This window comes from Eurosta solidaginis, unplaced genomic scaffold (assembly GCF_040869045.1).
Source record: "Eurosta solidaginis isolate ZX-2024a unplaced genomic scaffold, ASM4086904v1 ctg00001065.1, whole genome shotgun sequence".
Lineage (NCBI taxonomy): Eukaryota > Metazoa > Arthropoda > Insecta > Diptera > Tephritidae > Eurosta > Eurosta solidaginis.
Genome location: NW_027136910.1, coordinates 370,654 through 442,742, shown reverse-complemented (window position 1 = coordinate 442,742; position 72,089 = coordinate 370,654). Strand labels below are relative to the sequence as shown.

The 72,089-nt window shown below is 36.0% G+C and overlaps 1 pseudogene; it reads right to left on the bottom strand.

Annotated features, from left to right (window-relative positions):
- Window positions 1–16,453: 16,453 nt before the first annotated feature.
- Window positions 16,454–29,718, bottom strand: LOC137235757 (serine-rich adhesin for platelets-like; annotated as a pseudogene).
- Between the last annotated feature and the right edge of the window lie 42,371 nt (window positions 29,719–72,089).

The window sequence follows — 72,089 nt, the reverse complement described above, 5'->3', positions numbered from 1 at the left end:
CCTATCTGCATACATTTTAATAAGCTTTTTCCGTCTGACTCTGCCCTCCCCCTCTTCACTTTTTCCTAATCCTTTTATTCACTCCTCCCTCCGTCTTTTTCGCTTCATCTGTCTCCATTTTCGTTTCATTATATCTCTTTCTCAATCTCCTTCCCCTTCTCTCTTTTCTCATCTCTCGATTTCTTCTCATTCTTCTGCATCCCTTATTGCCTGTTCCAGAGGGTGGAACCTATGTATTTTATTCCAGTCCCAGTCCCACTCCGAGTCTCAGTCCCAGTCCTAGTCCTAATCCCAGTCCCAGTCCGTCTCTGGATAATATATTACTCTGTACTAAAGCACTCAACAGCTTTCTTTTGATATCTATATTGTATAAACACTGTCTAGGCATTCACTGGCCCACGTTTTGGCCTATATCTCGAGACCCTAGTCACCGAGGGGTATGAAAATTACCCTCTGCTAAAGCACGCAGCCACATCTTTCTTTTGATATCTATATTGTATAAACACTGTCTAGGCATTCACTGGCCCACGTTTTGGCCTATATCTCGAGACCCTAGTCACCGAGGGGTATGAAAATTACCCTCTGCTAAAGCACGCAGCCACATCTTTCTTTTGATATCCATATTGTATAAACACTGTCTAGGCATTCACTGGCCCACGTTTTGGCCTATATATCGAGACCCTAGTAACCCAGGGGTATGAAAATTAATCTCTAATAAAGCACTCATCAACAGCTTTCATTTGATATCCACATTCTATAAACACATTCTAGGGGTACCCAGGTCCACGTTTTGGCCTATATCTCGAGACCCTAGTCACCCAGATGTATGAAAATTACCCTCTACTAAAGCACTCATCAACAGCTTTCATTTGATATCCATATTCTATAAACACATTCTACGGGTACCCGGGTCCACGTTTCGGCCTATATCTCGAGACCCTAGTCACCTATCCTATATTTCAAGTTAGATCAAACTACACACGGGGTGCAAAACAAATTCAAAATCGGTTCAGTAGTTTAGGAGTCCATTGGCCTCAAACATAGTGACACGTGTTTTTATATATTAAGATTAAATAGTAAGGTGAAAACATTTTTTTTGTGAATATTAAAAGGTGAAACGAGTGTTTTGTGATTTTAAAGAAAACATTTTTACAAGTAACCCTTTTGATCATCAGATATTTCCCCCCACCAGTGGTAAAATCTGACATCACCGCCATACAAGAAATGCGTTGGACGAAGCAAGGAAGAAAGAAGATCAAAAATTGTGACATATATTGGAGTGGCCATGCGAATAAGCGCAGTTTCGGCGTCGGATTCGTGGTGGGAGAGAGACTTTGTCGCCAAGTGCTGGCGTTCACGCCTGTGGACGAGCGTCTCGCCGCTATTCGAATAAAAGCAAACTTTTTTAATATATCATTCATCTGCGCCCATGCGCCGACAGAGGAGAAAGACGATGAGGTGAAAGACACTTTTTATGAACAATTAGAACGCACATACGAGCGCTGCCCCCGTCATGATATAAAAGTCGTGCTTGGCGACTTTAACGCCAGGGTGGGCAAAGAAAAGATCGGTTACCGGCGGCCACGGAAAAACAACTGGTATGATGAAGAATGCCGCGTTGCAACCGAAAGAAAAGACGCTACCTACAGGGCTACGTTAAAAGCGAGCGCGACAAGAGGAGTGTGTGAACGCTATCGTGAGTTGAAAAGGGAAGCGAGACGCCTTTTCAGGAAGAAAAAAGCAGAAGCAGAAAGGCGTGAGTGCGAGGAGCTTGAGCTGCTAGCCACCAGGAATAACGCCCGAAAATTCTACCAAAAATACGGCGACAGACGGAAGTTTTTAAGACCGGGGCAAACTCCTGTAGGAATGAAAACGGCGACCTTGTAACTGATGTCCAGAGAGTGCTTAGATTATGGAGGGAACACTTCTCTGCTCTCCTAAATGTAGGCAGTAATTCACCGCGCAGAGATGAAGAACCCGATCCCGCAATCGATGATGATGGAATATATGTCCCCCCGCCCGATTATGACGAAGTTAGAATAGCAATAACCAGATTGAAAAACAACAAGGCCGTGGGCGCTGATGGATTGCCTGCGGAGCTACTCAAGTACGGAGGCGTGGAGTTGGTAAGGCGCATGCAGCAGCTTCTTAGCAAAATATGGGCGGACGAAAGCATGCCCGACGGTTGGAATCTAAGTGTTCTTTGCCCAGTCCACAAGAAGGGGGATACTGCAAAATGCACCAACTATCGTGGAATCAGCCTTCTTAATATCGCATATAAGGTCCTTTCAAGTGTATTGTGCGAAAGATTGAAGCCCACCGTGAACCGGCTGATTGGACCTTATCAGTGCGGCTTCAGACTTGGTAAATCTACCATCGACCAGATTTTCACAATGCGCCAAATCTTGGAAAAAACCCGTGAAAAGAGAATCGACACACATCACCTCTTCGTCGACTTTAAAGCCGCCTTCGACAGCACGAAAAGGAGCTGCCTATATGCCGCTATGTCTGAATTTGGTTTCCCCGCAAAACTTATACGGCTGTGCAAAATGACGTTGAGCAACACCATCAGCTCAGTCAGATTTGGGAAGGACCTCTCCGAGCCGTTCGAAACTAAACGAGGTTTCAGACAGGGTGACCCCCTATCGTGCGATTTCTTTAATTTGATGCTGGAGAAAATTATACTAGCTGCAGAACTTAACCGAACTGGAACAATATACTATAAAAGCGTGCAATTACTGGCATATGCTGATGACATTGATATCATCGGCCTAAACACCCGCGCATGTTAGTTCTGCTTACTCCAAGCTGGAAAAAGAAGCGGTAAAGATGGGTTTGATGGTGAATGAGGACAAAACGAAGTACCTGCTGTCATCGAGCAAAGAGTCAGCGCATATGCGCCTTGGCAACCACGCTACTGTTGGCAGCCATAATTTCGAAATAGTAAAAGACTTCGTTTATTTGGGAACCAGCATCAACACTAGCAACAACATCAGCACTGAAATCCAGCGAAGAATCAATCTTGCCAATAAATGCTACTTTGGACTAGGTAGGCAATTGAAAAGTAAAGTCCTCTATCGGCGAACGAAAATCATACTCTACAAGTCGCTTATCGTACCCGTCCTGCTATATGGGGCAGAAGCATGGACCATGACAACAGCAGATGAAGCAGCTTTGGGAGTGTTCGAGAGAAAAGTTCTTCGAAAGATTTATGGACCTCTACGCGTTGGCGATGGCGAGTACCGAAGAAGATTTAATGATGAGCTGTACGAGCTGTACGCAGACATCAACATAGTCCGGCGAATTAAAACGCAGCGGCTGCGCTGGCTAGGCCATGTTATGCGAATGAAAGATGATGCTCCGGCCAAGAAAGTGTTTCTATCGGAACCCGCCTATGGAAGCAGAGGTAGAGGGCGGGCCCCACTCCGTTGGAAGGACCAGGTGGAAAACGATTTAAACTCCCTTGGTGTGACCAATTGGCGCCGGTTGGCGGAGCGAAGGAGCGACTGGCGCGCCTTGTTGGACGGCCATAACCGTTTAGACGGTTAAGCGCCAATTAAGTAAGTAAGTAAGTGGTAAGGTATAATTGACACGGCTTAAGGGTCCTCAGTGTCACACGCACACACGTACTTGTACAAATCAGTGTTTGGGAGTGATAGAGAAGTGCACGTAATTTTCTTTTGAGGATTAAGTAATCCAAATTACTTTTGTGTTTAAACGTGACTTGCTCTTCATATTCTGTTCACTTCCACAACAACAACACTGCGCGGAGGTCATAACCCCACTTTAATTACAAGTTTTACAAAACTTTTGAGTATTTTGCAAAATAATGTACATACAAGTGATTTAGTGAGCATAGCAAACATTTTTTCCACAAGTAAATTGCAGTGTTTTTATACACATAGCCCCTTTTGACTATCAGATATAACCCCGCACAAGAGGTAAGGAGTGCCTGACACAGCTTAAGGGTTTTCAGAGTTACACACACTTACACATTGTACAATTATTGTTGTTGGAATAAGCACAATACGAGTTGCAAGCTGTTTCTTGCGGAGATCACCTAAATCTCATTTTCTCGTTACTTGCACTTTTTTTCTTCTCGCTTCTTGCACTTACGCTTTAACATTTCTCAAACAACAACACTACACTGTGGGCATAACCTCGCTTATTTTCCATTTGAATCTTAGCATATGAAATTACAAAAAGCTTGTTCACAAAATCACTTCACGTTATTAAATTAAATACTTTTCAAAGACACAAAATTAATTTTGGGAGAATAGCTTTGAAAGATTATTCCCATAACCTTAGTGCTTGCAGTAATACACACGTACATAATTAATATAATAACACATACATATACACACATGCAAAATTTAACATTACAGTCCATTTTTCACACCCCTAAAAAACATTTATTTTCGTGGATTTTTTCTTCCAATAAATTTATAAAATTAAATCATTTTAACCAATTTACGATTTCTCCATTTATTGGTGGTTATTGCTGTTTAATAGACATATTATAAAGCGGGTTACCTCGATACAGATTCTGTCTCTGTCAAAATAAATTTCGTAGCAAGATTTATAACAACAAAAAGCTTGGCGCATTTCAATTATTTCAAATTTTTCCAAGCATTTAAAGTAAAAATGGAAGGATTCAACCGCCTAGCAGACACGGTAATTGAATTCGACATCGAATTCTTAAGCAAACCCACAAGCGATCACTCCAAAAATTCGCTGAGGACACTAGCGCTAAAGACGTTACCGCAATTAAAAAGAAAAATAGATCATGCTATTCCGTTTTTGTGCGGTGCATGCCGAAAATAATGACCTGGCGGAAAAGTTGGAGAAGGTGGAGGTGGTTTGTGTGACAGGTACGAGAACAAAAGAGTCTTAGTCAACACCCAACTAAAAATTCCACACATGCCAAAAATTCAGAAATTTGACACCATCTGAAAGGGTCTCTTTTATCAAAGGTAACAACTGCTGGTTGAACTGTCTCTCTTTGGGTGAAAATGTACAAGCTCACACAATTGCTGCACGTGCCATACACGACACCATTCCCTTCTGCATTTGCAGACAGCTCAAACGAAGCCTGCTCCGGCGAAAGCGGCTGTAGAATCATTAGATGTTTTGGCGTATACGTCGAAACAAGCCCGATTACGCCACAGTTCGGAAAAAATTAAAGGTTCAGGAGAAACAATTAATATGAAATCAAATTTCGCTAATACTAGTAGAGGTGTATTACTTGGAACGGCTCGTGTAACCATTCGCTATAATGGTACAGATTTTTCGGCAAGAGCCCTCACAGATTCTGGCTCTGAATGCTCTTTCATTACAGAAAGACTCAGACGCAGAATCGACCTGCCAACTAGGAAAATGCATGCTCAAGTTTCGGGCATCAATAATTCAATCTATGCGCAGGTAAAAGAGGCATGTGCCATAGAACTGCGGTCACCAGTTGACCCACTTATATCAATTGATGTTATTGTGTTAGTTTTGCCACAATTGACAGGTAATTTACCCACACATGACGTCAGTTCACTAACACAACAGGCATTCCCTGACCTTGTACTGGCGGACAAACAATTCTTTGTCAATGAACAAGTCGATCTTGTTCTGGGCGGAGACATCTACCCGCAAATAATCTTAGGCGGGATTAAGAAAAACAATCTAAGTACAATTTTAGCCCAAGAAACAGTTTTCGGTTGGATACTGACTGGTCGTGCTGATGCAGCCAGCCCAACTAATCATAATCGGGTTTCTTTTTTCAATGAAGTGGCTTTAGAAAGTCAGCTTAGGTCATTCTGTGAAATTGAGGACATATCCAAGGCAAAATCCACCACAGTAGAAGAAAAAATTTGCGAAGAACTCTACGATCGCACAACGCAGCGAAACTCAGAAGGAAGATACATCGTGTCCCTTTCTTTCAGAGCGGAATTACCTGCAGATATTTTCCTGGGGAATATAATGGGGTACTTATGGAGTACGAGAAAATGGGTCATATGTCGAAAATAACGTCAATACAATCAGCTGACGCTGTCGACAATTATTATCTGCCTCATCATGCTGTTATTAAAGAAGAGAGTATTTCAACAAAAGTTAGGGTGGTTTTTTATGCCTCGGCTTCAACTTCTAAAGGCGTCAGTGTGAACGATATTCTTCTCCCAGGCTCAGTGCTTCAGTCGGATTTAACGACCTTAATTTTTCGCTGGAGACTTTTCAAATATGTTTTCAACAACGATATTGAAAAAATGTATAGGCAAATCCTAGTAGAGCCTAACCATACCAAGTACCAACGAATAATCTTCCGCTCAAGACCAGATGAACCAATCAATCTCTACGAGCTTAAAACGGTTACTTTTGGTGTAAATTGTGCTCCTTATTTAGCAATAAGGACTTTACTCCAACTGGCTGATGTCTCAGAAAGTTCTCATCAAATTGCCTCTAACATTTTGAGAAAAAATATGTACGTAGATGACGTGTTTTCCGGTGGTCATACTATTACCTCCGCGGTAAAGGCAAGAAATGAAGTTTCAGGGGTATTGAAATCAGCTGGTTTTCCTTTACGTAAATGGACCTGCTTACTCCAAACTGGAAAAAGAAGTGGTAAAGATGGGTTTGATGGTGAATGAGGACAAAACGAAGTACCTGCTGTCAACCAGCAAAGAGTCAGCGCATACGCGCCTTGGCAACCACGCTACTGTTGGCAGCCATAATTTCGAAATAGTAAAAGCCTTCGTTTATTTGGGAACCAGCACCAACACTAGTAACAACATCAGCACTGAAATACAGCGAAGAATCAATCTTGCCAATAAATGCTACTTTGGTCTAGGTAAGCCATTGAAAAGTAAAGTCCTCTCTCGGTGAACGAAAATCATACTCTAGAAGTCACTTATCGTACCCGTCCTTCTATATGGGGCAGAAGCATGGACCATGACATCAGCAGATGAAGCGGCTTTGGGAGTGTTCGAGAGAAAAGTTCTTCGAAATATTTATGGACCTCTACGCGTTGGCGATGGCGAGTACCGAAGAAGATTTAATGATGAGCTGTACGAGCTATATGCAGACATCAACATAGTCCAGCGATTTAAACCGCAGCGGCTGCGCTGGCTAGGCCATGTTATGCGAATGAAAGATGATGCTCCGGCCACGAAAGTGTTTCTATCGGAACACGCCTATGGAAGCAGAGGTAGAGGGCGGCCCCACTCCGTTGGCAGGACCAGGTGGAAAACGATTTAAACTCCCTTGGTGTGACCAATTGGCGGCGGTTGGCGGAGCGACTGGCGCGCCTCGTTGGACGGCCATAACCGTTTAGACGGTTAAGTGCCAATTAAGTAAGTAAATGGACCTCGAATAGTAACGAAGTATTGAAAGGCATTCCAAAAGCTCATCTACTGAGCGCAGATTTTCTAGAACTCGATGATTCCAGTAGCGTGAAAGCTCTTGGTATTAGGTAGAATGCACATTCTGACCAATTCTACTTTATAGCGAAGTCAATAGAAGAAGATTCCACTTTCACCAAAAGAACAGTCTTATCAACTATAGCGAAACTCTTCCATCCATTAGAGTGGCTAGCTCCTACAATTATTGTCGCAAAATTAGTATGCAAAATATATGGCTAGTGGGTACTGGTTGGGATGAAACGTTATCTCCTTCCACATTAGACAAATGGCACAATTTTACCAGAACATACATGGAAATCGACCAGATACGGATTCCCCGATGGGTATTTTATTCTCCAGCAGCTTAAAACTAAGCAATCGAAAATTATATCTGTGGTCTGATTCAGAAATTGTCTTAGCTTGGTTAGAAAAACCACCGCATACTTGGAAGACATACGTGTCAAACCGCACAGCTCAAATTCTTGACCTAGTTGGGCCAGCAACTTGGCGACATGTAGCCAGACTTGAGCACCTCATTCTTTGCAGCAGCCTTTGCTCGATTCGTAGCCAGACGTGGATGCCCGAGAAATTTCTACTCAGACAACGGGACCAATTTCGTCGGAGCGTCACGCGCATTTAAGGCGGAATTTAAAGCCTTTCTGGCTGACGCCCGCACCCAAACGCTTTCCAAGCATTCCCATGAGGCATTGACTTGGCATTTTATACACCGGGGGCTCCGCACATGGGGGTGCTGTGGTAAGATGGGGTGAAAATTTCAAAACCCATTTCAAAAAGGTAGCTTTCAGCCAAAAGTTCACCTTCGAAGAATTTAATACGTAGTGTATTGTATGTATGCAGAATTGAGGCGTGTCTTAACTCACGACCCCTCAGTCCGGCTTCAAATGAGCCATCTGACCTTGAGCCTCCAACCCCGGGGCATTTTCTAATCGGAGGACACCTTCTAGCTACAGCGGAAATCAACGTCGACGAAAACTCGGCCTTAATTATGAACAGGTGGCAAAAACGCAAGGCTTTGCATCAGAACTTTTGCAGAAGGTGGAAAACAGAATATCTTTCAGAACTTCAGAAGCGGACCAAGTGGAAACATCCTAAGTCCAACATGAAAGTGAGAGACATGGTGGTCATACGGGAGGACAACCTGCCACCCAATGAATGGAGATTAGGGCGAGTTGTCAGATTATACCCTGGCTCCGACAAACGGGTACGAGTGGTAGATGTCCTAACTGAGAGAGGAGAAGTGACAAGACCGCTCGTCAAATTGGTATTGCTACCATCAAATAGTGCGGAAACCGTAGATACGACAACCCCAAATTTACAGACACAATAAGCACAAAGCAAAAACGTTACAAACAGAATACCGCATAATATTTAATAATCAAAAAAATAAATAAATAAATAAATAAAAATTGTATGGTTCAGCCTAATGCATGCACGTCAAAGGTTTGTCTTTAAAGTGAAAAAACGTGCCGAACATATATTAGCAACTTAAACTAATAATATTTTTCACCCTTTAACTTCACTTATTTCGGAGCTTTTTTTCGGCTCATGGCCGAAGGGACTGCCTGTTGGGTAGTCACACACCATTAACATATGTACAAACATACATACCGCGTACATACACATTGGACTGACCACGAAAATCTACTTTTTTTTAGAAAACACAATTTATTTTTTTGCAAGTGCAAAATATTTATTTTTCTTTGGGGCCACACACTCTACCGTACATACAAATGTATTCACCTAGCTTAAGCCGTTTTATTTGCCTAAAACTGCACTATAAGGGTGCCCTCAAAAATTCAAATTTTTCTGTCGCTTTTCTTTCGTGAATTGTATTGGAGGATGGGAAAAGGATATCACAATGGTAAAGGCAGCGTCACTCAAGAAATATTTATCCGCTACCAATTCCATTGAATTCACCCTTTTTCGTCATTTATAAACCGCACAACAAAAAAAAAAAAATTTTTTTCACAAAATTTGGGACACCCTAACGTAGGAGCAAGCTGCCCTTATACCTTTTGTTAAAACAAAAAAAAAGGGGGGAATTTACAAGCAAAAAAAAAACTTTTTTGGAAACACCCTAACACACAAGTGCCGTAGGAACATGCCATTTCATTTTCACTATGCACAACAACAAAACTAAATCACACCACCACACTTATTGTATTTTTAACAAAAACAATGGCCTTACAGGCTCTTTTACTTGCTTGAGGAATTAATTTTGCCGTAATTAAAGGCGCACATTTTTACACTTTCCTCATATTATATCTTTTTTTATATTTTCACTATCACTAGCACTCACGAGGCTTATTTTTTTGGTAATTCCCGTGGAAAACCAAATTTACAAACGCGAAAACCACTATCACACGTAAAAATACTTAACCGTCACGTTTAATTTTTTTTTTTTTTTTTTTTGTTTTTTTGGCTTTGAATACTCGTTTTGTGAGTATTGATAATGGCACGGATCTTTATGTGTGCGTATAGCGCCAGGTTCTACTTGGTTAGTGATGTATTTCCTTGGTTGTATGTTGATTGCATTTACTATTTGTATTTATCTATGTGCTTTTTATACTGGTTTTTTCACGGCACCACGCCAGGTTAAATTCAATTTGTCTTAAGTTGTTGATTATTCATTTAATTATTGTAATTATTTATCATATTTACTAAGTCCCGTTTTTTGTTCCGTTGATCTCAAATTGTCCTTGGTTATTAATTTTAAATTGATTTAAAGCATGTGTATGTCTTTGCCAATATTTCAATCCTTTTAGCACACTCCTTTAATTTTTATCATGACTGTACATTTATGTATTTGATTATAATTTGTCTTATCCAAGAATTATGGTCAAATTTGGTATATATAATTGTTTAAATTTTATTTAAAGCATATGTATGTCTTTGCAAGTAGTCCAATCCTTTTATCTCCTTTAATTTTTATCATCCCTGTACATTTATGTATTTGATTAACTTTAACTTTTTTTTTTGTTCCGTTTGTCCTCGGGACATTATACTTTTTATTTTCCTTTCACACTGGACTGCGCACTTCATTTACTTTTTCCGTTTGTCTTATTTATGTTAGGTTCTTTTCTTTTTCATTACAGTTATATGTTTCATTTGTCCTCAGTGACATTATATATTTCCAAAACGGTATGTATGTACATAACGAGATAGTTTTATGTATCAATAACTTTGCATTGTTTTAAATTTATTATTTTAATATGATAATAATGAATTGAATTTATTATATAGGATAATTGCCCGCTGGCAATTGTCCGTGTTAGACATTGAACAGCGTATAAAACGAAAGTTTTATACATATATGTTTGTACATCACATATGGTTTATTATTTCTTTAACTTATTAGGAACGATAGCACTTTAATGTTTTTAAACAATTACGCGAAAATATGGTTAGATATATTGATTTAATGGTTTACTCCAGGTACGATAATTTTTAATTTGATTTATGTTATTTCGATTTCCGCACTGTCCTCCATTTTGTTCTCAACCGCATGACTAAAGTCCTATTTTTTCACACGGTTGAGCTGTGAGGAAAAACGAACATAACGTGACGACGTTACAAACCGAAGTGGCGTTTCACTTTTAATCAAAAACTTCCGGCTTCATCATTATAGGAATATGAATATGCTATCGAATATGTACTAAATTCGATACATTTGCATGGTCGTATAGGCACTGGATACGATCAAATTTTTGGTCAAACGTTATGGTCACTGACCATTACGATTAAGTTTGACCAAGAATTGGGTGCACATCAAAATAAATGTATATAACTGAGTGAATGGCATGTGTGGGTGACTTTCTAGGGCATTTTTCCTTTCTATTCTCTTTCTTCGTTGGTTTAGTGTTGTCGGCGCCAGGATATCATTTGTTAGCCAAATGAACTTGTTCCACAATAGCTCAATAGCATTTTACACTAGCAAATTAGTTAACCCTGCTTCCACCAACCACCAATAAGAGAGTCAAACATGCAAATATTGCTCGCCATTAAAAAACAAACAAAAAAAATAGCAAATCGCTGCAATGGGAAAATTGTTATTTACAGAAATGCGCGTTTCACCACCATTCGCAAAAGGGCTGAAGCAAACCATTACGCATTGGTATGTCGTGTATGCGGTCAACGGCACCCGCTTAGAGTATGCCCAGTTGAACCAGCCGCACGCTCACGCGATACTCACATACATAACTATTGCACTAACCGCTTATCAGAGGCTCACCTCGCATCCCAATGCACCAACGAGGGATTATGCCGTCGATGCAACGAGCACCATCACACAATGCTCCACATAGACCACGTTGGGGAAGCACCAAAACGCCAACGATGACCACCACGACCCAGGGAAAACAACGCCGATGACAACGATGCAATCCCCTTATACGCCTCTGAAGTGGGAAACGAGCCTCATTCTGGAGCGGAAACGTTCGCTTTCCGCCCAGAAAACCTGGCTGGAGTGGAATTACATGCATTCCACCCTGCTATAGCAGGCGGATCGGAAACTCAGCGTTTCCGACCGCAACTTCAGCAGGAAATTAAAAGAACCAGCAGATTGGAAATGAAAACTTTCCAACCGCCTAATAAAAAGAGCGCAAAAGCCCGACAAAGATCCCGTAAACACCAAAAACACAAGAGAGTGGAATCTTGAGCATTCCACCTCACGCCTTCGAAGAATTTGCGGTGTGGAAAAGTGGCCCCAGTAAGAGCGCCACCACAACCAGTCCAGTCCCTCAAATCAGTGGCACCAACCGCGGTGGTGAAAATTGGAGCACGAGAGCGTCTGCATCTCGTGAGGGCATTGATCGATCCCTGTGCCACCACCTCAATCATTAACGAAGATCTCGCGCGAGAGCTGCAGCTAGGTGTGACCTACATAAATCGCCAGATGGGCTGCTTCATCAAGTTGCGCGGGAAGCATGGTCAATCCACGGCCATCACCACGCACGCAATATGCCTCCGAAAGTTCAATCGACGCACGCCACTAGATGATACCATAGCGGGGAAATATTCAAATCTAAGATTGGCGGACCCGCGCTTCCACGTCGCTGCTCCAGTCCGTCTCATGCTGGGAGCAGAAATTGTTCCTAAAATTTTTGTAGGGGCCATTCCAGCGGGAATACTGTGTCCACTACTGGCCCAAAATACCATATTTGGATGGGTCCTGTCGGGCGCGTGCTAACTATATACTTCATTTTATTTATTTTATTCTTTTTTTCTTTTCTCATTTATATTCATATGAACCTAAAAATGAATTCACAGTAAATTTTGAATATGAATACGTATCAGAATTTTTTATAAATAAATGTGGTATTGAAATTTAAAACCACGTTTGTACCTATTTTTTCTTTACTCTCTCTCCAGCCTAGGTACAAGGTTCCAGGACTGGATGATAGAAATACTTAGATATTAAGAAATAGCCCTTCAGTAGTCGATGGAACACGGCGGTCCAAGTGTTCGGTTCTAGTTAAGGGTTGCGTAACGCAAGGGGGCCGGCATGTTTAGGCCAGCGGCCCAAAACCGCATACTTTTGAGGTAGCCCTAGTATTTCTTTTTATTCAATAATGTTAACAGAGGTGATCGAGCCGTTTAAGCTATGTATCGCACAGATAAATAAACCGTTCGACAACAACTAGTGCTAACATTTTTATAAGCTTTCTTCCACTTGGATTTCGATTGCTTACCGATCGCACGCAGCCGTACTGTTCCAGATTTTATAAGGTAACCTGTAATTACATATATGTACATATATTAAAGAAAAATTTATAATTATTAAAGAGCAACTTTATGCTTAAAATTAATACAACCTTTTTATTATTTTCGTTCCATTGAAACTTGACCGGTCAAACTTTCCGAGTTTTTGGTTCGCGTCAAGACAATGCATATTAGTACGATTTTCCGTCATCCCTTGGATGGAGACAAAGCACACCGAAACCGGTTTGTCTCCAAACCAAATTTGACGAGGGAATCGCAAGCACTTCATTGGCAGCTTAAACGAGCTTTTCCATGAACTCAAAAACTTGATGCCCTACAGTAGAATAAAAAAATGGTTAAATTTCCTATATATTTAAAGAGGGAGGGTTCTAGCTCATCGAGTGGTATTATATTGGGGAGCTGGTTGTTGTTGTAGAGTTAAGGACACCCCCGAAGGCCTTGGGAGTATTATCGATGTTGATGGTCCTTTTCCGGATATAGATCCGGTACGTTCCGGTAACAAGCAGCATAAAGGTACTAGCCCGACCATCTCGGGAACGATTTGGTATGAACACATGCCATATCGCCCTCCCGCCCCCTAGATCCGTCAGGAGTTCGGGGTTGCCAGAGCCTCGGCTGTTAATGAAATAGGATTCGTGAGGTGAGGTTGACTATAGGGTTGGAGAAGCTATATATTGCGCTACACAACCCCTTGAATCAATTTGGTGTTTTAGTCGCCTCAACAGGCATGCCTACCGCGGATATATTCTAAGCCTCCTAAACTGCTGGGATTTGGGGGCTGGTCAAAGTGCCTTGTCAAGTGTATCTTGTGGAGGGCTTACCACCATACTTACCTTATATCCTCAGGAAAACAAGGTGGCAAAGCAAGAAGTTTATGAAGTATTTTCACGTCTATTAAAGTGGCTATAAAACCCAAAATGGTATTAAGACTTCTGCTTAAAAATGGCCAATATCAGATTTCTCGTATTTGCTAAGAGAAGGGAGTAATTCTAGCTAGGGTATCGCAGTCTATTGTCTTCGAGCCAAATTTTTGGTAACACTATGAACACATTCAGTCTATGTGAGCTTTTTACAGACATCCCAGTTCACGATTATCTATTAAATATTATAAAAAACCAAGGAACAGAAAATATGTTGTTTAAAGCTTACGCACCCTAATGTGCATAATAAAAACGAATCTAAGCAGGTCAGAGCAATAAATTACCAATCGAGCCCCATAACTACGTATCACAGGCCATCTACTTAATTAAAATTACTTCTAGCGAAAAAAGGAAATAAATGTTTTCGTCTTATTACGGTGTGAGCTAAAATTAAAGATTGCATTACATTTGTCTAGAATTCACGTGCTGCGTGCATTCGAGATATGAATCTTCGCAAATTATTTATTTCTGAATTGATATACATATAAGTTTAATATTTCGACATTGCGTATTTCTGACTAACTACGTACCACTGTTGAGAACGATATAGGGCTGCAGAAAAGCCGCTGCCTAAGAATTCAATTTCGTTCGAAAACTATAAAAAATACACCGTAGGGCGTGAGCGTGAGGAGCTTGAGATGCTGGCTAAAAAGAAAAATTCTACTAGAAAATCTGCCGGATCACGAAAAGTCTCTAGACTGGGGCGAACTCCTCTAGGAACATAGAAACGGACGTACGAATCGCTATATAGCGATGCAGATGTCAGGCCCAATACCCTTATAACACACCGAAAGAAATGACGCAAGTAAAATCAACAAATGGGGTTTATTGTTCTGGAATTAGATTGAACTGGCCGGTCAATAAAACCTCACCCCTGGAATGAACATACGGTTACTCACAAAAAGTACACATTTGGTTTATGCTGAAAAAAACTCAAATGCAGTGGCTCACAGCTTAATTTATAATTTTCATCTAAAATATCGCGAATTCTCTAACAGAAAGCACATTCAAAAAAATCTCAAAGGCTATTCAAAGGTAAGGAGAATTAATCAAAATCTCAAAAATGACCATCAACATTTTCAAATTTGTTTTCAGAATTTCTAGAAAATTTTTGAGTATGTAGTTTTGTAGCCCAATGAATTTTAGTATGTGCAAGTTCGAAATAGATCAAAATTTTTCCTGAATTTTCAGAATTTTTTTTGGCGAGGGTGTTGAGCAATTTCGTGTATGGATCGCATTAACAAAAATGCATTTTGTATGTTGGGGATTGCTCAACACCCTCGCCGAAAAAAATTCTGAAAATTCAGAAAACGTTTTGGGGTATTTCGAACTTGCACATTATTATACAAAAATGTATTGCGCTACTAAACTGCATACACAAAAATTTTCTAGAAATTCTGAAAAAAAAAATAAATAAAATTGGAAAATTTTGATGGTCATTTTTGAAATTTTCATTAATTCTCCTTACCTTTGAATAACCTTTGACATTTTTTTGAATTTGGTTTCTGTTAGCAATTTGCGATTTTTTAGATGAAAACTATCAATTAAGCTGTGAGCTACTGCATTTGAGTTTTTTTCAGCATAAACCAAGTGTGTACTTATTTTTGTGAGTAACTGTATATACAAAATTGATCGCATGGATCGCATGGTTCATTCAACCGATTTTGTTTTTGTCAAGATAACAAATTTCTTAAGTCATTCAAGTTAACAATACTCTGTAAAAGCGACAGATTCTCAATTAATCTAACTGATTTTTCTGTTAAACACAGCGAACAACTGTCAATATTAAAAATAAACTTTTGCTCACGGCCCTCACTACTTTGTTCTTATGACCATGGAGCGGCAGAAATCACATCAACAGTTATTGTAATGTTGAGAAAAATCTGTAATTTTAACAGTTTTCATTGGCATTGTTGATTTGTTGAAAAAATCAATTCAGAATCAACAATTTGTGTGAAATTGATTCGAAAACTATTTGCAGTGGATAAAAATTGATAGCAATTTTGGTTGAACTGACCCGTAATTCGGCTGATTTTAGAGTAGAGCTGAGCCCGGAAAAAATATCTTGGTAGGAAAGAATTGCAAGGTACGGTTATTCTTCCAAGGGCTTTTTTATATGAACCAAGTTTCTGGTTGATAAAATACACTCTTGTAAAATAGCCTTGAGCGTTGTAAATTCTATTGCTACGAGTAGTGCCCAATCGAATCTCAATGACTGCTGTCGATGAAACGTCCGGACCTTGGCTACGCGTATTAAATTAAAAATAACTGGGCAATTCAAAAAAGTTTAGTATTCATGTAAAATGTCAAGACTTGAGTTGTTGCCATGGTTTCCAATATAAAATTTGATTAAAGCATACCATGATTAAAGCGGCGAAAAGGGGCCTTGTGAATTGCCTAAATGATTTTTCAACTTAACACAATGTAGAATCTGAAAATATTACCCCATCGGCTTCCAATAAAAGCAGCGCCTCATTGTACTTAAATTCATTGTAGGGGTTCCTGCTTACATGGGCGGATCCAGGGGGGGGGGGAGGCACGGGGGCACGTAGCCGCTTTTATCTAAATCAACTTCCCCAGCAACAGTAATAGCTAGAGCTATAAAATTTTCAATAAATAGTAAATGTTAAAAAAACGGTTCCCGGACTATAATTTTTCAAAGCTTAGCTTAAAAAACTTAAAGCTTTTACCAGTTCAAGACGTTGAGATCTTGAATTTCAAAGTGTTAAAAAAGCAGCTTCAATGGTATTTGGGGCAATATGACCGAATTTATATTTCTTTACAAATTGTTTATTGGTTTCATGGAATTTTTGCAAAGTGATTTAAAATTCACATATTTTCCAGTAACAAACAAAACTAGATAATTAAAAGTTTTAAAACTAAGTAGGAAATAACGTTTTGAGTCGCCTAATTTTGCGGGTTTTACCCGTTTTTTTTTAATCGTAAACAATAATTCAAATAAATCAAAATCATAATTCTTATAGATTTTGAAATTCTACAAAAATATCTATGTTTAATGAAAATTTCTCTTGTGAACTGTATATTTATATATGTATAAATAATTTTAAAACAGAAAATTTGAGTTATAAACAACAATTCGAAAATTACAAACCAAAGATATTGATATAGTTTCTGCAGTTAAGCTTATTGATATGACCACATTAAGTTACAGAGACAACGTGAAACTAGCACTGACTCTTTTAAAAAAACTTTTCAACCAGGCTAAGGGCATCGCGAATGATATTGGTGCAGAAATCACGGTCCCCAGAATCACCGTGCGTCAAAATAATCGACCAAACATTCAGACTCAGTCAGTGAAGATTGTTACCGAGTTGCAGTATATATTCCTTGTCTAGACTATATTATAAACGAAATGTCATCCAGGTTTCCTAACGCCTCCATGCAAAGAATTGGGCAATTGCAAAAGTTGCTGTCCCAAAACTACAGCGATGAAGATTTGGAGAATGTTTTACAAGGCGCAGAATTATATAAAGAAGGCCTTCCTTGTTTTCAAGCTTTGAAGGGTGAATTAAAAATTTGGAAAGAAATGACATAAAATATCCCAGATTCTGCAGCAGATGCCTACAAACGAGCAACAGCGTTGCCAAATATTAGAACTCTTTGTCAATTACTGTATACGTTTCCAGTGACTACCAGCACTGCCGAGCGATCTTTTTCCACCTTACGCCGATTAAAGTCGTATCTTCGCAACAGGATGACAGGAGAGCGTTTGAATGGATTGGCTTTAATGCATATCAATGAAGATATTGCGGGAAAAATTGACCCTAATGAAGCAGGAAATACAAAAGAAAAATGTCTTTACTGTACACATAATTGTTTATTATTTTGACACTTTTATAAGCCTTGAACCTCTATAAATAAATTCGAAGTAGGTATGCTACTTCTAAATATTTATATAAATTCTTGTTAACTTTTTTGCAGGTTCGTCCTGTGTGCCCCCTCCCAAAAAAAATCCTGGATCCTCCCCTGCCTGCATATATACTGATTGTATATCCAAGGCGAAATTCTAAAGCAAAAACAAAATAGCAAAGTATATTAGTACATAATTATCAACAACTTGTAGTTAATTTCATTTAATATTTATCGGCGCTATCGACTAAAGAAACGTATTTTAAATTATTGTGTACAAGAATAATCATTTGTTTAATTAATCGATTGTTAGATTAATTCAATATTTGAATAAAGAAAACCGAAAATTAATAAAAAATTGCGCATTTCGCTCGTATTCAAAGTTGGTTGTACAAAAATTTAAAAACCTAAAAAATCTGACCGTGAAATGTAAGATGCAAGAAACATGCTTAATCACACAAGTTTGAATAATGACTCTAATCAAAAAGGCGGTTGCTCAAATTATTAGCTTTGGGATCAATCAAAAAACTTATTACTCAAGGGTGCTTCGTTTTTAAATAATCAAATAACAGAATTAACTGATAATTATGTTTATGCTTAATTTAATAATTACTCAATGTTAAAGTTGGGAGGTCTACATTAATAAAATTCTAAAAAGGTAAAGGCTACAAAAAATATTCTTGTTCTGAAAAAGCCACCGGTAACATAAAGTAACTGATTCGAACAAGTCTACGATTCTAAAAAAGTACTTGGTTCAAAATCGCTGACTGCGATTCCAAAAAACGTAGCTAGTTTCTATATATTAACTGTTTCCAAGAAAGTCATCGACTCCAAAAAAGTAGCCGGTTTCTAAATATTAACTGTTTCCAGGAAAGTCACTGATTCTAAAAAAATAGCTGGTTTGTAAGGATTAGCCGGTCAAAAAAAGGCAACGATTTCAAAAAGTTACCGATTTCAAAAGTCACCGATTTCAAAAACTTACAGAATTCGAAGGTCACCGATTCCAAAAAGTAACCGGTTTTAAAAAAAGCAGCCAGTTTTATAAAAGCAACCGGTTTTAAAAAAGCAGCCGGTTTTAAAAAAATAGCCGGTTTTATAAAAGTAAACAGTTTAAAAAAAGCAGCCGGTTTTATAAAAGTAACCGGTTTTAAAAAAGCAGCCGGTTTAAAAAAAAATAGCCGGTTTTATAAAAGTAACCAGTTTTAAAAAAGTATCCGGTTTTATAAAAGTAACCGGTTTTAAAAAAGTAGCCGGTTTTATAAAAGTAGCCGGTTTTATAAAAGTAACCGGTTAACAAAAAGTAGCCGGTTATATAACAGTTACCGGTTTTAAAAAAGTAGCCGGTTTTATAAAAATAACCGGTTTTAAAAAAGTAGCCGGTTTTATAAAAGTAACCGGTTTTAAAAAAGTAGCCGGTTTTATAAAAGTGGCCAGTTTTAAAAAAGTAGCCGGTTTTATAAAAGTAACCGGTTTTAAAAAGTTGCCTATGTTGTAAAATAGCTCTGTTCCTTTGGCAAATAGCTTGATTGTTGCCTCCTCCACCACACACTTCCTACATCTGCTATCACTGACAAGGCCTAATTTAAAAGCATGTGACGCTAGAAACAGCGTCCAGTAAGAATACCCATCCTGAGCCTACAGTTCATTATTTTCAATGATAGGAGTAACTTTGTTAGTCTAAGGATGTAAGAACTGCACATAATCCTCGACGCTTTCAGTTCCACGCAATTCCTGCTTGGTCGGTAATGGGCAGCTCTAGCCTTCTTTTAATATCGCCCATTCTACTGTACAAACTTTGAGCTATGCGCCTTGTTAAGCTAGCTCATTTCCATTTATTCCCCTATGCACACGACCCAATATAGATGTAAAGTTCTCCCTATACCGATTATATCCAGAAAGTGCTTACATTCTAAAACACTTATAGAGATTATAGCCTTAATTGCTGTTTGGTTTTCAATGTAAAAATTGACGCTGCTAGTTTCCTCCAGTGTTTCTACTGATTTAGTCGTAGCTACTTCTTCCGTCTGAGGCAATGAGTGTAGGTGCAGTTGTTAGCGCTATGCTCTTCGGCACCAGTATACAATGGAATATATCCTGCAGGATGGGATCAGTGCATTGATATATCACATACCCCTTTAATTTGGAGGTACTTTCTTGTTTTGATTGGCCGTCTACCAAACAAGAACTCCATAATATAGAATGAGCTTTAAAATCGCTGTAAATATCCAACGATAGAGAGAGGGCGGTATTTCCACGTATATCCCAGTATTCTTTTACATACTTAAAGTGGTGTCGAGGCCTTTTTCACTCTCTCCTCCACGTTGAACTTCGACAACAACTTACTGACTGTCTATAATGATTCCTAGATATTTTGTGCAAGGTTTCTCCTGCAAGGTCATACCTCCTAGCTTAAGCCTAGACCGATTCGGGACTTTATACATATCCGTCTTCTCCGCATTGGCGCTCAACCCGACATTAGATGCCAGAGTATGTATGTCTCGAAGCGATCCATCAAAGATTGAAGGGCGTCGTTGTGTATCAAGATTGCGACCAGGTGATGACAATCTTTTATCTTGTGGTGCAAATTCAATAGCTGTTTCCAATTGCGGATCTATACTGGGTGCGTTGTTGGCACGTTTCAACATAACTTTACGAAAACAACCGCCACGTCTACGTGACGTGGACGATACCGTTTATCATTTGGCGGGAATAATTATCATCAATACGACGTTTACGATGATCTTTATATGTGTTTTGTTGCATAGAATATGTGGTAGCCTCTGGAGGTGGTGGTGGTGTAGTCATGGTGGCTGTGGTGGTCATGGTGGCGCTGGTGTTCATGGCGCCGTTGGAAGAGCTGGGACTGGTACTGCTTGAAGTTGTATCCATACGAGATGGTTGTGAATCTGCATTTTGTATTGGTGTAACAGTTGCGGTTGTTGTTGTTGCGTTTGTTGCAAGTGCAATCGATTCAGTAGTTGTTTCATTCTTTGGCAATTCAATAGAAGCTGCCGTCATAGCGGTATTCAATAAAAGAAATTTTTCATTTTGCAATTGCATAGTTTGCATATCAATATCCATTTTATCTTTTTGCAATTTTAATATCATCTCTTCGTCGAACATTTTACGTTTATGCATTTCCATTAACTTAAAATCTAATCCACGTAAATTGTTTACAACAAATTCGCCGAGGATATTTTTTTTGCGCAAAGCATCTAAATCTACATTTGGAAAGAGCGTATCTGAGATCATGAGCGGTGTAACGCCGGATAGCGGCCAAAAATTATTCAACGTGAAACCATTTTCGTCTCTCACTGTTGTGTTTCTTGTAGCACCATTTAATTTAATTTCTGTGCCAAAAAGATCTTTAAAGTATAATCCCAAACCATTCAAATAAGTTGGTGGTGCATTCGCTGCCGCCGTCGTACCAATAGAAGACGTCGTCGTCTCATTTCTTGATGGTAAACTTCCAATATTATTATTTGGAGTGGAAGTATTGGCAAGATGTCGACGTGTCGTTTCATTTACCAACATATTTCTATTCATTGTAATTTTATTAGTGTTGTTGTGTTGATTGTTGTTCTGTTGTAAATATTCGTATGCTTCAGCGAATGCGTTAATGCTGTTTCCACGTTGTCTTGCATTTTGTGCAATTTTAGCATTTTCACCAATCACATCCTCCTCCCCCTCCTCTTCCTCTTCTACATCCTCCACATGATTGCTCATTAATGTTCGCCCATTTACGCTTTGATGTTGTTGGTCGTGTTTAGTTGGTGTTGCGGCGCAAGAGGATGTTGTTTTCAGATTTGATTGCATACTACAATTTCTTATTACATCATAATTTTCTGCTGTACTAGCAGTTTTTTTATTGTCACCGCTGTTAATATCTTTAACAGCTTCTCTGCAAATCGCATTAGCTTTGTCGCCCATATCTGAAGTAGAAGTGCCTGCTGTATCATCCCTTCTCCTAGCATACGTGTCGCTTGTTGTAGAAAATGGTTGTTCATCGTTTGATTGTTGTGATTTATCTGTGTTTCTTCTTATACGATTACCACGCTCCCTTTTTGCAGTCTCTTTTTATACTCAGTTGAGCAGAGCTCACAGAGTATATTAAGTTTGATTGGATAACGGTTGGTTGTACATATATAAAGGAATCGAGATAGATATAGACTTCCATATATCAAAATAATCAGGATCGAAAAAAAATTTGATTGAGCCATGTCCGGCCGTCCGTCCGTCCGTCCGTCCGTTAACACGATAACTTGAGTAAATTTTGAGGTATCTTGATGAAATTTGGTATGTAGGTTCCTGAGCACTCATCTAAGATCGCTATTTAAAATGAACGATATCGGACTATAACCACGCCCACTTTTTCGATATCGAAAATTTCGAAAAACCGAAAAAGTGCGATAATTCATTACAAAAGACCGATAAAGCGACGAAACTTGGTAGATGAGTTGAACTTATGACGCAGAATAGAAAATTAGTAAAATTTTGGACAATGGGCGTGGCACCGCCCACTTTTAAAAGAAGGTAATTTAAAATTTTGAAAGATGTAATTTGGCAGTCGTTGAAGATATCATGATGAAATTTGTCAGGAACGTTACTCCTATTACTATATGTACCGCTTAATAAAAATTAGCAAAATCGGGGAAGAACCACGCCCACTTTAAAAAAAAATTTTTTTTAAAGTAAAATGTTTACAAAAAATTTAATATCTTTACAGTATATAAGTAAATTATGTCAACATTCAACTCCAGTAATGATATGGTGCAACAAAATACAAAAATAAAAGAAAATTTCAAAATGGGCGTGGCTCCGTCCTTTTTCATTTAATTTGTCTAGGATACTTTTAACGCCATAAGTCGAACAAAAATTAACCAATCCTTTTGAAATTTGGTAGGGGCTTAGATTTTACGACGTTAACTGTTTTCTGTGAAAACGGGCGAAATCGGTTGATGCCACGCCCAGTTTTTATACGCAGTCGTCCGTCCGTCCGTCCGTCTGTCCGTTAACACGATAACTTGAGTAAATTTTGAGGTATCTTCATGAAATTTGGTATGTATGTTCCTGGGCACTCATCTCAGATCGCTATTTAAAATGAACGATATCGGACAATAACCACGCCCAATTTTTCGATATCGAAAATTTCGAAAAATCAAAAAAGTGCGATAATTCATTACCAAATACGCATTAAGCGATGAAACTTGGTAGGTGAGTTGAGCTTATGACGCAGAATAGAAAACTAGTAAAATTTTGGACATTGGGCGGGGCACCGCCCACTTTTAAATGAAGGTAATTTAGAAGTTTTGCAAGCTGTAATTTGGCAGTCGTTGAAGATATGATGAAACTTGGCAGGAACGTTACTCTTATTACTTTATGTCTGCTTAATAAAAATTAGCAAAATCGGAGAACGACCACGCCCAGTTTTTAAAAAAAAATTTTTTTAAATTCAAATTTTAAAAGAAAAGTTAATATCTTTACAGCATATAAGTAAATTATGCCAGTGTTCAACTCCAGTAATGATATGGTGCAACAAAATACAAAAATAAAATAAAATTTCAAAATGGGCGTGGCTCCGCCCTTTTTCATTTAGTTTGTCTAGGATGCTTTTAATGCCATAAGTCGAACAAAAATTAACCAATCCTTGTGAAATTTGGTAGAGGCTTAGCTCCTAGGACGATAACTGTTTTCTGTGAAAAAGGGCGAAATCGGTTGAAGCTACGCCCAGTTTTTATACACAGTCGACCGTATGTCCTTCCGCTCGGCCGTTAACACGATAACTTGAGCAAAAATCGATATATCTTTACTAAACTCAGTTCACGTACTTATCTGAACTCACTTTGTATTGTTGTAAAAAATGGCCGAAACCCGACTATGACCACGCCCACTTTTTCGATATCGAAAATTACGAAAAATGAAAAAAGTGCCATAATTATATACCAAATACGAAAAAAGGAATGAAACATGGTAATTGTATTGGTCTATTGACGCAAAATATAACTTTAGAAAAAAACTTGGTAAAATGGGTGTGACACGTACCATATTAAGTAGAAGAAAATGAAAAAGTTTTGCAGGGCGAAATCAAAAGCCCTTGGAATCTTGGAAGGAATACTGTACGTGGTATTACATATATAAATAAATTAGCGGTACCCGACAGATGATGTTCTGGATCACCCTGGTCCACATTTTGGTAGATATCTCGAAAACGCCTTCACATATACAACTAAGGGCCACTCCCTTTTAAAACCCTCACTAATACCTTTAATTTGATACCCATATAGTACAAACACATTCTAGAGTCACCCCTGGTCCACGTTTATGGCGATATCTGGAAAGGCGTCCACATATAGAACTAAGGCCCACTCCTTTTTAAAATACTCATTAACACCTTTCATTTGATACCCATATAATACAAACAAATTCTAGAGTCACCCCTGGTCCACCTTCATGTCGATATCTCGAAAAGGCGTCCACCTATAGAACTAAGGCCCATGCCTTTTTAAAATACTCATTAACACCTTTCTTTTGATGCCCATATCGTACAAAAAAATTCTAGAGTCACCCCTGGCCCACCTTTATAGCGATATCTCGAAAAGGCGTCCACCTATAGAACTAAGGCCCACTCCCTTTTAAAATACTCATTAACACCTTTTTATTTGATACCCATATCGTATAAACAAATTCTAGAGTCACCCCTGGTCCACCTTTATGTCGATATCTCGAAAAGGCGTCCACCTATAGAACTAAGGCCCACGCCCTTTTAAAATACTCATTAACACCTTTCATTTGATACCCATATCGTACAAACAAATTCTAGAGTCACCCCTGGTCCACCTTTATGGCGATATCTCGAAAAGGCGTCTACCTATAGAACTAAGGCCCACACCCTTTTAAAATAATCATTAACACCTTTCATTTGATACCCATATCGTACACAAAAATTCTAGTCACCCCGGGCCCACCTTTATGGCGATATCTCGAAAGGGCATCCACCTATAGAACTAAGGCCCACTCCCGTTTAAAATACTCATTAACACCTTTCATTTGATACCCATATCGTACAAACGCATTCTAGAGTCACCCCTGGTCCACGTTTATGGCGATATCCCGAAAAGGCGTCCACCCATAGAACAAAGGCCCACTCCCTTTTAAAACACTTATTACACTTTTCGTTTGACACCCATATTGTACAAACGCATTCTAGAGTCAACCCAGGTCCACTTTTATAACGATGCGTCCACCTATAGAACTTAGGCCCACTCCCTTTTAAAATACTCATTAACACCTTTCATTTGATACCCATATAGTACAAACAAATTCTAGAGTCACCCCTGGTCCACGTTTATGGCGATATCTCGAAAAGGCGTCCACATATAGAACTTAGGCCCACGCCCTCTTAAAATACTCATTAACACCTTTCATTTGATACTCATATCGTACAAACAAATTCTCGAGTCAGGCCTGGTCCACCTTTATGGCGATGTCCCTAAATGGCGTCCATCTATAGATCTATGACCCACTTCCTCTTAAAATACTCTTTAATACCTTCCATTGGATACACATGTCATACAAACACATTCCAGGGTTACCATAGGTTCCTTTTACAACATGGTGATTTCCCTTACTTTGTCTCCACAGCTTTCAACTGAGTATGTAATGTTCGGTTACACCCGAACTTAGCCTTCCTTACTTGTTGTTTTTGAAAACGTTGACAATTTCACGCATCAAAAATTCTAAAGCAGCGCTACAATCTTCAGATTTTAGATCAGATTGTATTTTTGCAATTTCTTTTTTCGTAAATGTTTTTGTATTATATTCGCTGGTGCATATACATGATATGAAATGCAAACGTGTGTATGTAGAATTTTTTTATGATAACGTGTTTTCAAGTTATCACTCAGACTGGGTAGTATGAGTTTTTCAAAACTTTCTACAATATTTTGCGCATCTGTGCGTAATTTTATGCGTCTACGTTTCACTGATGACGAAACGCTACGAAATGATGTTTCAGAATCTGAGTCGTTCCGATAGTAGCGAACTTGATGACGATGAACTGCTGGACGATGATGATGTATCAAGTGGTATTATATCATCATCGATTTCTTTGAGTTTATTCTGTTTTGTACGTGAAATCTTTTTACCTTTTTTTCATTCTTTTATTTTCTTCACAGTTTAGTGCACTTATTTCGCGCACAATTTCTGAGCAACTTTCTATTTATTAGTTTTGTTGTTTTCTGTATCGCTTTCTATTATATTTGCTTTACGCTTTGCAGCATATACCTTAGGTGTTGGCACTGTTTCAGTAATTATTGATTTTTTTTTATTTCAGTAGTTGTTTTGTCAGTGTCATTTATTTTTTCGTCATTCCCTTGCGTTTTATTCTTTTCTACAGTCGGCTTTGTTTGATCTTCATTTATAACTTCTAACCTTTTATCACTCTCTTTTGCTTTTTGTTGATCTTTACTTTTATTGTCTTTCTACAATATTTTTCGTTTTATCTTCAGCTACAACTTCTACTATTTTATCACTCTGCTTTGCTTTATCCGATTTTTTCTTATTCTCTACAGTATTATCTTTTTTAACCCCATTTTTCGTATTCGAAACATATATTACTTATTCCTGCGCTTTATCACTTGGTAATTTTGTTACTTTTTTCTGATCTATTCCTTCTTCTTTATCCACATTATTATTCGGTTTGTCCACATCTAATACGTTCTGCGTTGTATCACTCTTTATGGTTGCATTTTTGTTTTCCAATATTTTGGCATTTTCGACAAAGTCTTTAGTTTTATTCGCTTTTGATACTGCTGCCGTTTTAACACCGCTATCTAATGCTTTTTTCTTCTCTACCATATTATCTTTTTAAACTGCATCTTTTTTCGTTTCCATCTCAGTTTCTCCAGCTCCCATTGTTGCAGTCGTCGTTTCAACAATACTTTATTGTATTGGCTGTATATTATTCGTCATTGTTCCAGCACCAGCACCAACACCACCAACTCTAACTAAATCTTTATCACTCCTGTCTTTTGTGGCATCCTATTTATCTGAATTGGATGGCGCAATTGCCATGGTAGGCTCTTGTAATGTATCGTTATTATAAAAAAATTTTATACTTAAAGCTTTACGTATCTCATCTAATATCAAATCTGGTATACATATAGCATCTACAATATCATCGGGTACACAATCTACATTATCAACATCATTTGCCGTCTCTACATTCATTGATTTCAATTGTTTACGTATCTCTTCACGTAAACGTTTACGCGCATGTGCTTTAAGCGCTTCATCAAAACGTGTTCCACTATTATTGATGACTTCTTTAATACCAAATTTATCCATACCGGCTACTTTTTCAATTAAATTTTCTGTAGTACCACTTGAATTACTACAACTTGAAATATTACGTCGCCGTTTTACCATATTCGGTCGACAGACCCGTTTACTTGGTGTACCTGCTATTGGTAGTGTGTGTATTGTGTGGTGCGTTGTAGGCGCACTCTCGGTTTCTGTAATACTTGAGTCGCTTGCTGCCGATTCGATAAGTTCGCTGCGTACAAGACGCGATAATGGTACTATAGATATACGAGGTTTTGTGTTAGTATCTTTAATTGGTGACGAATTTGCGAAATTGTCATCATACGAAGCACCTTCTTCAAAAATATCTAAATTATCGTCCGCAGTTAAGCGTTATATTTGCCCATGTCAGCATGGCTTTGTTCCGGGGCGTTCAACAGTAACTAATCTGGTCGTTTTTTCGAATTACTGCATCTCGTCTTTTACTCATGGTTGTCAAGTTGACTGCATATATACGGACATATCCAAAGCTTTTGACAGAGTTTCGCACAAAGCTCTCTTGGCTAAATTGCGAAAAATGGGTTTCCACTCAACATTTTTACAATGGATTTATTCATACTTATCCAATAGGATAAATTTTGTTGTTATTGACAACGTAAAGTCATCGCCTTATGTAGCAACCTCAGGTGTGCCCCAAGGTAGTATCCTTGGCCCACTTTTCTTTATTCTCTTTATCAATGATGTAAGTGCTTGTTTCAAGCAATGCAATTATCTCCTTTACGCTGATGATTTGAAAATTTTTTTCAGAATCAAGAACGAGTCTGATACTCTCATACTACAATCTGAGTTAAATAATTTTAATGAGTGGTGCTGTAAAAATAAGCTTGCGCTGAATGCCAACAAATGTTATTACATAACTTATTCCAAATTATGTAATAAATTGATTTCGTCTTACTATGTCTCTAATAAGCCGTTACTTAGGGTGAATAAAATTCGGGATTTAGGTGTTGTATTTGATTCGTCTTTTACATTCACCGAGCACTTAAATTTTATTATCCCCAAAGCATATTCCTTACTGGCCTTTATTAAAAGAAATGGATCCGAGTTTAAGGACCCATATACTAAAAAACTATTATATAATGCCTTTGTGCGGTCAAGGCTTGAGTATGGTTCCATAATATGGAGTCCTTATTATGAGGTACACAATAAGAGAGTCGAACGTGTGCAAAAAATATTCATGAAGTACTGTTTATACGATATAAACTTCGATCTGCCTCTTCCTCCATATATCTCTAGGTGTAAGCTAATTAATCTTCACACATTAGAAAGTAGAAGATTAATTACATCTATAATGTTTATTTATGATATTTCCAATGGCAATATTGATTGCCCGATACTGTTAGAGTCTTTGAACTTTTATGTTCCATCACGGACTTTGCGCCAATATAATATGTTTTTAATTGACCAGTTTAGATCTAATTACGCACTTAATGGCCCGATCACTCGCGCTCTAATTGCTATTAACTCAATCAATAATAATTATTGTATTGATTTTGCGATATCTCGTCGAAGTTTTAAAAATATGTTATTTTCCATTTTAAATTAAGTTTACTGTAAATAAACCTTATGTTTAATAATGTTTAATATAGTCTGTAAGATTTTTGTAATCATAGACTGAATAAAGAAATATGAAATATGAAATATGAAATTCGGTTCGATGTCAACAGAATCGGGTAAATCAGCAGCAAGTAGTATTGTTATTTGTTGTTCATCATTAGATATATTTACACAGTTAATAGTGTGTACATTGGAAATGCTGGAATCACCATTGTCCTGGAATTCTAAATTGTCGTCGCTTGATTGACTCAATCTGATGACCAATTCGCTATCAAACAAGTTTTCTACGCTTTCGTTATTTAAAGTATCCCTGCGAATAGTTGTTTGCTTCTGATTTCCATAGTTTTTATTTATATCGCTTATATCTATATCTTCTGTACTATCCGCTGTTGGGCTGTCTTCAGAATATTCTCCTATTATTTTACTATTAGCGTGTTTGTGGGTGCTGTTTGTTGTAAGATTGCTTACTTCATCTGTATGATTTTCTATAGTTTTACTTTGTTCCTTAATATCTAGTGCTGGACTTTTTTCTTTATTAATTAAATTATTTATTGTAAGATTCTAATACGTTCTGCGTTGTATCACTCTTTTTGGTTGCATTTTTGTTTTCCAATATTTTGGCATTTTCGACAAAGTCTTTAGTTTTATTCGCTTTTGATACTGCTGCCGTTTTAACACCGCTATCTAATGCTTTTTTCTTACCATATTATCTTTTTAAACTGCATCTTTTTTCGTTTCCATCTCAGTTTCTCCAGCTCCCATTGTTGCAGTCGTCGTTTCAACAATACTTTATTGTATTGGCTGTATATTATTCGTCATTGTTCCAGCACCAGCACCAACACCACCAACTCTAACTAACTCTTTATCACTCCTGTCTTTTGTGGCATCCTATTTATCTGAATTGGATGGCGCAATTGCCATGGTAGGCTCTTGTAATGTATCGTTATTATAAAAAAATTCTATACTTAAAGCTTTACGTATCTCATCTAATAGCAAATCTGGTATACATATAGCATCTACAATATCATCGGGTACACAATGTACATTATCAACATCATTTGCCGTCTCTACATTCATTGATTTCAATTGTTTACGTATCTCTTCACGTAAACGTTTACGCGCATGTGCTTTAAGCGCTTCATCAAAACGTGTTCCACTATTATTGATGACTTCTTTAATACCAAATTTATCCATACCGGCTACTTTTTCAATTAAATTTTCTGTAGTACCACTTGAATTACTACAACTTGAAATATTACGTCGCCGTTTTACCATATTCGGTCGACAGACCCGTTTACTTGGTGTACCTGCTATTGGTAGTGTGTGTATTGTGTGGTGCGTTGTAGGCGCACTCTCGGTTTCTGTAATACTTGAGTCGCTTGCTGCCGATTCGATAAGTTCGCTGCGTACAAGACGCGATAATGTTACTATAGATATACGAGGTTTTGTGTTAGTATCTTTAATTGGTGACGAATTTCCGAAATTGTCATCATACGAAGCACCTTCTTCAAAAATATCTAAATAATTCGGTTCGATGTCAACAGAATCGGGTAAATCAGCAGCAAGTAGTATTGTTATTTGTTGTTCATCATTAGATATATTTACACAGTTAATAGTGTGTACATTGGAAATGTTGGATTCACCATTGTCCTGGAATTCTAAATTGTCGTCGCTTGATTGACTCAATCTGATGACCAATTCACTATCAAACAAGTTTTCTACGCTTTCGTTATTTAAAGTATCCCTGCGAATAGTTGTTTGCTTCTGATTTCCATAGTTTTTATTTATATCGCTTATATCTATATCTTCTGTACAATCCGCTGTTGGGCTGTCTTCAGAATATTCTCCTATTATTTTACTATTAGCGTGTTTGTGGGTGCTGTTTGTTGTAAGATTGCTTACTTCATCTGTATGATTTTCTATAGTTTTACTTTGTTCCTTAATATCTAGTGCTGGACTTTTTTCTTTATTAATTAAATTATTTATTGTAAGATTCGGTTCCTTAGCGTCTTTGCTAATTTTTTCTGCAACAATTTTATTCTTAACTTTGTTTGTTTTTGTCTTGTTTATTATTTTATTCGCATTCTTGATACAGCGAGTTTTAAACAATTGTTTTTTCTTAATTATATTTGTTGATATTTTGGTAATATTAAGATTTATCTTTTTAGTAGTTTTATTTACTTGTAAAGAAGTTTTAGGGGTTTTCCGTTGCACTGTATGTTTAATTGTTGTTGAGTTTGCATTTGTAGCTCCTATAATTTTCATGCCAACTTCACTAGACGTCTGCAAAGTATTTTCTTCATTTTTATTTCCATTTCTAGCTAAGTTTGTAGCGTTTCCATTAATTTAATTTTTTTCATTTGTTACAGTTTCATAATTTTTTTCGATTCCTACAGTTAATGCTGCATTATCTGGCTTTTGAGAATTCATAGATTTCTTAACGCATTCGTTACGATTATATGACGTATTAATACGCCCTAATGCCTCATTTTGCCAATAATTAGTTTTAAACTTGTTTTCGTTTGACCACCGATAGTTACTTCTATTCGTTAAATTCTTATATCGATTTTTATTGTTCCAATGTGGTGTATAATAGAAAGTTTGATCGTTACGTGGTCCGTATTTAGGACGATATGGTTCTAGTCGATTTTGATACTGTAAAAGTTTGTATTTAGGAAAGTTAATTATTTTGAGATATGTTCATATGTATTTTGTTTTATTCAACGCTGGATTATCACTTTTACCTGATCTTTCCTTTATAGTTATACCCTCGGCTGCAAATAATAAAAAGAAAATTAAGTTATGACTAAGTTTTGCAGCTATTATATAGAAAATTTTAAAAAATGTATACAATGAAAATGTTTCAATTAAGCGGTGTGCAGTCATAAAGTTTACAACGCTTTCACCATTAAACTACAGAACCGATCATTCTGAAATTCTGTATACTTATTTTCAGAAATCGGAAAACGGTAATTCTGTTCAATTCTATTCCAATAATGCATAATATTAATAAGAGACGGCAATAAATCTAATTTGTACTATAAAAGCTTAAAATATTTTAATGAACTACCAAACGATGTGTGTAAGCAGTCCCTGGAGAGAATTGGGACAGGGAGAAGCATACATCTATATTGGGTCCCAGGGCATATGGGAATAGCTGGGAATGAAACAGCGGATGAACTAGCTAAAAAGGGCGCATCTCTTGAAGCTTGAAAGCTCCGTAGACGTCCCAATTAGACTGGCCGAAATTAAGCGAAGGTGAGAGGTGCAGGAAAAGCGTGGGTTCAAGCGCGGGGCTGTAAAGTGTCGAAGATTATGTGCAGGTCTTACAACCTTAGACTAACAAAGTTGCTTCTATCAGACTCATGATGGGTATTCTGACTGGACACTGCCTTCTGGCGTCACATGCCTTTAAATTTGGCTTGGTCAGTGATAGCAGATGTAGGAAGTGCGAGCTGGAGGAGGAAACGATTACGTTCTGTGCTCTTGCCCTGCACTTACCAGGCTAAGACTCCAGCTATTAGGAGTGATACAGCTGTCAGATCTAAAAGCAGCAAGTGGCTTAAACCCTAGGAAGCTTCTAGTATATGTCAAACTTCTGGTAACACCACGGACTTATTCAGTCTATGTGAGGTCCTCATGGACCGGCCAGTTCAACCTAACCTAACCTAACAAAACGATGTCAAAGTGCTAAAGTAGTCATATCCAGAAGTATCATTCATGGTGCGTCCAACCCACGTCTCGCTGATGCATCACCAAAAGCCCACGCACACACTAAGTTGCCGAAGCACAAACTGCAGTGCATCACTCTCTCTGCATCGCCGCTCAGTTATCTTTGCGCTTTAATGTGTCGATGGCATGTATCCCGCAGCATACGTAAGATTGCTGTACTGCCCAGCGCGGGAAATAAGGAGATTACCCTTTGTAATATAGGTTAGATTATAAATTAAATATAGTCATATAGTTATAAGCTACGCTAATTTAAGCCGTAATAAATAAATAAATCTCGTCCCGCTAAAATCGCCCATTGACAGTTACCTGAATTAAAATTTGTTAAAAAACAAATGCCCTTTTATGCCTTTAAAAAATCAGAAAACAATTTTTTTTTGCCGCAGAACAACAAAGGAATAATTAATGTAATTTTGTAACGCGTGCCAGAAATCCTACAAATTTCCATCATTACAGTCTTTAATAGCAAATAAACGAAGGTGCTCCTGTGGCACCTCGCTTGCAGATGGGCAGGATAGGATGGCGGTGAAAAATTCGAGAACAAGAAAAATTAAAACAAAGATATTGGAATACTTAATATTAACAGATTTAAAATTTATAACCTCAAAAAGTCTGTGCCAAAGAAGCCAACAAAAAGTTTGGCATTCCAAACAGAAAAAAGAAAAGAAGTGTCCTCCTACTCAGACAAAATGCTTACACACACACACACACAATCACACGTACGCAAAATATAAATCTTATTCATTTGCACCTTTCACAACTAATTAAAAATTTCGCAGTGAATACATAATTTGAGTGCAACAAGACTTATGGTAAGAAAGAATTTGTGTGGCTTAGAAATTCAAAGATTTTGTTAGGTGTTCTTTATTATACCTTTCATGAAAACGAAATGGTATATTAAATTCGTCACGAAACCCAAAATTGTAAGTCCTTAAAGAAAAATAAATAGACCCACCATTAAGTGTAACGAAATAATCAGGAAGAGCTGAGTTGATTTAGCCATGTCCGTCTGTCTGTTTGTATGCAAACTAGTCCCTCAATTTTTGAAATATCTTGATAAAATTTGGTGAGCGGGTGTATTTGGGTGTCAGATTAGACATTTGTCGGAACCGGCCGGATCGAACCACTATAGCATATATCCTCCATACAACCGATTTTTCAGAAAAAGAGGATTTTTGTCATATCTTCCTCAATTTAACAGATTGAAGCTTCAAACTTCACCATATACTTTCGTATATAGCATATATAGTTGTCTGAAAAAATCATAGAGATCGGTGGTATATATATTATATACCCCATATAAACTGTCAATTTTGGCCCTTCGAGTACAGTTTTGTAGCTAATTTAATTCGGACGCTATCGACTACCGTTTAATTTTGAACATTTTTTCTGTCTAGTTCTAAAAGAAGTTGAAAATTTTGATATAAAACTTTTGATATTCGTTGAATTGCAGCGTTAAGTATTGAGCTTGAATTCTTAGAAAATCGAAAAACAAGCATTGTACTTTGATTGAAAATTAACAAAACAGTTAAAGATAAAAGCAATTGTGTCTACTACCTGAAAGTAGAAGATTTCTAATTATAGAATCTAGACGTTTACGAATAGTAAAAAAGTTGGGGAATTTTTTTCGATTTCAAATCAGAAAGTCATGAATACGGCTATAAGCCACTTGAGTTTAAGCCTCACAATGTGTTGGTATTAGGTAGTTTTAAAATCGTGTTGAGTTTTTAGATAGGCGTCGTCCATATCCTTCCATAAAAATATTGCTCCACCGTTAAACGCAGGAAAGGCCGACTAACAAATTAAGACGGTTTTTAAACTATTTAAATTTGTTTGCTTTTTTAGACTAAAATTTAATAAGCCACAAAACTGTTATTTTGGTTTTCGATTTAAACATTTTATTTTTTTTTTATTTTTGAAAGTTCTATAAAATCTTGAAGGATATGAACAATATTTCGAACGCAGATCCATAGGGCTTTGAACTCAGATTGTTTTAAGAAGAAAATATTGAAACTTAAACGATATTTATATATGCTTAAAAAGTATTTATTCTGAGTGGATGTATTTGGGTGTACTGTTACGTTCATTGCTAAGAAATGTTAAAAGTTGCATACACAAATGCGTGCTGCGGTAATTTTGAGACAAAATAGTAAAGCGGCGTGAATTCGTTAATCATTTATACTTCATGGCGTTTTTAGGTGTGGATGGAGAGGGAGGCCCTTAATTTATTTTAAATTTAAGTATGTTATAAGTTATAACAAAGGTCTCCGCCAGCGACACCGACAATATCACGGCGGTTTTTGACTTCTAGGTGCAGAACACACTATATCCTTTAGGGCAGAATGGGAAGGAGGCCGAAACAGTGGTAGTGGCATTACAATCTACTCAGACGGCTCGAAAATGGAAAAGGGAAGCACAGCTGGAATGTACTTAAAGCATTTGCAGACAAACCAATCGTACCGACTTCCTGACTCATGCAAGGTGTTCCAGGCGGACCCGGTTCTCTCCCTTTGCTGGATCCCGGGGCAGAGCGACATTGAATGGAATGAGTTTACAGATGAGATGACCAGGAAATGTTCCCAAATGAACGCAAGCCAGGCGGACAGCTTAGTACGGCCACCGCTAGGACATATCTAGAGCAAAATCGAGGAATATGAGATTAGGATAGTAAAGGAGCAAGTTTTCTTCTCAAGCTTATCAAATTTGCAGTGAGAGTACTTACGGGCGACTGAGATTTGAGAGCGTATGGTTTTTCGACAATTTGGCAAAGGTTGGGAAGTGGATTTTTCACTCCTATTTAAGTTCTTCAAGGAAAGCAATCTGGTTGGACGGCTGTGCCACCTCCGGGCACTCACTAAGGGCACTCACAGTGGACAAAAATGTCTCCGAGTGAAAGTGTAGAAAATTCCCACGTATGTCCTCTAAACCTAACCTAACGCAAGGTCCCCGTTAAGTTGCTCAATCGTGCTAAATTAGTTAATACACAGACTTAATTTTTCGACAACAAAAACAAAGAAACCTGCTTCTACTCAGAAAATCGAGCCTGAGAAAAGGCTCAGTTTTTATGCATGAGACCCAATATAATAAAAAATAAAATAATTAAAAAAAAATGTTTAAGTTAAACTGTTTTATTGAAAACAATACATATATCAAGTAATAATAATACTAAAAGCTAGAAAATAATTAGGTAGGTCCTAGGTACTAGTCATCACACTCCTCATCAATGTAGGGCCTTGACCAGACAATTAAATAAAAGCGTTGGGCGCGTGAAAGACCATTTGCACCTGTGAATTGCTCCTATATGTTTTTCCATTAAACTCTTCTACGGATCGACTTTCGTTAGGCAACCGATTCTAAACAGTCGGCACTAAAATCGGATTCGGAAGCTCTGACATATCGGAAGCTCTGCAGATTTACTAGCTCTGCCGTCATTATCATCCCAGCTAAGCATGGCCAACAACTCGCTTGGCGTAATTGCGCTAACTCACTGAGTTGTTACTGGCTTTGGCGCTCGCTTTATGGTATTAACGCCAAAAAATTAGCGCATTTACCCAGATTGACGGCGCAATTTTTTGAAATTCGTTCGAGTTTTTCAAATATTCCATTCGTATACAAGTTAGCGGAAGTTTTCCGGTCATATTTCAAAAAATTAATATGCAAGCAACGTTAAGCTAAAAAATCCGAACAATAATTTATGCGGTGTTGATTGTGAAAGGATTCTTTGAGGTCTTAATTCGCACGCTCGTTTTTCCTATGCATGTAAACTTATGTCTTCTTTTGTTGACTATATGGAATTGTATAAATGTATGTGCAATGTAAAGACATACGACAGTTGCAGAGAAAAACGAAATGCGCTTATTTACATGAAATGATATCGAAAGGACCAAATAAATAGGATTTTTTGCAAATTTTATAAAAAAAAATCAAATATTTTGAACAGGAAAAAAAATTTGTTTCTCCAAGTGCGTGCAACTTCTAAGTTAAGTATACGCTCATTTACAGAAATATTTGCGATTCGATGTCATACAGTCAAGTCAATTAAAAAGTCTCGTCAAATACGTGACTAAAAGTCGTATTTAAGAGGAAATGAGTTAGTGAGAGCGGCAGGTATAATGACTTTAAGAAATTGTTAGGATGAAGTAAAATATTTGGATGATACAATTATATTATTCCTTTTCTTTTCTTTTAGTTTTGCAACTTCAAACACTTTACTTAAGGATAAGAAGTATTTTGACGATATAAGAAGTGCTTGACAAATATTTTCTTAGCGATAAAACGATGCGACTTAAAATATTTCAGACTGCTTTACTTTTAAATTAAGTATGTACAAATAAGAACTTAAATAACAATGAAAATTAAAACTGTAGTAAATTGCTTAAAGTGCGCATAGTACACGATTTTGAGGTGGCGATGGACAAAATGGGAATAGAGCTGGATAGTAAAAGAAGGAGCTTATAGCCTAAAGTGAACTTCGTACCGACTATTTTTGTTGAGCATACAGCAGCGACCAGAAAAATAGCAGTGGCAATTTTCTTCAAATTTAAACAATAAAATTTTTTTTTATAATTTGGGAAAAATTTAAACAACGCGACATCAGGACGTACAAGGCGACAAACGCTACGATTATACTTTGTAAATCCTTTAACAGTCTTTCTCCTGGAGAGGGTTTTGAACCCGTAATCTAGCGATGATTGAATATTGACAAAGTCATGCGAAGCCCATGTGTTATTATTCGTATGAACCAATGACACTGTAATTTGTGCTGCGACTAAATGGCACTAGATGTCGCAGTAAACTGATATGTAAGCGGCTATGCGACATCAAGCAATAGCTGCTTATGTAGCTTTTACTGCAACCTCTAGCAGTAGATTGCAGCACAAATCACGGATTCATTCAGTTGTGGGAGGTGTAATTGGGCCTGGGATCCGGATTATGGGTAAAAATGATTGTGAACTGCGATTTGAATGATGTCACTGTTCTGTCACAATCACTTATACAAGTCGTGACTGGGAAGTTATAGATCATGTTGTTCCTCAACAATTTTTCAATATTTTTTTAGTACTTTAGGTACAAGGTCAAGGAAAATGGGAATAATATTTTTGAAATTTTTTTCCGCGCGACATATTCTGCGTTTGGAATAATGGTTTCTTGAGTGCAGCTCTTTCAATTGCTGAAATTTTTTAAGATTTCTCGCTATGCTCTATGCGGGCTTGCTTTAACCTTTTCACCATTTGTTGGCCTTTTATATCGACAGCTGAGTGGAGTATCACCCTATTTCAGCTGTCAGTTCGAAAACGCTTTATCTGAGAATACTTTTCAAAAACATCCTCTTCCAGAATTTGTTTCAAAAACGCCTTCTTTAAACGAATTTTTAAACATGGCGTTTTTGAAACAAACTCTGAAGTAGGACAATATTAAAACGTTTGATGCGATTGGTTGTTTTCGAAACGGCAGCCAAGATAGGGCGATATTTCAATCAGAAATCGATGTAGTCTCATCTGCTTATCGGATCTTTTTTATACCACAGCACTTCAAAATCAAACACTGTGCGACGTCAGGTATAGTAGTGAATTTGGAAAAAAAGCACGAGGTGTTGTTTGGTTGATTGTTGTGGGAAAAATTAGTAAAAATATAAACAAACCAAATTGACACAGAGCGTACAAAAACAACATCGAAACCAAGTTGACATTAATTTTGCGTGTAACATTGAGTTTAATGAGACTTATAAATACAAGACAAGAGCAACTCGTTTATACAAATATAAATACTTTCTTGAATAGCTTGGCACAAAAAGCTGAAACTCACGAGGACCAACAAAAACAATAGAGATTTCGTTGCAACGCCGGGTTGGGGTAGAGTTTAATGATCGTTGTGAGTTAACTAATTGTTGCTTGCAAGAAATAATGTTTTGGCTTGATAACAACAATATAATTGTTGTAATTCTTGCTTAAAATGTATGCGTATAGACAAAAAAAGATACAAGTATGTGTAGAAGGGTTGATGTGTAACAGCTTGAGGTAATTTTCAACTTTGTAAGACAAGTGTTTTTCTTATTCTGAAGATTTTAATGAACGCAGCAGCTGCGTGTGGAAGTGCTGTTCTGAAGGAAGTTGTTTTTGGTTTAGAATATTTTTAAATTAAACATTTTAGTTGACAGTTGAACAGAATTGATGCACCAACAATCCTTTGCTTTCCTTTAGGGGGCCTAGTCTAATACGAAAATAATTTCATTTGGTTCTACCGCTTTCTCTCCATCTGCCCCTACCTTTTATGCGTCTTTATACTCAGTTGATCAGAGCTCACAGAGTATATTAACTATGATTGGATAACGGTTGGTTGTACAGGTATAAAGGAAACGAGATAGATATAGACTTCCATATATCAAAATCATCAGGATCGAAAAAAAATTTGATTGAGCCATGTCGGTCCGTCCGTTCGTCTGTCCATTAACACGATAACTTGAGTAAATTTTGAGGTATCTTGATGAAATGTGGTATGTAGGTTCCTGAGCACTCATCTCAGATTGTTATTTAAAATGAACAATATCGGACTATAACCACGCCCACTTTTTCGATATCGAAAATTTCGAAAAACCTAAAAAGTGCGATAATTCATTACCAAAGACGGATAAAGCGATGAAACTTGGTAGGTGGGTTGAACTGATGACGCAGAATAGAAAATTAGTAAAATTTTGGACAATGGGCGTGGCACCGCCCACTTTTAAAGGAAGGTAATTTAAAACTTTTGCAAGCTGTAATTTGGCAGTCGTTGAAGATATTATGATGAAATTTGTCAGGAACGTTACTCCTATTACTATATGTATGCTATAAAAATTAGCAAAATCGGAGAACGACCACGCCTACTTTAAAAAAAATTTTTTTAAAGTCAAATTTTAACAAAAAATTTAATATCTTTACAGTATATAAGTAAATTATGTCAACATTCAACTCCAGTAATGATATGGTGCAACAAAATGCAAAAATAAAAGAAAATTTCAAAATGGGCGTGTCTCGGCCCTTTTCAATTTAATTTGTCTAGGATACTTTTAATGCCATAAGTCGAACAAAAATTAACCAATCCTTGTGAAATTTGGTAGGGGATTAGATTCTAGGACGATAACGGTTTTCTGTGAAAAAGGTCAAAATCGGTTGAAGCCACGCCCAGTTTTTATGCACAGTCGACCGTCTGTCCTTCCGCTCGGCCGTTAACACGATAACTTGAGCAAAAATCGATATATCTTTACTAAACTCAGTTCACGTAATTATCTGAACTCACTTTGTATTGGTGTAAAAAATGGCCGAAATCCGCCTATGACCACGCCCACTTTTTCGATATCGAAAATTACGAAAAATGAAAAAAATGCCATAATTCTATACCAAATACGAAAAAAAGGGATGAAGCATGGTATTTGGATTGGTTTATTGACGCCAAATATTACTTTAGAAAAAAAATTTGTAAAATGGGTGTGACACCTACCATGTTAAGTAGAATGAAATGAAAAAGTTCTGCAGGGCGAAATAAAAAACCCTTGAAGTCTTGGCAGGAATACTGTTCGTGGTATTATGTATATAAATAAATTACCGGTATCCAACAGATCATGTTCTGAGTCACCCTGGTCCACAGTTTGGTCGATATCTGGAAAACGCCTTCACATATACAACAACCACCACTCCCTTTTAAAAGCCTCAATAACACCTTTAATTTGATACCCATATCGTACAAACATATTCTAGAGTCACCCCTGGTCCTCCTTTATGGCGATATATCGAAAAGGCGTCCACCTATAGAACTAAGCCCCACGCCCTTTTAAAACACTCATTAACACCTTTCATTTGATACCCATATCGTACAAACATATTCTAGAGTCACCCCTGGTCCACCTTTATGGCGATATCTCGAAAAGGTGACCACCTATAGCTCTACGGCCCACTCCCTTTTAAAAATACTCATTAACACCTTTCATTTGATACCTATATTGTACAAAAGAAGTCTAGAGTCACCCCTGGTCCATCTTTATGGCGATATCTCGAAAAGGCGACCACCTACAACTACCACCACTTCCTTTTAAAACCCTCATTAATACGTTTAATTTGATACCGATATCGTACAAACACATTCCAGAGTCACCCCTGGTCCACCTTTATGGCGATATCTCAAAAAGGCGTCCCAATATAGAACTAAGACCCACGCCCTTTTGAAATACTCATTAACACCTTTCGTTTGACACCCACCTAGTCCACCTTTATGGCGATATCTCGAAAAGGCGTCCACTTATAGAACTAAGGCCCACTCCCTGTTAAAATGCTCATTAACCCCTTTGATTTGATACCCATATCGTACAAACACATTCTAGAGTCACCCCTGATCCACCTTAATGGCGATATCTCGAAAAGGCGTCCACCTATAGAACTAAACCCCACGCCCTTTTGAAATACTCATTAGCACCTTTCGTTTGATACCCATACTGTACAAACGCATTCTAGAGCCACCCCTGGTCCACCTTTATGGCGATATCTCGAAAAGGCGTTCACCTATAGAACTAAGGCCCTCTCCCTTTTAAAATGTTCATTAACCCCTTTCATTTGATACCCATATCATACAAACAAATTCTAGGGTCACCCCTGGTCCACTTTTATGGCGATATCTCGAAACGGCGTCCACCTATGGAACTAAGGATCACTCCTTTTAAAATACTCATTAACACCTTTGATTTGATACCCATATCGTACAAACAAATTCTAGAGTCAACCCTGATCCACCTTTATGGCGATATCCCTAAATGGCGTCCACCTGTAGAACTATGGCCCACTCCCTCATAAAATACTCTTTAATACCTTTCATTTGATACACATGTCATACAAACACATTCCAGGATTACCCTCGGTTTATTTTCCTACATAGTTATTTTCCCTTATGTTGTCACCATAGCTCTCAACTGTAATGTTCGGTTACACCCGAACTTAACCTTCCTTACTTGTTTTAATCTAATATATAAAATTCTTCTGTTACGGTTTTAGAGGCTGAACTCCTCCGAAACGGCTGAACCGATTCTCATGAAATTTTGTGAGAATATTGGGTAGGTCTGAGAATCGGCCAACTACGCCGCCAACTTTCGCTACGTGTCTAGGGTCTTGAGATCAAAACGTGGACCCGGGTACCCCTAGAATGTGTTTATACAATATGGATATCAAATGAAAGCTGTTGATGAGTGCTATAGTACAGGATAATTTTCATACCCGTGGGTGACTAGGGTCTCGAGATATAGGCCAAAACGTGGACCAGGATAATCCTAGAATGTGTTTATACAATATGGATGTCAAATGAAAGCTGTTGATGAGTGCTATAGTACAGGATAAATTTCATACAACTGGGAGGCTAGGGGCTCGATATATAGCCCAAAACATGGACCCGGGTACCCCTAGAATGTGTTTATACAATATGGATATCAAATGAAAGCTGTTGATGAGTGCTATAGTACAGGATAATTTAAGATAAGATAATAAGGGTCTCGAGATATAGCCCAAAACGAGGACCCGGGTACACCTTGAATGTGTTTTTACATTATAGGTATCAAATTGAAGCTGCTGATGTATGCTTTAGTACAGAGTAAGTTTTACACCGCTGGGTGACTACGGTCTCGAGATATAGGCCAAAACATGGACCCGGATACCTCTAGAATGTGTGTGTATTATGGATATCAAATGAAAGCTGTTGCTGAGAGCTCTGAAGTTCATTGTGATATTCGATTTAGTCGCATCAACCTGGCAAAACTGATAAATATGCATGCGAAGCCGAAATAAAGACATGAATTAATAATATCCACATACTTATTTGCCTATAATAGTATTTACGATGCTTTTTTCCGGGAAGTATAATAGAGACGGACTGGGACTGGGACTGGGACTGAGACTGAGACTCGGAGTGGGACTGGGACTGAGACTCGGAATGGGACTGGAACAATATACATACCACCGTCTGGGACTGGCAATAAGAGATGAAGAAGAAGGAGAAAAACTTGAGAGAAGAGAAAAGAGAGAAGGAGACTGAGAAAGATATAGAATGAGACGAAGATGGAGATGAAGGGAAAAAGACGGAGGGAGAAGTGAATAAAGAGATTAGGAAAAAGTGTAGAGGGGTAGGGCAGAGTTAGACGGAAAAAGCTTATTAAAATGTATGCAGATAGGCCAAATTTAGGGCAGAACAACGTCTGCCGGGTCTGCTAGTGTTCTTTATATTAAGATCTTTCATAAGTTTTAATTCTTATGGTTTCATTAAAGGTTCTTATTAAATATGATCCTTTCAAATTCCTAGTATTATTATTTGTAGTAATATTTCCTTCGAGATCATTTAAAAGTACTAATCCATTATTTATTTCAACAATATTTTTAACATGTTCCGTGTTTGTTACGGTGCACATATGGTTTATTCTTTATTAAATTTCTTATACAATTTTCATTTTCTAAATTAACAATTTGAGTTTGTTTGCAAATTTTTATTTCATTTATTATTTTACAATCTTTTTTTATACCGTTACAATATTTTCTCAAATTTTATCTTTAAAATAGTTCCGTTTTTACTTAAAGGCTTAATTATAATAGATTTGCAAGTTTCTTTACCGGTTTTCGGTACTTTTATCATATAAATTAGTAAATTGTGTTTTACAGCGATTTGAAAGTCTGCAAAATTCAAAGATTCTTCTAACGATCCAAATGGTAAATTTTCTTCTATAAAAATTTTATTTATTCTATGAGCTTCTTGATTGGTAATAATAACTGAGTTAATAATGTTCTATTTTGTTAAATGAATTGCTCTTTTAATATTTTCTAACTCCTCTTTGATTATGTCAATTTTAAATTTATACTGAAGTATTAGGGCGGTTTGAAATTCGTTACTGTTTCCTAGAGACTTTATTATTGAGTTGCTAATTTGTGTGATATTGTTAATTCTTTCGATAATATTTTTGTTAATTACTACTTGTTGGTTATTATTTTCAACTATTTCGTGAAATTTACTATTGATGGCTACCAAGTCGTCATGGCCAGGATTGCCAGCTATCCATTTCCATGCTGTCCTACGAAATCTAGGGATCTTTTATTTTTGTATGTAGGTAAGATGTTATTAATGATTGCGTTGATGTTATTTATCTGCTCTGCTATAAATGTAAAGGGGGTTGTTAGTTGGTATGTTTCTAATGAAGTTTCTGTTTAGTTCTTGTAGTATTGTAGAGTATTCCGTTATGTTTGCCATGTGGATAATCCGGTAAGTTCCTGTTTGAACTTTGCCAATTCCGTCTTCCATAACAACGATTTCTGATTGAGTGAAGTCTAGCACTTCAACGGAACCATCGCATAAAATAAAGTTCAGGAAAAGGAGAAATCTAAAATAAAAATGTGCTGAATTAGTTTCGTATGCGGTCATTGTGAACTATTTTTCCTGATTCTGTTGTTATTGTGGAATTCCTATTTTCTTTTACAATTTCTTCTTTGTATCGTTTGGAAAGTTTGGTACCTAGTACTTTGTTTTGTCTAACGAAAACCTTTTGTCCTGGCCTGAAGCCTATAGTGTCCTTTTCATTCTTGTTATGGTATTGTAGGTCTTGTTCTTGTGTCTTTTTTAGTTTTTAAAAAATTTTTGCCCTGGTTTCTTCTCGATTTTCGCGATTGGATGGACAGGGTCTGCCGAAAAATATGTCAACTGGTTTTTTTCCTGTAACAGAGTGGATAGTATGATTGTATTCGTTTACAGACCATTACAATAGTCCCTCAAAGTTTTTGTCTGTATGTAATGTTCATCAGGAAACTCTGGAAGTCTTGATGGAGACACACTTTCCGGGATGCACGGATGCGATAGCACGACGTTGCCAGAAAACCGCGCGTACCCTCCGGAAGCCGACGTCACAGACATCGTTGATCAGGATAAAATATCATGGGTTATAAAATCGTTCTAAACCTACAAATTGGCGGGACCGGATGGTGTGAAACCGGCTATGTTACAAGCCGATTGGACGAATTGATACCACATCTACACGACATCTTCTCAAGATGCCTTCAAGATAGTTATGTACCCGAAGACTGGAGAAATGTACGGGTGGTTTTCATGCCCAAAGCAGGAAGACTTAACCATTGGGAAGCCAAGCACTATAGACCAATAACCTCTCTTCCTTCATCCTAAAAACACTGGAGAGACTTATCGATCTACATATTAGAAGCAATGGCAATCTCTGCAGGATGGACGCAGCTCAGCACGCATACCGAAAAGGCAAATCAGTTGAAAGTGCCCTTCATGAGGCAGTCACTGTCATCGAGAATCATCACTGAATTGCAAGGAATATTCGTTAGCCATCACAACGTTAAACCTATCTTCGGAAGCCAAATATCTTGGCATTATACTCTATTCCGAATTAAGCTGCAAAAGGAACGTTGATATGAGATCAAAGAAAGCTCTAGCATCATACTACACCTGCAAAAGGTCTTTTGGACGGTCTGGGGACTGGCACCACATGGCATTCATGGCATATACTGCATAGAGGAGCTCCAGGCCTAAGAGAATTCAACATGTGGAAATCAGCTAAGCACGGACACGCGACGATTCTAGACGGTGTGACGAAGGGACAATTAAGCGGAATAATAACAGACCTAACATCCAAAACCGAACACATCACAGCGGTTTTGGACTTCCAAGTTCCGAACATAAGATATCCTTCAAGGGAGGAATGGGAAGCAGGCCTAGACAATGGTCGGGGTATTACAATCTACACCGATGGCTCGAAAATGGAAAAGGGAACCGGAGCTTGGATGTACTCAACACATCTACAGTGAAGCCAATCATTCCGACTTCCTGACGCATGCAGTCTATTCCAGGCCGAGGTCTATGCCATAGACAGAGCAGCAAAGCTGCTTCAAGATAGGCTGGTCTCCGACACCGACGTAACGATCTTTGTTGACAGCCAAGCCGCCTTAAGGACATTAGAGTCCAACATAATAAAAATCGTCCTCAATGTCTGCCTTTGACATATTTTTGCACTCTAAGTATGTATATTTGACCTAGAACAACATTATTTAATAGCTGGGCCTTCTTAACATTTCGGGGCTTTTCCCAGATAACACTGAGATTATTTTCGGTATCTTTTCAGAGCTATTTCGGGAATTGTTCTCTGGATTTTATTTAGAACAATTAAAGAACTATTAAAGGATAATTTGATACTATTTTGTTATAGCTTAGGAATATTCTTAGGCCATTCCGGGATCGTTTCGGATATACGTATTTCAGTATAACATTAGGATGGTTTTCGGGAAGATTTAAGGATCACTCCGGGATTGTTTAAAAGATCATCTGATATCAAATATTTTGATTTTGTTTTAAAATTTTAGTTTCTGTAACAGGAAATACCTTAAAAGTTGGACGCCAAATTCCTCTATTTCCCATTATCAATTTGGGAAACCGAAAACCGCAAATCACTGTTACCCATACACCGTTGGATGAGAGAAGAGTTTGGAATAATATTTGACAGAATCTACTTTGTAAATGGGGTAAAACGATAGATATGAAGCGCCTCGTTTGTTTGTTTGGTAATAAAGAAGTTTCATACAGAGCAACAACAATTATAAATATGAATCTAAAACTATAAAATTCTTTACTGTACAAATGTTAATAATACATCGCTTCCACGCCATATATGTACATATGTAAAACAACTTTCGTCGATTACTCTACAATAACTTACTGTAGCTACCAGCCTCTCGATACATTGCTCTTGCTGCTGAGTGGATGGTTGACTATACTAGGAGGCAAAACTTCATGTCATTGTCGTCACAACATAGCTAAGGACCAAGTTCAAAAGTTGCTTTTGTAAACAACAAATAAATTTTTTTTGGGAGGGAGAAAAGATTGAAACATTTCGTGTTTGGGTGTCGTGGTGTGTGCTTGTGCTTGTGGCTCACCAACTCACTAATGTTTTCATTTAAAAATTAAAACAAGAGCTGTCGTCATATATGGGCATGCCATGTATCATTGGCATATCTTTGCATTGTCATCAGACCATCGACCAAGGCGTCGTGTGAAAGCCATAGAATTTTCGATACTTGAATAAGAAGTATTCAGATATTCATATATGTAACAACTTTTCCATTTACCTATTCTGCTATTCAGTACTCTTTATAATATCGAGATTTTTTGCTGTTTAATTGCTTAACAGCCAAGTTGAAAATGAAAAGGCAAGTAAACAAACATTGACATATTGTCTGATTTATACCTGCAACAATGAAAATGGTTTGGGGCGAGAGGTCATTGAAAATGAGGGGGCTGCTCAGTTATGTAGGTAAATAAAATTACGCGGTCTATGGAATGAGATTGGAATTGAATGCTGTTGGATGTTAGGATGTAGAAAATGCGATAAGTTGCTTATATAATTCGATGTGTGGTGTTAAACAAGAGTTGCCAATGCGTTAAAAAATGCAAGTTGTGTTTTATTAAGGGATAAGCAAAGGAGGTAGAAATAGACCACGATAACCTGGAAGTAGTGTCAAATGACGGTATAGCCATAGAGGCGGCGGTGTTGGTAATGAGACAAAAAGCTGAACGATGCTGCGAATCTTAAGAATAATCATAAGACGCTACGAGGTACAACGTCTTCAAAAACGTTTCTAGAGCCTGAAATCGGCAGCAAAAATCTATTGCGTGAGCGCAGTAACGGATAATTTGAAGAGAGACAAACAGCTCAATGACGCTGCGAGTCTTGCAGATAAACACAGTAAAGTGCCGTCGAACGAGCTCCTCCTGACTATTGAGGAGGATTGATATGGCGCTGACACAGGAGCCATGACTCTCATCTGGAGGAGAGGTTGCTGTACTCCGCGCGTAGATTCTGTGGAAGCCCCGCCAGAAGAGTTCTAAAGGCTGGTTTATCAATAAGGGCGCAGGGAACAGCACGCCATAGGCGGAAAGGATAGTGCGCTTCACAGCGTATGGGGAGGGCGATATTATCGATAGAACTGGGTCCCTGTTTTGTTATGTACTAACGAGTATTATACAGGCGGCTAACAGGGGTAGCGTTGCTAAATATGTTGGTCCAACATCAAGTAATGTGCTTTATATCACATTGAGCTCTGAGCATGGTATATCAGGATATAAATGGAGGGTCCATAACAGGCCATCCCTTTCAATACCCCTAAAGAGGGTAGAGAAGGAGAAAACTTTCAGAAACCATAGAAAGACTAACTGGTACAAATTTCAAAATCACGCCTACACGTTCCTAATCGTGACAAAAGTTTATATGTGATGTCGCCTATTAAAGTAATATCGAGTTTCGGTAGAGAAAATTGAAAAATTCAGTTTCAATTTCATCCATAGAGCAATCATCGCTTTGACCACTGTGCGACACGTAACTGAAACTATGCAAACCAATTGCAAAAACGTTTTCGAAAATCTTCGCAAATTCGAGAAAATGTTGCAAAAAGTTCGAGCTTCTTATTTGGATTTCTCAGAAATTTTTTGAAAATGCAGTTTTGTAGCCCAATCAACTTTAGTATCACAAATAAAATAAAAAGTTATGGGTGAAAACTTATTTCCAAGTGTTTCAGATTTTCGTCAATATAAAAAAAATATGTAAATATTAGGATTATCAGTTATATGGAAAACCTTTTTGCACTTTTTATGCACTTGACTTTGAGTATTATTTTTTTTTAATCTAAATGTTGACCAATAGCAGTTATTTACAATCCCCTTTGTTGGACGGCCATAACCGTTTAGACGGTTAAGCGCCAATTAAGTAAGTAAGTAAGTTATTTACAATGTCGGCATATAATACACTACAATATTAATATGTACCTCAATATGGCAACCTTGCATATACTTAACCGCCTCTTAACTTTTCAACGAAGTCAGCAATTTTTCAAGAAATGTTCTACCTTGGAATATTCATTACATTTAACGGATAAACTTCAATCAAGAAGAAAGCTTATCGGCTATAAAGGAGTGGAGGAAGTTGGTTGCTGTCGTCTGCGGAATTTCTCATATGTGGATAAGGAGACTTAAGGTAAAATTTACAACATAATATTAGTTAGTAGTGGCAAGAACAACAGCAGCTATTTATTATTAAAGATACTCAGAAAAATTAATTAAATAAATTGAAACATATTACAAATATCTTCAAATTAAAGAAAAAAATTATTCAGTTTAATTTAAGAAATTATTTAAAAAAAGTATAATTTTGGAGATGTGCGGCATCGAGATGCGTACCTCTCACATGTTAAGCTAGCGGTCTACCATCTGAGCTACGTCTCATGAGCTAAGCAATGTGTGGAAATAACAGTAGTTACAGTAGTAGTACATATATAACTTGCTGCTTAGGTTTTTTTATATCCAGATCGTGTGTAAAGTTTCAAGCAACTTAAGTGAAGTGACAGCTGATTTCATTAGACTTGAGGTAAAACAATATTTGGAAGGTTATGGAAGTTGCCTAGCAGAATTTGAATCAGATACAAGCAACTCGGCTTAGAAAAAAAATCCGGCAAAGGATTATAAAAATCTATAACACAGCCCATAACCTTCGGGGAGTGTCCTTATCGCTACAACAACAACAAGATTAAATTTTATCTGGGAGATACAAATCTTTCACACAGCATCATTTGATTTTCTCGTTTTCACCGGATGCGAAGCACAAAAGGAAATAAAGCAACAAAGCATAATAACAGAAAATGGAAAAAATCAACCACAAAATCAGGTATAGCCAAAAATGTTCTGATTTTTAGGGCCCCGATTACATAATTAAACACTTAGTTCTTAAAAGTGCCCTTTTGCTATTACGTGATACGGAGGGTGATCAGATCCTTCGGACGCCAATCCGGGACGCCTTGTACAAATCAAATTATCATTTTGTTATAGGCAATGGGTTCGAATTCGAACCAGGAATTAGTTATATGCACACTGAAATAAAAAGACTGGTAAAATCAACCGAAATAGGGGTCAATTCAACCGAAATTTCTGTCAATTTTTACCCATCGCAACAAGATGTTGAATCAACTGCGCACAAACCGTTGATTCGTAATTGACCGTTTTAGTAGTCAAATGAACAAAAAAGTTGTTGCGACAAAAAAAATAAATGTAAGTCGCGATAGCCTCCGAAGAGATCTAAGGCCGAGCTTCTCTTCCAATTTGCGTCTTGCTCCTCTTGATTTTTCCTACAAATTGGCCGGACGAGACCTACATGTTTTATGCCGACTCCGAACGGCATCTGCAAGACAGATGAGTTTTCACTGAGAGCTTTTCATGGCAGAAATACACTCGAAGCGCTTGCCAAACACTGCCGAGGGGCGACCCCGCTTAGAAAAATTTTCTTATAATTAAAAAACCTTATTTCTAAAATTTTGATGTTGCTTTGCCCGTGGTGCGAACCCAGGGCATACGGTGTGGCAGGCGGAGCATGCTACCATCACACCACGGTGGCACTTACTAACCGAACGTCAATTGAGCTTGCATCAAATATGCTGGCACACATTAAACATTATACACTTTATTATTTTGTTTTATTAAACGCACTTTTACCAAATTTTATATTTTATAATTTATTTAATTTATAATTTTGAACTTCGCTTTGCAAATAGAAATGAAAATAGTAATCACAAAACTGATTCTCAATTCTTTCAGTTGTAGCTCAGCTCTTTCTCAATTTCTTCCCTCGCATGTAGTTGCCACACTTGATGGTTTCGAACAAAACTTGTATAAATGTTTGACATAACATTTTAAATAGAGAACTTGTAAGTTATAGAAAAGAAAATAATCAAATCGCTAGAAGGTAATTCACCACTGGAGTAATTTTACATGTAATTCGCCAAGTTTAATTTTCGTAACACTTTAATTTGAAACGATTCCAAAACAACTCAAACTTTTATGTTGTTGGAAACATCAACATTAAAAAAGGATGTTTTTTATTAACTTATTAAATTCGTTCGCATGAGTGAAAATTCGTAAAAACTTGAACAAAATGTACTAACTTTGGAAAAATCCTGTTCGTTCAAATAAAACTTTTGCAAGAGGAGGGCGCAATTTTGCATTTCGCTTGGAGGAGAAGTTGCAAAATTGTACACGATAAATAGGTGTACCGGTATCTCATAATTTTTTGCACAGTAAATTCAAAGAAGGGTGTTTCGTTTTGTATTGATAAATGAAAAACTAGTTTTTTTGTTGTTTTCCCATTTTGGGTGTTTTTTCGATTTGGTGGTTTTCTTATTTTGGTATTTTTTTTAACAAGTGGCACCATCGTCGTAAGTACAAAGTAGAGAGCGCATTGAGCGTAAAATTCTCTTTGAAATTTGCTCATGTATTGACTGTTGATCGCTGTTGAAATGACTAGTGAAATCAAATGTGATAACAGAAAAATCAGTTAGATTGACCAGGAATCTGTCAATTTTACAGAATTTTGTTGACTTAAGAGCGACAATTTCTCTTCTGTTGAAATGACTAAACTAATTTGTTCGTTTGGGAAAGAACTCGGTCGAATTAACCATAATTCGATCAATTTCACCGAATCTCCGTTAAGTCAAGAACAAGAGAACCGATTTGTTGATTTTACTAGCACCATTTCTTTCAGTGTATTTTTTAGGAAATAATGTGCACTTTACAAAATATCAATTCGATTTTCGAAAAAGTTAATTCAAATTTCATCGGGACTTTTGAATAGTCAAATTCTCTTTCGCAGTAGTCAAAGAACTTTACAATTATCAAAGCTTCTTTTGAAATTAATAAATGTAGTTTAGAAAGAATCAAATGTATTTCGAAATTGATCTGTTAAATTTGAATTAGCTCGCAACCATTTTCGATGTTAAACATAAAAGACTTAGATTACACCGATATTTATGACGTACGGCGGCAGCTTACAAATAATGACAAATTCGACGGCGGCGTTTGTAGGTGGCATAAACCTCTTATATGTGTATTTGTACATGTGTACATTAGGGTGGAGTGATAACCTATGGATTTTTTTTTTTTTTTTGTAATGGCCTAGCAAGGAAAAGTTGTATTTATAAGAATTAACCAAAACCACCAAATACTATTTTCGTAAAATGGCGTTTTGAGGTGCCCCCAGCCCCAAGAAGTTGAGCAAAATAATCGCGATTTTACAAAGCTCATTATTTACATATTTATTTTATTTCTTTTTTAACATACAAAACTTTAGTAAAATTACATATTATAACTAAAAACGACAAATTTTAAATGGTATTTTATAGTTTTTTGTTAATAATAGTATGTTTCTAATCAAGTGTATAAGTAAAAGTTTTACTGGCACATACTAGGCCATGAAAATCAGTAGGCTTTGAAATCAATGAGCACAATAAAAACAAGCGAATGTAAATCGATGACAAAAAAAAAAAAAACAAAAAAACAAAAAAAAAATTTGTACCTACCGTCTTTTTCAAAGTTTAATTGCGTTGGGGCACCTCTAAACATACGATGAGTGAAATAAAAAATTTCAACTGGTTGATGTGTTATTGCTGCTGTTGGCATTATATGTACATACATATCTCGCTACCACCATATAATCAAGAAGCAATTTAAAGAACTAGCATTGTTTGCCATTTGTTTTTCAAACAAACAAAATATTGGTACATTAATGTTTAGTCAGCCGTAAAATTACTTTTAAGTCTTTTACTTATGCATACAATAAAAGCAAAAATATGAAAACTTTAAATGTGGCGATGGGAGTCACAGCAGCGGTGTAAACTTGTTACCACCTATCCACGCTTCTTGCTACTTTCAACTTTTGTCTACCCACAAATACGCTATCAAGCAAAAAAAAAATTTTTAAATAATGCAAAAAGAAATTTTCATACATACACTTTTCCGGACATTAATCCGCTTTGCTTGCCTGCTCGCTAACTAAATACAAGCCAGGAATGTATAAATTGGGAGTTAGTATGGATTTGTTATTGTAATTGTTCTAGAGTAACGAAAATTTTGTCTGGCCAAAGTATTTTGTTAGATTTGGGCACTTGATGAAGTTGCTTTGTTTACTGTAGAATAGGAAAAAATAAAACTTTTTTATGGCAGAAATTTATTGGTTTCCACTCAACAATCATTAATTTGGCATTGGATTTTGAAAATCTTAATAATTCTACTTTCTTTTTACAAACAGTTTGCACTTAAAATATTTACAAACGCACAGTGGGAAGTTTCAACGAAAATTGGCCAGAAATTAAGTTTCTGTGAAGCAGGTAGATCTAGAAACTATTTTTAGTATTGAATCAAATTCTAGCTAAAGTTTTAAAAAACATACATCATTTCATTTCATTTTATTTCATTTTGTTTCATTTTATCTTAATACATTTTATTTTATTTTACTTTGTTTTATTTTTGTTTACTTTATTTGGTTTTTATTTTTTAATTTATTTTACTTATTTACTTTTTTTCTTTGTTTGCACTTTATTCTTTCATATAAATCTAAGCAAAAAATTTAAAAAGATGTTACAATGAACAGAATCATAAAATAAACAAATTTCAATTTAAACCTGAAAATCTAGCCACGTGCTTTGTTTCTGTAAACATGTTGTGTATTAGTAATAATAATTACGCATTTGCTAATGTTTGCCATTATATCTCTGGCTCTTTATTTCGAACAAAACAGCAGTGTATACATCTCTTCGTGCACTTGCATGTATACAAATTGCTGTGTGATTTCGTTCATATCAACTCTACCACGTACCCTGTTCCCACATTGCACTATAGCGCAGTGACTACACTTGCGCATACATTCACTAGTACCACATAACTGTATGAGAGAGTTTCGAAAACATAAGTGTATTCTGAAATTTTTCTACTCTATCGTCTTTAAATTTGACTCCAATGTACACAGCTGTAAAAGTTTTACTGCCATCATCTCTTCTGCCACACTTTCTCATTATTAAGCCCAATCAACATAATTTGTTGCTCATTTATCGGCAAACAATATCTCAATTGCTGCCATCCAATGTCACCTTGTCATGAGACAGTAATTTCCCGCATAATCTACTAAAGGGCATCCTATACCTATTTTCCTTGCACGCGAACTCCCCCCACAAACGTACCAAAGCTGTCATAATGCTCAATAATGAAAAATGAAAATTTTATCATAAATTGACAAATACTTATTTAGTAGAGGGAGTCGAAGGAAGGAAGTGTGAACATTATCTTATTCGCCTGGTGCATTTTAAACGTTGGCACGGCCGTCTCGTATTTTGATTGTCATTGCTCTCTGCTTTATCATTTGTCTCTGTTCTATTGTGATGTTATTGCTCTAGCTGCATCCCAGTAAACATAGTCACTAACTGGTTAGAGAATTTTTGGTAGATGTAGTAGCTGCGAAGAGAAGGAAGTTACAGTAGTAGACCACTAAGCGCAACCCAATTGTCAACCTCATTTACGCGAGTCGAATTCTGTAACCAATATATATGTATCATATACATATTTAGCAGGCGAGGCTCTGGCGAGCACAAGTTCTTCATGGAATTAAGAGGTGGGGCGAGATTGTCCAGATGGTTAAATCGTCCCCGAAACGTCGGGTTAGTACCTTAATGGTATTAGTCGAGTCTTTATCGCTACAACAACAGCAATCAGTCGACTCGATAATTTTAAAATAGGTACAGTCAACTGTTTTTTGTATCAGCAGTGTATGGTGGCCTAGTGTTAATTCGGCCTAAGCTATGTGATCTCTCCGTTTTAGTTATTGTCTGCTGGGATAGGCAGTCACTCTATATCCTTGTTAGACAATAATAAAAGTGTATGCAAGTGCTTCGAATTTAATTTAAAAAAAATAAACTTTCAATTGCCAGATGTGCGTATAAGAGGATTTGGCAAAACGATATGACGCCTGGCGTTTGATGATTGGTCTAAAACAGTAAATTGCATTTGGAAATTTTTAAACAAGCATACACGTTATTAAAAAATAAATATTTAATGCTTTATTTTTGATTAAATTAATTAAGTCATAAATATATATTTTTTGAGTCTAATTAAAAAAATCAATTATGTGTTGCTCACAAACAGAGTAGCAACTTTAAAAGAGGCTATTGTTTACATTTATGCGCAGAATGTTGTCATTGTTTAATGTATTGTTTACTGTATTATTTAAAATATTTTTCGAGTGTTAAAAAGCACGCGTGCATACGTCTTGCCTAGTTGCTCGTTAACCAACGACATAAAACAATGTACACGATTTTTAATTTGAGTATGGCTTCTTCCAGAGATTTTTACAACACTTAAAGACAAACTTTTTGCTAAAAATGACGATTAAAAAATCTGACAAGTTGACAAAACAACATTCTCAAATTAAAATATAGTTTTATTCTCAAAGTAATAAATGGTTCGTTATTTAATTTTGCGAAACTGCCCGCTTCTGAAATGTTTAAATACCTATCTGGATAATACCTCATCATCATCATCATTAATTGGCACTTAACCGATAACCTAAAAAAAAATTGGCAGTTGGTAAAGAGTTACGCCAGCTATCTCAATTTCAAGATAGCTGAGGCCAGTTGGCATGACTAAAGGAGATCAAGTTTTCCTCCAGTTGCCTTTACCAAGTTATGCGTGATCTCCTCCACCTCTGCTGCCAAACTGCGGTGTCGACTGATATACTTTAGTGACCGGAGCGACTTTTTGCAACCGCATAACATGATCTAGCCAGAAAAGCTTTTGGGTTCTTATTCGCTGCACTATATTCATATTTCTGTAAAGCTCATCACTACACCTCTTTCGATACTCGCTGTCGATATCATGGACAGGACCAGAAACCTTTCGGAGAGCTTTTTACTCGAGCACTCCAATCTCCAATGATCTTCTCTGTTTTTGTTGTTGTAGCGATAAGGACTCCCCCGAAGGTTTTGGGAAATGTACGGTAACACGCGCCATTGAGATACTAGCCCGACCATCTCGGGAACGATTTGGTATGATCACATTGAACCTTCTAGGTCATACATATTTTTATGCAATTGACTAACTGTTTTTATAATGATTATAAAAAAAATAAATGTAAGGCGCGATAACCTCCGAAGATATCTAAGGCCGACTTCTCTTCCAATTTGCGTCGTGCTCCTCTTGATTTTCCTTACAAATTGGCCGGACGGGACCTACATGTTTTATGCCGACTCCGAACGGCATCTGCGAGGCAGATGAGTTTTCACTGAGAGCTTTTCATGGCAGAAATACACTCGGAGCGCTTTCCAAACACTGCCGAGGAGCGACCTCTCAGAAAAATTTTCTTCTAATTGAAAGAACTTATTTCTAAAATTTTGATGTTGTTTTGCCGGGGTGTGAACGCAGGGCATACGGTGTGGTAGGCGGAGCACGCTACCATCACACCACGGTGGCGGCAATGATTGTCATTATAAAATATTATTTAAAAATTTCTTAATTAAATTTTGTATCCCAAATATTAAAAAAATTAAATTGTTTTCTAAACAATTTTTGCTAATCGACTAATCGAATGGCGAATAAAATTAGCATGGTATGATTAAACAATGTTGAAATTTGAAAAATTGAAATTTTTAGCTTTTTCAGATGCAACTCTATTAACTTTATAACAAAAAAAAATAAATAAACATGTGTGCACAAAAAGAAAGAAAATAAGTAGATGACAACATAATGCGCAATTTGATATTAAGTACTTATTTTAAATTTATTATACAATTGAATGTTTAATTTTATCGGGTACTACGTGTAGTTTTACCCAGAGTTAGAAATTATGTTTGCTTTTTTCTTTATCTGCCAAAATTGAAATAAACTAAATAAATACATTCCAAGGCAAATTCAGTACCAGGTGTTTTTATCACATCAGTTGATTGCTTCTTCTTGATAACTTCCAAACAACGCGTTGGTGCAACAATATCTCAGTTAAATTCAAGGCAAGTTTTCTCTAATTTGTTTATTTGCTGCCATTGGTTTTAAAATCAACAGCGCATTCTGGCAAATTGTTTAAAACCAGTATAGCTTTTAAAAAGATCGATTATTTTCCTCTACTAAAGTCTTCGCAAACCACCGTTCTGGCAATCGTTTATATTTGTCGGCAATATTTTTATACTCAGCGTGCTTTGCACACAGAGTATAATAACTTTGATTGGATAACGGTTGGTTTTACAGGTATAAACGAATCGAGATAGATATAGACTTCCATATATCAAAATCATCTGTATCGAAAAAAAATTTGATTGAGCCATGTCCGTCCGTCCGTCCGTTAACACGATAACTTGAGTAAATATTAAGATATCATCACCAAATTTGGTATACGAGCTTATTTAGACCCAGAATAGATTGGTATTGAAATGAACGAAATCGGATGATAACCACGCCCACTTTCTATATATATAACATTTTGAAAAACACAAAAAACTGATTATTTAGTAAATAATACACCCAGAATGTTGAAATTTGACATGTGGACTGACATTGAGACTCTTGACAAAAATTTTGCAAAATTTTTTAAAATTTGCGTGGCACCGCCCACTTGTTGTAAAATCAATTTTACATATATTATTAATCATAAATCGTAACAAAAATCGGCAGAGAGGTTGCCTTTACCATAAGGAATGCTTTGAAGAAAAGTTAACGAAATCGGTTAAGGACCACGCCCACTTTTATATAATTTATTTTCAAAAGGGTCGTGGACGAATAAAATAAGCTATATCTTTGCTAAAAAGAGCTTTATATCAATGGTATTTCATTTCCCACGAGGATTTATAACAATAAATAGGAAAAACTTCAAATTTTAAAAAATGGGCGTCGCACCGCCCCTTTTATTACTAAGCAATTTTTTATGTTTTGGGAGCCATACCACGAAGAAAAATTAACGGATCGTAATAAAATTGGGGAAATATTTCCAGAAAAAATTGACGAGATCGGTTAACGAACACGCCCACTTTTATATAAAAGATTTTTAAAAGGGTCTTAGACGAAAAAAAGCTATATCTTAGCGAAAAAGAGCTTTGTATCAATAGAGTTTTACTTTCTAAATTGAATTATAAAATTAAATTGGATAACACAAATATTTTTTAAAATGGGTGTGGAGCCGCCCCTTTTATGACTAAGCAGTTTCCAATAGTAAAAATCTTATCTAAGTCCTAATATAAGTCGTTGCAAAAATGGTTTTGCAGCTGCTGGCTGCGTTAGTTAATAAATAATCATGCGCTAGTTCAAATTCTGAGCTGAAATTTCTAGTTAAGAGATCAAAAATTCAACATATCTTAAATTTTCAAATGTGAAATTTCGAACAGATAACCTTAAACCTGGCGGGCACCGTGGTGTGATGGTAGCGTGCTCCGCCTACCACACCGTATGCCCTGGGTTCGCACCCGGGCAAAGCAACATCAAAATTTTAGAAATAAGGTTTTTAAATTAGAAGAAAATTTTTCTAAGCGGGGTCGCCCCTCGGCAGTGTTTGGCAAGCGCTCCGGGTGTATTTCTGCCATGAAAAGATGTCAGTGAAAACTCATCTGCCTTGCAGATGCCGTTCGGAGTCGGCATAAAACATGTAAGTCCCGTCCGGCCAATTTGTAGGGAAAATCAAGAGGAGCACGACGCAAATTGGAAAAGAAGCTCGGCCTTAGATCTCTTCGGAGGTTATCGCGCCTTACATATATATATATATATATATATATAACCTTAAACCTAAAAATAAGAGCGCATATCGTGTCATACGATTACGTATCGAATACCAATTTCACTCAAACGATATATATAAATCTGTCAAACTATTTGTAAAAATGTTAATACATTGTGAATCTAGTAAGTACTCGTAGCCATTATTTCACGTATTACCCCAATCCCGATCACCCGATCAGTGCTATTGCGATTTAAAAAATTTAATTCGATCACGGATCGTATAACACGATATTGTACAAGGATTTACTAGGCCTTCGAAATTACCGAACAACTCACTAAGTTTTCAACTCAACCTTAGTACTATACAATTAAAAAAACTACTCAATATTGGTAATATTAGTCTCATATGGTGTTGTACGATCAGGAATGAAAAACGAATTCCACTCAAATGATAATTATGAATCTGTCAAACTATTTGACAAAATTGTAAAAAAACATTGATTTAATGAGTACGTTTGGTCCCTAAAAAACATATGTCATTCAAAGCATTCACCTTTTTGGAGCTACTGTGATTTAAAAAAAATGGGTTTCGAACACGGATCGTGTAACAAGATACAGGCCCAGGAACAGTATCGTTTTATACGATCATGGATTGACATTCGTTTCACTCAATCGATTAATTTGAAGCATTAAACTTTTGTTACACGAATAACATTCAATTGTGATTCCAATAAGTATGCTTGGTATCTAGTTCCTTTACATGGTTAATCCGATTCCCTCTTTCCGAGCCGAGTTTTAACAAACTTTTCGAGCATACAGTTTTAAAGTCTCGTTAATTTAGTCACCAAAGTATAAACTTAGATCTCCCGAAATTCGCCTTGATTTAAAATTTTTATTTTTTTTCTAAAGTATTAGATTTTATTGCATAAACATTTTGCATAATTTATTGAATTATGAGATGAAAACTTTTTGTAAATTGTTTAGTATGTAATTTTAATCTAATACCGATTTCACACAGAAACTTAATGGAATAGAAATTTCGTTTAATGAAATAATTAATTTTTGCTTTTCACACAGAGCTTTTGCTTCATTAACGAGTCAGTAGCCCCAAACGAATATTATGCTTTTTACAATAAATAGTTAAAAGGATAGTAGCCCTTTACTCTTTAGCTTTAAATACAGTTTCCTTCAAAAGCAGTGCCGCTTTATTACGACCGCTTAAGAGCGGCCGGTATACTCACCCTTTCAGCCGCCCCGCTTTTTTGGAAACTACGAACACTTAAGGCAGACGACTTTTCATTATTGCATGTTTTTTTAGTTGTGGTGACGGTTGAGTCATGGTATGGGGTTGTATGGTATCTGATGGGTTCGGAGAACTCGTGTTTATAGAAAATACAATGGATAAGAATGCCTACTTGAAAATACTAAAAGAAAATTTGGCAAAAAGCGCGCGATAGCTAGGTATAGAATCCGATTATCACTTTCAGCACGACAACGACCCCAAGCATATTGCCGAAATTGTTCGTTTGTTGATTTTATGTAACACTCTCCACACCTTAAAAACAACCCACAATCACCGGACTTAAATCCCATACATCTATGGGATCATCTTGACAGAAAGATCTGAGAACGCCATATAACACCAAAAAAAAATACTAAAGGAATTTATAAAGGAAGAATGGCGCAAAACCGGTCCTGATGTTGGAAAAAAATTGGTAGACTCCATGCCTAATCGGCTTCAAGAAGTCGTAAAGTCCAAAGGAAGACAAACTAAATATTAGAAACTAATATATTTAATTATTTTTATTAATTATTCAAGGTGACGAACACTTTTGTCCACATAGCTTAGTACCTATTTTACTTTAATCGTTGTTATTTAAAACATTGAAGCGTTGGTTAAAAGCTTTTCAGTACTATAACAAAGCTAAATAAGCTAAAGCATTGTAATAACTTATAAGATTTGAATTAAAAATATGTCAATAAATGTATGGGCGTGGCATATCATTAAAGAGCACATACGTTAAATGATGAACACTTTTGTCCATATGTGTAGGCACTTTGACACTGCAACTCTACCGTTATGTAACGGCCGCTTTATAGCGGCACCGCTTTCAAGTAAACCAAGCCTTAACTCATAGATGTGCCTATTTTTAAAAAACTATTTTATCTTGCGCTTTAAAAATATAAATTTAATTTTTCAGATGACTTTATTGCAAATAATTTATTTTTGCTTGTCATCTGCTTCATTGACAATATAGTCCGAACACCAAGCTAAACCGACAAGATTTTCACTCCATTAGGCATTCGATAAAGCAATAATGAGATAACAAAGAATTTGATTTTTGTATGGAAGATTGAGTTCAATAAGGGCTTTAATGTAAGAACAAGTAAGGACCTTTCATGAATGGGGCTGAACAATAACCTTATCCAATTCGTAATATCCAAATAATCGGGTGTATAAGATATGAAATATATAGTGAACCGATGTATGTACATACCTAAGCGATTTTTAAGATCAATAAAAAATAAATAAAATAATAATTTTTTTTTTTAAGTTGAACGGTTTTATTGAAAACAATACTTACATGAAGTCGTAATAATACTAAAAGCTAGAAAATAATTAGGTAGGTCCTAGGTGCTAGTCATCACACTTCCATAAATCTACACTCAGAGTTTTCCGTTCTAAAATTCAGCACCACCGGACTCAATTCAAGCTTTTCATGTTCTTACTTTTTCCTTCTTGAACAACGAACGACCTGTTCTTAAAACAACAACCTTGTTTTTTTTTGTTATAAATATTTTTTATTAATGACAAAAAAATTATTTATTAATAAAAATTTATTGAATTGAGACCGAAAACTGTTAAATCGACCACAAGTCGTTCTCGAAGCATGAGAACGAAAAATCTTAAATCAAGCCCAAGTAGTGCTTGAAATGAGCACAGAAGGTTCACACATCAATACCAAAGTGGTCATAAAATACGAACGGTATGCTTGGAAAAACTGTTCTTAAAATAAGCCCATCGGTTACGAGTTAAGAAACAACGTACTTAACAGACTTTTCTCAACGATTGTTCTTAATTTTGAACTTATTTCGTTCGTTTTAGAACGATTTTTTCTCTGAGTGTAGGGCAGACAATTAAATAAAAGCGTTTTGCGCGTGAAATATCTAAAAATGTGAGGCGTAGCATAACCTGATTTAGGTTCAGTTGGTTTTACTTATGACTATCAATAGCCGACCGCTACACAGAGCCAAGCTAAATAAAACCGTTTAAAAATAGATAGGTAGTTTGTGTGAGGATGCAAAGATTCACGTTTTTTGTGGTCTGCATAAAATAGCTATGACTAACTTCTCTCAACAATATATAACGTAAATGTAAGTATTTGATGAAATTTGAAGCTTTTAGCCGTTAAAAAGGGGACAGAAATGACAGTTTATATGGGGTATATAATATATGTATATACCACCAATCTCTATGATTTTTCCAGATAATAATCATTTGCTGATATTTGAAGCTTCTAGCTGTTAAAATTGGGCAGTAATTACGAAAAGCTTCTTATCTGAACAATTGGTTGTGGGGAATATATGCTATATATACGACCGATCTCATCCATTTTCTCAGACAACAATATGTGCAATATACGAAAGCACATATGTATAGAAGTTTGAAGCTTCAATCTGATGAATTGAGGAAGATATGAAAAAAGAATCCTATTTTTCTGAAAAATAGGTTGTGCGGGGGGGGGGGGGGGATATATGCTATAGTGGTCCGATCCAGCCGGTTCCGACAAATGTCTAATCGGACACCTAAATATACCCGCTCACCAAATTTTATCAAGAAATCTCAAAAATTGAAGGACTAGTTTGCATACAAACAGACAGACGGACATGGCTAAATCAACTCAGCTCTTCATCCTCATGATCATTTCGGTATACTTATTGGTGGGTCTATCTATTTTCCTTTAAGAAATTACAATTTTGAGATTCGTGACAAAGTTAATATAACATTTTCATTTTCCTGAAAGGTTCCTGATACTGAATATGCCTCTTTTTTACAATCGACTACTTGTGTAGCAACTTTTGCATTGATTCAGAATATAGTTACTACCTGGTATTCGATTTCAACATAGCATGCAATTGACTAACTGTTATTATAATGATTTTCATTATAAAATATTATTTAAAAGTTTCTTAATTAAATTTTTTATCCTAAATATTAAAAAAATTAAATTGTCATAATCGATTATTTTACTTAACAATTTTTAATCGAGTAACCGAAAGACGAATAGGAATAGCCTGGTCTGATTAAACAATGTTGTTTTCGTTGAAATGTTTAGCTTTTTCAGCAGTAACTCATTAACTTTTTAACAAAAAAAAAAAAATAAATAAACATGTGTGCAAAAAAGAAAGAAAATAAGTAGATGACAATATAATGCGTAATTTGATATTAAGTACTTATTTAAATTTATTATACAATTGAATGTTTAATTTTATCGGGCACTATGTGTAGTTTTACCCAGAGTTAGAAATTATGTTTGTTTTTTCTTTATCTGCCAAATTTGAAATAAACTAAATAAATACATTCCAAGGCAAATTCAGTACCAGGTGTTTTTATCTTCTTAACAACGCCTTGGTACAACAATATGTCAGTTAATCGAGTTCAAAGCAAGTTTTATCTAATTTCTTAATTTGCTGCCATTGTTTTTAAAATCAACAGCGCATTCTGTTGTTCCAAACCAGTATAGCTTTTAAAAATATCGATTATTTTCCTCTACTAAAGTCTTCGAACACCACCGTTCTCGCAATCGCTTATATTTGACGGCAATATTTTTAAATCTAATTATTGCATGTACTAATAATTTGTTAGCAAAAAGTCAAGCTGAAATTTGAGCATTTTTTTCACAGATACCACGCTTATAACCTTGGACAATGTCATAGTTTTTGCAGAATCCAACGAAATATTTTTGGTCCGACAAAATACTGAAAATATTAAGAAACCTGAAAAAAGTTTCCAATAGTAAAAATCTTATATAAGTCGTAATAGAAGTCGTTGTAAAAAGGCTTTTGCAGTTGCTGGCTGCGTTAGTTAATAAATAACTTGCGATAGTTCAAATTCTGAGCTGAAATTTCTAGTTCTTAAATTTTCAAATTAGAAATTTCGAAGAGATAACCTTAAACCTAAAAATAAGAGCCCGTATCGTGTCATACGAATACGTATCGAAAACCAATTTCACTCAAACGATAAATATAATTCTGTCAGACTATTTGTAAAAATGATACAACAATATGAATCTAGTAAGTACTCGTAGCCTCTATTTCACAAATTACCTCAATCCCAATCACCCGCTCAGTGCTATTGCGATTTAAAAAATTGAATTCGATCACGGATCGTATAACACGATATTGGCCAAGGATTTACTAGTCCTTCGAAATTTCCGTACCACTCACTAAGTTTTCAACTCAACCTCAGTATTATAAAATTAAAAAACGACTCAATATTGGTAATATTAATCTCATATGGTGTTATACGATCAGGAATGAAAAACAAATTTCACTCAAATGATAATTATGAATGTGTCAAACTATTTGTTAAAATTGTAAAAAAACATTGATTTAATTCGTACGTTTGGTCCCTAAAAAACATATTTCATTCAAAGCATTCACCTTTTTAGAGCTATTATGATTTAAAAAAATGGGTTTCGATCACGGATCGTGTAACAAGATACAGGCCCAGGAACAGTATCGTTTTATACGATCATGGATTGACATTCGTTTCACTCAATCGATTAATGTGAAGCATTCAACTTTTGTTATACGAATAACACTAAATTGTGGTTCTAATAAGTACGCTTGGTATCTAGTTCCCTTACATGGTTAATCCGATTCACTATTTCCGAGAAGGCGCAGAATTCTTACAGAGCATGATATATTATGAAAATTTAAGAACAAAACAATCTTAAAACATGTTTTAAGTTATTCTGATTTAGCAAACGTTTCGCGCTTGATTTCAGATGTGCCAAAGCATATCGTCGCCCACTAACTAGAAGCATGAATGTGCAATTTTTTCGATTTTGTGTTATATACCTCGTTATATTACCCTTTAGATTCTCTAGGTTCTACTTAATCTAGAGCTTCCTACGCACATGCAAACCCCAATAATTTGCAGTGCCATTTTCATGAATGTGCAATTCAGTCAGACAAAGTTGAGCCAGAAAAATGAATGTAGCACATTCATGTTTCTGGGTGGCAACAAGGTAATGATTTTCCTGTTTATATGACACATTCAATGATATGGCTAAACAATTTTTGAAAAAAAGTAAGAACAGCACACATTCGTATGTTCGAATGTTCCGGTATACGTGTCTGAATGTTGGGCACCAACTCGTAACTCACCAAAACTTTTCGAGGTTCACACACAATTGTATAACCATTTTTTTTATTTATAATTATTTTACTCAGGGATATATAAAACTACCCATGCGATATATGCTAGTTGAGATACACAAAAGATGAGCTGTATAAGGTATTCTTCATTAAATATTATACCGATGAAGAATTTTTAATAGCTGAATATCCGAAAAAAAGATAGTTGTTTAATTGAAGACAAACCGATTTATTCGAAGCCGTTGCCTCTTCTCGAATCAAATCTAAAATACTTGAAAAAGTTTTGTGAAAAACTGGTTATATCAAAAAAATATCATTCGTTTTATAAAAATCTTGAGGCCAACGCTTTACCCAAACCCAATATTTCAGAAGATTCTGATTCTGATGAGAATTAGAGCTAGTTCTAAGTTTGCAATAATATCTTAAATAAAAACACATTAGTATATATGAAATTGAATTGAATATGTCATTTACATAAATACTTTCGATAAGTCAAAGCCGCGGATGTTTTCCCAAGTACTGTGATGCTCCGAATCTCAATCCGCCAACAGAATTGGCCTAGCAGGTACTGGCTTGGCCCTAACATTATTCAAAAATCAATCTGCAGTGATTTTTTTTACGTCTTTTGAGGTTAAGGCCATACTATGACCACTTGGGCAAATATTTATAGCGCATCTGGATTCAGCGCATCAAAATGTATAGAAACATGAGTCGCATTACCTGATCTGAGTACTTTTAATTTTTTTGTATAGCTGTGTTAACAAAAAATTAGATCAGTTTTTTAAATCTTTGTTGTGCCAGAAAAATGAATGTGCTAAATCTCGGAAAATAGAAGGGATGCGAGCAGAGCGATTATCTCAGTTGAAAGAACATAGTGTGAATATAATATATAGATACACTTTTACATTAGAAACTAATTCTTCTAATTTTGAGGGAGCAATAAACTTTGAAACTCGATTTCCCAACATTTTCATTTTGGCACATTCATGCTTCTGGCAAGCGGGCGACGATATGTTAACCAATTTTAAAAACGTTTTTGAAAAAAATTATAATAACACGAGATTTCTTAAAGAATATTCGTGAGTATTTCTAGTTTAACTCTTACATATTTTAAAAAATTTTCGAGCATACAGTTTTAAAGTCACGTTAATTTAGCCACACAAAGTATAACTTTAGATCTCCAGAAATTCCTTGATTTTTTAAATTTTTTTTCTAAAGTATTAGATTTTATTGCTTAAACATTTTGCATAATTTATAGAGCATGCTCAAAAATTTTTTTGAAGTTTAAAAATATATGTGACCAGGTCTATGAAAAGGTGGCTTATGACTCAAAAAAATTACTACTACTAAGAAACTGAAGAAATGTTTATCTTTAACAGCTGTTTCTCGTATTTTCTTTTTTGAGTAATAAGCCACCTTTTCATAGACCATGTCACATATTTTGAAATTTTCGTAAACATTTTTTAAAAACTTTTTAATATTTCGATTCTTTTTTTCGAAAACGTTTTTGAAATTGGCTCATGAAATTTTCGTTATTGTAATTTTGTAAAATTTTCATTAACAGTTTTAAAAACTTCTTAATTTTTCGAATTTTTTGAAAAATGTTTTTGAAGTTGGTTTAAGAAGTTTTTGTATTCAATTCTATACAAGTTTTGTAAAATTTTATTTAGCTATTACGCTTCACGAACTTCGAAACCACCAACAACAAAAAGCGTAGCTTTGACACATGATAACATACAAATTTTGTATGTGCAAAGAATAAAATATGTAAAGAAGGCAATTTGGATAGGTTGTACAACAACTAAGGCATGGTGTGGCTGAATGTGTTTGTAACAATTCAACCGTCGCTGGAGTGCGGGTTTTGAAAATATTTACAATGTATAATCGAAACAGCTGTCGCATTATCCGTATTGATGTCACGTTGTTTAAATTTTCCCAAGTTATTAAATAAATACAGAATTTTAATATTTATACTCGAAATTTTCAAAATTTTTTGTTTATTTTATCGTCAAATCAATTTTAGTCTCACAAAATAAATCTTAAATTTCTCAAGTATCGGTTCTAAAAACATTACTACACATTTAAAAATTGTGCCTAAATCTCAAACTTTTTTGGTTTAAAATATAGATTACACTCGTTTTTGTGTAAATGTATCCGCAGAACTGGCTTTCAACATTTGATCATTAAATCGTAGAAGTTTACGTCCTCTGTTAAAAAAAAAAAATTATAAGACAAGGTTTCGAACCGAATAACAGTATTGTATTCTACCCACTGAACTATCTAATCTGTTTAACTTGCAGCATTTTTCACAAATGAAATCTTAATTTTTTAAATTTTTGGCAAGAAGTTCAAACTTCTCGATTAGGTTTTAAAACGAATATCTATTATAGGGTTTATTGAACTTTTCGGTTTTGTTTCAAGCCAGAAGTGTCTATAAGATTATATTTTTATTTTTTCTGTTTTTGTTTTGTTTTTTACATTCAGATTTTAGATCTAAATAAGTTAAAAATCTAAACCAAAAAAAATTTAAAATCGATGATTGTTTTAAAATTTAGCCTCAAATTTGTACCCGTGAAGAAAAAAAATTTTAAACTGGACTCATGCCACTTAAATAACAACATATCAATATCGCCGTTGATCGAAAAACTACGCTTTTTCCAAAAGTACTTTCGAAAATACGAATTTAAACAGGAACTTTAGAATAATCTAATCTACTTAAAAAAAAAAAATACTTTGAAAAACTTTCAAAGTTTAATTAAATTTGAAAAACGTTTTATTTGATTTGGACAAAGTTTTGTTTGCTATAAGACGTGCTTAAAATTTAAATTTCTAAAATTTTGGTTTTTTCATACGCTCACCTTTCACTTTGATCATATGTTGCAGCTATACTGAATATGAATGTTTTTATCTTTTCAAATTATTTGCAATAAGTTCGCAGACTGTCTTTTTTCTTTAAAGAGATTTTTAGAAAATTCTTTACTTTTTATTACAAGCTTAATTAAGTCTGTTTATTATTGATATTATTATTACGCCTAAATTGTGTTTTACAATGGTGTTTAAGAATTTTTTTCTTTATAAGATAGTATCTCGCGATTTTGTTGTAAATTATTTGTTAAAGTAATGCAACTTTGTTGCTTATTTTAATTTTTCAAATTACAGTCTTCAATTTTAAAATTAAAAAATCAGTAATTTATGCGTAGGTTATCACAATAAAATTGCAACATAATTTCACATCACAGAAAACACTCTTAAGCAGATTGACACATTTTGTTAATAAGTCACACATTAGTCACACAGATTAAAAAGAAGTCCTACCTATCTACACTTAAAACGCTTAATTTTTTATGAATCAAATAATGTAGTGCGGCAACAAAATGGCCAAAGTAAATCATCATTAAATCACATGTTTTAGTACAGCAACAAAATTAACACTCACTTAAATATCCATTAATCGCATGATAGCTTTGTCGTGCGGAAAAAAACACATATAACAATAAAAAAAAAAAAAAACCGTGGGAATTTCCTTGGCTCGTTTTGATATCATAGCCGGAACTTGTGTAGCAGAGTTGATAAGATTATTTTAGCCAGTCAGAAAAAAAGAAACGCTCACTTTATTGCTTGCAAACGGGAAAAATATTGTCTACTCATGATTCAGGCTGTTTGAAAAAACAACTCAAACACAACGAAACATTGTATCATCTGGAATGAGATCAACATATCAGAGAACCTTATGCGAAGCGCGCGCTCAGACACAACAACGAAGGTGATAATAACGACCGATTTGTAAGCCGTCGTGCGATGAAATGCCAATCCAACAAATGATACAAACTGGTCAGACCTACAAAATGCACAACAGGCTAGAAAACAACAAGCAGCTGGATATTTGGATATGAATACACAGGCTGTTACTTAGAAGCAGTAGGATATAAGAACACATAAGCTTACAAACACCTACATATATATGTATATTAACAACATCCGAATTGGGGGCGGGGTACGAACACACACAACAAACAACAAAACAATAAATAGAATGCACAAAATAAAAATGAAATCGTATGTAATTTTCATTCGGTTTATTTAAACGAGAACGAATAGTTGCAGTACAACCCTCTATAACCCGATTCGCATTGGAAAATAACTATATAGAAAAAAGAAAAAGAAAATCAAAAACTTATAAATATATACAAAACAAAAATAGTAATAAAAAAATAAGCTCCCAAATAACAAAAACGCAACAAAGTCGATAATAAAAACAAAATGCATAACTCTCATACCAAAAAAGAAACATCATTAAACCGTTATAACGTGTTGGTGAGCTAACAGTTAAATGCTGAGAGTAAAGTTCTAAACCAGTGAGTAACACAAAAAAGGACACGAAGTGTTTGATGATATATGAAATCAGGTGAGGGGATGCAAACAACATCATAGTCAGCATCACGTGGTGTTGATTCAATTACTAAAGTTAACGTAATTTTTTTTATTGTAATCGAATTGTGCTGCCAGCACGTGCTAAACACGAGAGTGTAAGGCGAAGCTGCTGTGCTCTCACAGAGAGTGTCATATGTTTGAGATAAAAACAATTTCGCGCCAAATTGTTATGAATGAAATTCCATTGGTATTGCGTTGATGCGCATATCCTTGTGTAAATTGAGAGTCGAATATTACTTACAATGCGAATTATAGATGGTTTCAGTCTGCGTCGCATATTCTTAGCAAACGGTCGCATTGCAAATGTTTTAATAATTTTTTTGTGGATGTACATAATTTCGTAATACGAAATGAAATATACATTAAAATACCATAATATTTGTTTACTGCGTTTTTTTTTAATAATAATTAACTTTATCTGATGAAAAGTTTTTTGAGACAAAAGTAAAAAACGTAAAAAATTAAATTTGAAATTAATAAGGAGTCTAGGGTTTTGCTAAATAAAACTTAGCTGAAATTTAAGAATTTTTAGTGGCTAAAAAGTAACTTGACAAAAAATGCGCCACTTCCAGTTAGTAAAAAAAAAAAATTTCATATAACAAATGGTTACTTGCATTTCAAAAACTATTATTTTACATCTAGTACCAAATTCAGAGAGAAACTTAAGGGAATCACAATTTTGTTAATTTAATTATAACTTTTTCCTTTTCTCACAGGGTCACTTGCTTCAGTAACGAACATCCGTCAGCAGCCCAAAAAAAATTTTACGCTATTTACAAAAAGTGTTAAACTGTTCATATACCAAACAATAGGGCTAATTACATTCAACACGGCGTCTACAGACCACAACCACAATAAAGCAAAGCTTGACAACAACCGTAGCCAACATTGGCTTCTTAATTACTTTAAAAGCGGCAGCCACCAATATAAATTACAGCAGACAGTAGTGAAAATTAAAAAAAAAAATATTAGCTATGTTTAAAAAACGCCCAAAAGAATGATTTTAGTTTTATTATCTGTTATTTACTTCTATTTTAGTTTTTATTGACAAAATAAAAATGACGCCACCCACTGTCGCTTCCCAAAAATAAAATTAGATTTAATCTGGCTACAACGGCCGTCGTGCTTGATTGTCGTGCCGCTCTGTCGCGCCGAAAATAACGACACTCGTAAGAACATGTGTAAAAATAATATGACAGATGTGGCGGCTACACCGCTGTCGTGAATGTGATCAGCCCTAATCAAAAAAAATGTATGCGCAACTATTCATAGATGTTACACCTAACCAAATATGTGCCTACTTTTTATACCCAGCTGTACTTGTACACAGGGTATTATAACTTTGATTGGATAACGGTTGGTTGTACAGGTATAAAGGAATCGATATGGATATAGACTTCCATATATCAAAATCATGACTATACGAAAAAAATTTGATTGAGCCATGTCCGTCCGTCTGTCCGTTAACACGATAAATTGAGTAAATATTGAGATATCTTAACCAAATTGGGTACACGAGCTTATCTGGACCTAGAGTAGATTCGTATTGAAAATGAGCGAAATCGGATGATAACCACGTCGACTTTTTATATATATAACATTTTGGAAAACACAAAAAACCTGATTATTTAGTAAATAATACACCTAGAATGTTGAAATTTGACGTGTGGACTGATATTGAGACTTTTTGAAAAAAAAAAAAAATTTAAAATGGGCGTGGCACCGCCCTCTTGTGATAAAATCAATTTTACAAATATTATTAAACATAAATCAAACAAGTAAGGAAGGTTAAGTTCGGGTGTAACCGAACATTACATACTCAGTTGAGAGCTATGGTGACAACATAAGGGAAAATAACCATGTAGGAAAATGAACCGAGGGAAACCCTGGAATGTGTTTGTATGACATGTGTATCAAATGAAAGGCATTAAAGAGTATTTTATGAGGAGTGGGCCATAGTTTTATAGGTGGACGCCATTTAGGGATATATCCATAAAGGTGGATCAGGGTTGACTCTAGAATGCGTTTGTACGATATGGGTATCAAATGAAAGGTGTTAATGAGTATTTAAAAGGGAGTAATCCTTAGTTCCATAGGTGGACGCCGTTTCGAGATATCGCCACAAAGGTGGACACCAGGGGTGACCCTAGAATTTGTTTGTACAATATGGGCATCAAACGAATGGTGTTAATGAATATTTTAAAAGGGAGTGGGCCTTAGTTCTATATGTGGCTGCCGTTTCGAGATATCGCCATAAAGGTGGACCAGGGGTGACTCTAGAATGCGTTTGTACGATATGGGTATCAAATTAATGGTATTAATGAGGGTTTTAAAAGGGAGTGGTGGTTGTTGTATATGTGAAGGAGTTTTCCAGATATCGACCAAAATGTGGACCAGGGTGACCCAGAACATCATCTGTTGGATACCGCTAATTTATTTATATATGTAGTACCTGCCAAGATTTTAAGGGTTTTTTATTTCGCCCTGCAGAACTTTTTCATTTTCTTCTACTTAATATGGTAGGTGTCACAACCATTTTATAAAGTTTTTTCTAAAGTTATATTTCGCGTCAATAAACAATCCAATTACCTTACCATGTTTCATCCCTTTTTTCGTATTTGGTATAGAATTATGGCATTTTTTTAATTTTTCGTAATTTTCGATATCGAAAAAGTGGGCGTGGTTATAGTCGGATTTCGTTCATTTTTCATACCGAGATAAAGTGAGTTCAAGTAAGCACGCGAACTAAGTTCATTAAAGATATGTCGATTTTTGCTCAAGTTATCGTGTTAACGGCCATGCAGAAGGACAGACGGACGACTGTGTATAAAAACTGGGCGTGGCATCAACCGATTTCGCCCATTTTAAAAGAAAACAGTTAACGTCATAAAATCTATGCCCCTACCAAATTTCAAAAGGATTGGTTAATTTTTGTTCGACTTATGGCGTTAAAAGTATCCTAGAGAAATTAAATGAAAAAGGGCGGAGCCACGCCCATTTTGAAATTTTCTTTTATTTTTGTATTTTGTTGCACCATATCATTACTAGCGTTGAATGTTGACATAATTTACTTATATACTGTAAAGATATTAAATTTTTTGTTAAAATTTTACTTTAAAAAAATTTTTTTTTAAAAGTGGGCGTGGTCCTT